We start from the raw sequence: 72089 nt of genomic DNA on the forward strand, positions 1-72089 counted from the left end.
TTAAACAGTGTACCATATTCTTATGAGATTCTAATGTAAAGTTTATGATGCTACCCTTTCAAAAGAACCGATTAAAGATAGTTCAATCAAAACCTACTTTGTAGATTTGTCTAAATTTCCGAAATAATAAATAATATGCAATAAAAGGGAAAAAAATCTCTAGAGAGCTCCCTCAGAAAAAGAAAAATTCCCCAAAACATGTCTTTCATAGGCCTTGTTGTGAGTCACATTTGTATAGAAAAACTTTATCACTTAGGGCCAATGTTACTTAATGTCTACTTTGTAAGTATTATATAATATATTCATAGTAAGGGTTTTGTCATGTGCCAGTCCATCATTGATTCCAATTCAATTCCAACTGGTGATAGGCTATTCCCATGTTACGGCAAAACTCCATTGTAAGTGTCTGTCTTCTCTCTCACCTTTTCTACCTCAGGACTGGTTCTGAAGATATCCACTGCTCAGCCTTATGAAGAACATTCCAGAAACATGAAGGACTAACACCCACAGAAGCAACCCTCAACCAATGAGGAATGGGGGACAGTGGACAAATGCCCCAGTCTTCCATACTTTGGAGGGAAAAGTCTAAAGCCCATTCTACACAGTTTCTTGAGGGGGTCCCCAAAGGCTTTGAGCACCAGTTGCCCATAGCAATAACTGGTTCAATAATGCACACTTAGTTGTCCTTGAATCATTTCTCAAATGATTCTCAAATAGATTACCTTCTCCCAAATGCTTGTCTTAGGTTCTGCTTTAGGAGAAAATCATAAATGCCATTCACTCTACTAATGAATCCATTTTCCAATCCCAGCAAAACAACTGTCCAATATGGTAACCAGGAGCCACACATGGCTATTAAGGACTTGAAATGTGGCTAGTCCAAACAGAGGTGTTGACAGTGTTAGCTACACAACAGATCTTTAGCATTAAAAAAATGTAAAGTATCTCATTAATAACTTTATACTGATTAGTTTGAAATGATAATGTTTTGGATATATTGGGTTAAATAAAATATATTACTAACACTAATTTCATTGGTTTCTTTTTACTTTCTATAATATGGCTACCAAAAACTTGAAAATTACATTACTGACTTGTATTAAACTTTTCTTGGACAGCACTGTTCTAGAAATTGTGGAAAAGAGCCATAGCGTGAAGACAGACTGGGGGGGGAGGGGGGCGGGGAGGAATGTGGGTGTGACTCAGTATATTCAACAATATATTTAATTATATGCCACAGAAACAATTTAGGCTGATATAAGCAAAAAAGTTTTCACAAATAGAGGAGGCTCCAAAACCTGGTTCAAAGAACCAAGCTTGGAGTCTGCACAGCTACTTAGCATGTCTGCAGGTTGTCTGCAAAAATGGCTCCAACATTCCCCTCCCTATATCCTTGTCCCTTGACAATGTAACTTTGGAGCTCCTCCCATTAAGAGCTAGAGTGTATGTCTTTACCTCTTGATTCTGGGCTGGCCAACAGAAGCAGCAGAAGTGATTTACATCAGTTCTAAATGTAGGCTTCCTGAGGCCACTCCTTCTTAGAACCCTGCTGAGCAGTCATGAGAATAAGCCTAGACTGGCCTCCTGGGTGACAGGGACATAGAGTCCAGTTGTCTCCATAGCCTCAGCTGACTGTCACCCACATCACAGAAACAGAGCTGTCTCACTGACCAGAAGCTGATTGCAGACATGAGTGGGCTCAGAGCTGTCCAGTTAAATCCGGTCCAAATTGATGATTCCATAGAATCCGGAACTACATAGCCTACCAAGTTTTGAGATGGCTTGTTCAAAGATAAATCTGGAGACTAGCTGAAAAGGGAAGGGAGGACTTTATTCAGTAGTAACTGCAGCAATGAGGAAGAGGGTCCAGTGTGATCTGCACAGAGCTGACTAGGAATTTTCAAGGGAAATGAGGGAGTAAACAGGAGGAACAAGCAAAGATCAGGTTTGTTAACTGGAGCTTATTTGGAGGAGAAGGAAATTTCTTGTCGCTTTATGCCAGAAGGGGTAGTGTAAGTTAGAGCAGAGCACCTTCCATCCTGGCAGGGAGAGCAGAAGTTATTTTCCTGAACGTTTGCATTTCAAGGAGATGACTCTCTGGTCAGAGAAGAACTGTCTTCTTGGTGGCGGAAAAGCTACATCTCAAAAGGGGAGAAGAAAGGATTTACAACTGCAAGCTTTCTAAAGTAACTGCTCTATGAGAGGTGGTTCAGAGACCTATCTACTTATTACAAGGTTTGGGCTGGAACAAACAGTAATTCTTCTGGCAATCTTGACTTTCTCAGGCAGGGACACCAAGGGGGTGAGGGTCACCCCAGGGATGTGGCCTTGAGTTAGAAATGTTAGTGTTTGTTCAAGTCTTTTAGTGTGCATGGTAGCAGGGGGAGAGGAAGTAGACAACATCATCTGCCCTGACTGTCTGCCGGGGTTTTTTTTAGACCAAAGTTGAGGCCTAGTTGAAAAGAGAACTCAGAGGAGCCTGCCTAAATTTAGTCAAGAAGAGAATCTCTGTTACTTGTCACTTAGTTTTGGGGTGGTCTGTTACATAACAAAATCTAAATAATATAAAATGGAAGCCACAGGACTGGTCCAGTAGAAATTCTACCACCTCGTCCTCCAGACCTGGAAACCACAGCTGTACTGCGGGACATGGGCATTGCCACTGGTGCCCCTGGAAAGTGCACTCAGTCCAGTGGCCAATTCTTGATTTCAGCTCAGGTCATGATCTCAGGGTCGTGAGATTGAGCCCCGCGTCAGGCTCCGTGCTCAGCATGGAGTCTGCTTGGGATTCTCTCTCTCCCTCTCCCTCTCCCTCTGCCCTTTCCCCCCTGCTCGCATTCACTCTTTCTATCTAAAATAAATAACTATATCCTAAAAAAAGAAGGAAGGAAGGAAGGAAGGAAGGGAGGGAGGGAGGGAGGGAGAGAGGACACAGCATGCAGCTGCTACCGCCACTGCCGAGGCCCAGCGGAATAGATTCTGTGTCATCAGTGTTTTTTGGTATCACAACCTTCAATTCAAAGCCTAGAGAAAGCACATCTAATTGATGGAGCCTAAGTCATGTGCCCATTGCTTCACATTGATACCTCCAGCCTCTATAACTGGATATGGGTTCTGTTTAATTAAATAAAAAATTCCCCAAAGTAGGAAGTGCGTTCAGACGCTAGATCATCAAAACAGAAAACAAATGCTATTACATGCACCAGGGAAGAAATGGTAGTGTGGGTCTCTCTGCATCAAAATGACGTCAGGCCAACAATTAGACATGGCTGGGTGTGACATCTGGGAACCAAGACAGCTCAGATTCTACCTTAAGCTCATCAGTGAGAAGTCAATAAATACACTCTCCCCGCTTCCCCAAGCAGGGCTCAGATGTTAGTTAAAGCAGAAGGCCAAGGGCCAAAGGGGCTTGAATTTGTAACCCAAAGGCCAGTGTGAATCATGCAACTGAGGCCTTACAATTGCAGAGATTTCACGAGGTGGCCTTTGGAAGAGTGCCAAATACCATGACCACTAGAAAGCAAACGCCCTCCCTCCCTGACCTCCTCTCTCAACTTCCACTGTTATTAACATAAATAAACCTTGGGACAGAAGTGTCACCCTGAAGAGGAGGAGGAAAAGGTAAAATCCAAGAACGACATGATTTTAAACTTGAAGTGACTAAAGAGCGTGACAAAGACTAAGTTCACCTAGAAATGCCAACATACAGTTTTACAGCATCAGGAAAAATGGAGCATACAGTAGAAACTGAGTTCAATTATAATAAAATAAAATGTTACCTGTTTTGCTTATATGATTTTAGGGCTTATGAAAATTATATTTACAATAGTTATAAAGTTATACACTGCATTCTTTAAAGGATTAAGAGCTCTCTCTAGGGAACTACAATATATTTTATTTTAAAAAATAATAAATCATTGAAGGGCTTCAACACTAAATTGAAAGTAACAAAGTAGGGCGCCTGGGTGGCTCAGATGGTTGGGCGTCTGCCTTCGGCTCAGGTCATGATCTCAGGGTCCTGGGATCGAGTCCCGCATCGGGTTCCCTGCTCAGTGCAGAGCCTGCTTCTCCCTCTCCCTCTGCCACTCCCTCTGCTTGTGCTCTTCTATCTCTCTGTCAAATAAATAAATAAAAATCTTTAAAAAAAAAAAAAAGAAAGTAACAAAATGAATTGTTATTTTCCTCATGCCTGTCCTTCTCTCTGAGGCATGCTCTTTTTCTAATTTAATGCTGGGTATAGGTCACTAAGGTGATAAGGGTTGCTAACTGATATTCTTCAGTAAGGGGCATTTCCAGTCCATTCTTGGGCCAGTTAAAGTCCAGAGGACTCCAAGAAGGTGTATTAGGTATTGAAATTGGCCAGAGAGTTAAGATAAACTCTAGAGCAGTGGTTCTCAGTGGGGAAAGCAGAGAGAAGCAGCCAGTTGGGGTTGGCGGGTTGCTCCCCATGGGAAAGTTGGCAATGTCCAGAGACAGTTTTGGTTGTCACAACTGAAGGTGACATCTTTAGAGACGCTGCTAAACATCTTACAATGTACAGACAGTCCCCAGTAACAGCAATCAACAGTTAAACATGCCAATGATGCTAAGGTTGAAAAACCTGCTCTAGAGGTGAGTTAGAAGCCTAACCACTTGCAGGTTAGAAGCCTAACCACTGACACCCTCATAAAGTGCCTTTCAAAGAGCAGAAACTTCTAATTTTGATGAATCCAATTATTCAATTGTTTCTTTCATAGTTAGTGATTTCCATAAGAACTCTCTACCTACCTCAAGGTCACAAAGATATCCCTGGGTTTCTTTCTTCCAGAAGCTTTACACACACTAGCATGGCTAAAAATAAAGTTTGACAACCCCTAATGCAAGAAAGGATGTGGAGCAACCAGATCTCTCATAAATTACTGCTGAGTGTGCAAAATAGTACAAGCACTTTGGACGCTTGCTTGGTAGGTTCTTTTGACATCAAACATACCTCTACTCTATGACCCAGCAATTCTACTCCAAGTATTTACTTGAACTAGTGCTGCATATAATAATATAGATGAAGCACAAAAACATGGTGAACAAAAGAAGCCAGACACAAGACAGCATTTGCTTTATGATCCCATTTTCATGAAATTCAAAACAGGTAAAATTGTTTGATATTGATAGAAATTAGAACAGTGGTTGCCTTAGGGTGGAGGGAAAGAAAAGAGATTGACCAGGAAGGGGTACAAGGGAATTTTCTAAGGTAATAGGCTTTATATCTTGACATTGGTGTGGATTACATGGAGATATTGATTCATTATTGAATTGTACACTTAAGATGTATGCATTTCACCACATGTAAATTAGACCTCACAAAATGTACATCATACTGCATTTTAGGAAGATGAGTATAAATTTGTCCTAAATGTGCAGAGCTGAGAGATACGTACATTTTACGACATTTAGGTATTATAAGTCATAAGCATTCTGCTGGAAAATGTTAAACTGAGAGAAGTTCTCTTGGGGTGTGCCTGTATTTCCTGTATGCCTGGAAAGATCTGTCCTTGCCTGTGCCCTTTTAGATGCGAGTAGAGAGTCAGATTATGTGCTGGAAGTACTTATATTCCGGATTACAACATTTTAACTCAGTGGGAATCCCAGCAGTGGGGCTGTGTTCTCCCCTGTTAGATCTGTACTATTGGCATGTCAAAAGTTAATTCTATCTCTACCTATGGTTGTAAATACAGAATATGATATAATAAGATTTTATTTATAAGATAACAAAGTTGAAAAATATTTCCTTAGCTATAAAATTGAATGTAACCCACTCCATCTTCTCAAGGACCAGAGAAAGTGTATCACTCGATTAGTGATGGATATCTGCTAAGCATCCAACCTAGTCTTAATAGTACAAAAGAGGCTGCATAACTGTGGGTAAAGCATTAACAAAACCTTTTGTCCTTTATGAACAACCTGACCTTGGGTTAACTTAAAACACTGTTTCTCTGGAAGCCTGAAAAAGGTAGAATGGAAGTGGTACTACTAAGCAATATTTCTTATGATAAAAAATGACAAATTGCATCTAGCAGGAGAGAAACTATATATGAACCATAAATACCTTGTGGGAAATCATAGCTTTGAGCTCCCTGAGTGTGATGATTCTCATAATTTGACAGGCCCTTTGCAGGGACTCAGGAATTTATGCCCCTAGATTGGTGTGAGGAGTGCTGTAAGAAGTCCGACTGGAGAGGGTGCTAAATGTCGCCCTTCTAGCAAGTTCCATTTCCTAGCCCCTATCCCTCTAAATGAATCTGATGCCAGTTATACCCTATGGAAGTCTTGTGAGTCAGAATTTTTAGAGACCATCCTGGTGGGCATTGCAATAACTCAGTTCACAATACAGGATACCATATATGGAATAAATATGTCTCTCATGATTATGGGAAACTCACTGTTTGTGGAATCATTCTCATCTCCATCCCATGGATAAGTCACTCTTCAGTGTTACAATACAGAGATGGCATTGCTTCTATACAATAGTAGGAGTGTCACAAACATAAAATAATACATGAAATACTTTGACCTCCTTAGAAGAAAGACATTATAAAAATCAAAATAGGGCGCCTGGGTGGCTCAGTTGGTTAAGCGACTGCCTTCGGCTCAGGTCATAATCCTGGAGTCCCTGGATCGAGTCCCGCATCGGGCTCCCTGCTCGGCGGGGAGTCTGCCTCTCCCTCTGACCCTCCCCCCTCTCATGTGCTCTCTCTCATTCTCTCTCTCTCAAATAAATAAAATCTTTAAAAAAATAAAAAAATAAATAAATAAATAAATAAATAAATCAAAATCAAAATACACTTTGGTTCAGGCATAGTTGCTAGCTTTACTACCTTTGACATTTTTTATATCCTTCATTTTTTATTTTCTTCACAGGTACATACTAAGTGGTTCCTCTCTTTAAAATAACAAGTGGGGCGCCTGGGTGGCTCGGTCATTAAGCGTCTGCCTTCGGCTCAGGTCATGATCCCAGGATCCTGGGGATCGAGCCCCGCATCGGGCTCTCCGCTCGGCGGAAAGCCTGCTTCTCCCTCTCCCACTCCCTCTGCTTGTGTTCCCTCTCTCGCTGTGTCTCTCTCTGTCAAATAAATAAATAAAATCTTAAAAAAAAACAAGTTTACACGTGTCACAAATGAAAATTATAATCTCTCTTCTACATTTAGCTAACTGCAGCTAGCTATTATACTTCACAAAGCAAAAGCAAACAAAGAAAACTGTCAAATACCATTAGAGAAATCAGTGACCCCAGAGTAGACAGGAATAAAGAATGGAAATCGCGAAAACATTCCAAAACAGAGACAAAAAAGTTAAGGATTCTTAGACTTAAAGGTACTTAGCATAAACTTTAAATAAATAAAGAAAACCAAGAGTAGCTCCTAAACAGTTTCCGTGGGCACAGAAATTAAGCTACCTATTAAATCTGTCAGAAGTCATTGTACTACCCTGAGTCACTACCTTTTCTTGAGTTTGCTCTATAGGCTTTTTTTCTACATAAACTTTTAATGAGCCTAAAATAAAATGTAAGCCAGTGAACCTAATATTACATAATGCACTTTAGATAGATTAAGACTCATCCTAAGCATACATGCATTTGTCATTTGAACTTTAATTATGAAAAAGAACAGGATACAGTCAACTTCCCTTACTGAGCTCTAGGTATAGAGCCCACATCCTCGTTTGGCAGTTACCATTATGATCTGCACAATGAATGGCTTTGTTAAAAAAAAAAAAAAAAGTTCAATATATCAATGACTAGATAGCTAGCTTTGGATGATAAAGCTGCAAAGTTTTTTTGTTTTGTTTTGTTTTTGCAGACAAAAATACCAAAAACCTGGGTGCCTGGGTGGCTCAGATGGTTAAGCGGGAAAAGATCAAAATTCAGAATTCAAAGTATGGCTTCTACTGAATGCCATATTGCTTTCATACCTTCGTAACTCAGAGGCTGTGTATATAACTCTTTCTTTGTACCCCTATTGTCAATTCCTTGAAGATATGCACGAACTGTATCTTATTAATCTTCTTACTCTAAGTTTTGCATATACCCTGGTCTGTCATACACTTAATGAGTGAATGGACAAATGGTTAAATGAGTAGCAGTATGGCAGCCAATTAGTTTGAGCAGCTACTAAAAATACTGCCACGCTATCAGGACGCTTTCAGCTGCAATAAACAAGTAACAGAAGAGCAGACAAAAAGTGGATTAAGTAAAGTAGACACTTATTATCTCACTTTAAAAGGAAGTGATTCAATTATGTCATATGAGTCCAGGTTCTATCTTTCCATCTTCCAACCTCAGTGTGTCAGGGATACCTGCCTTCATGGTCACAAGATGGCTGCTAAAGCCTCAACATCACACTGTCACAAGAATAAAGAACAGCCAAAGCAGAAAGGAAGGGAGTGAGCAGGAAAAAAAAAAAAAAAAATTATTTCCAGAGGTTCTCCATCTTAACACACTTTTGCTTACCTCTCACTAAGCCAAAACTGGGTCACTTGTCCATTGTTAGGCTGAACAAAGAAGAATGGAATTTCCGCAACTGGCATAGAATCTCTACGGCTAGAGAACAGAGAACAAAGATGCATCCTCCCTGTCCTACTCTACCAAATAAACAAAATGAGGATTCTGTTTACATGGAAGAGGAAGAAAGGGCTATAACCCCCAGTATTTGCAGAGCTCACTAACAGCATGATATACAGAAGATCTTAAAGAGTCTGTATATTCTCTAATCACCCATTCATTCATTCATTCAACAAATATTTGTTGAGCGCCTACTATGTGGCAGACAGACACTATTCTCCATCCCTGGAGTATATCATAGAAAAAAAAATATAACTTCCAAACCTAATGGAATTTACATTATAGAGGCGGAAAATATACAATAAATAATAAGTATGAAAATTAATAAGATATGTATCATATATACATATGAAATATGTATATGTGTGTATATACATATTTCATATGTATATACACACATATATGTGATAAGGTACTTTTGTCTTTTTTAAGATCAGGATAAAGTGGAACTGGGTGGAAGATTTAAATAGGATGATCAGAGAAGGCCATTTGAGAAAGAGACAATGATTTGAAGGTGAAAAAGAAAAGATTAAGGCCCCTGTCCTGAAACAGTGACTGATTCTGGATTGTAAATGGCAGAAGGTCAGATTGTTGCCTTCGCAGGCCCACCTAATTTTTCAGATGGCCTAAAGATAAGTGCCATTAAAATGAAAGACCATGGGGCACCTGGGTGGCTCAGTTGGTTAAGCGACTGCCTTCGGCTCAGGTCATGATCCTGGAGTCCCAGGATCGAGTCCCGCATCGGGCTCCCTGCTCAGCGGGGAGTCTGCTTCTCCCTCTGACCCTCCCCCCTCTCATGTGCTCTCTCTCTCTGTCTCTCTCTCTCAAATAAATAAAATCTTTAAAAAAAAAAAAAAATGAAAGACCATGTCGGACGTACAGCAAAAACTGAAGTCTTGTGCAGAATATATTCAGAAAAATTTGGGGGGTACCTGGGTGACTCAGTCAGTTAAGCACATGACTCTCTTGATCTCAGGGTCTTGAATTCAAGCCCTGGGTTAGGCTCCACGCTGGGTGTGGGGCCTACTTTAAAAAAACAAAAAAACAAAAACAACAACAACAAAACAACTTTAAAAAAAAAAAAAAATTGGGGGTTATATTTATAGACATATTGGAAGCAAATAAAGTAGGAGCTTACTAAAATTGAGGAAATTGTGTTGTTAAAGAATCTATGAGCCTAAGAACCAAGGAGCCATGTGACACTTTGAAGCTTAGAACAACCTATGGGTCTACAAACACCTGCAAAATATATGCACCCCCCCCAGGGAGGACATATTCCCAAAACCAATTTCAGATGTGACCAAGAAAAATAATAGACAAGATAAGTCCTTCCAGAGTACAGAGCAGGGGGCCACAGGCAGCAATGGACAAGAATTCCTTTCCAGAGAGCAGAAACAGGGTTCAATCAAGGGCCTCATCCACGAGCAGAGAAGAGGTCTTTGAGACTCCTGCCCTGCTGATCTCCATCAGCGCTAGGAACCAGTGACTACTGTTTCTCATTCTTCTCTTTTCTGAATAGAAGTTTTAATTTTCTGATCCACCTGAGCTACATCTGGACCTGAGTGAAAGGACTGAACATCACCCAGGAATCATGGGATTTGAGCTGAATACAGCAGCTGGATGGTCCTCTGAGTTGTCTTCCTTGGGAAGGGGTGAGTGTGCTCGATGAGTCTTGCTTGGAGAAAGGATGAAGGTGAGAAGGATCCACACAGAAACTTGGCAGCCAGAGGTGCAGGCTGTGAAAGAGACAATTCATCCACCCCTTCTTCCTAGGCACATAATTAGGTAACTTCCCCATCTCCCCTGCAGACTGACACAACCGTGAGACTGAATTCTCAGCAAAGATGCATGAGTAAATGTGGTATTTCCTGCCTCTTTAGGACTGGGGCCTGTAAGAGAGGTACACTGTTCCCCTTTCCACCGGCTGAAACCTGGATGTGGTGAACAAGCCTTGACCGTGCACCTGACGACAAGGTCCTTAAGGATGAAGGAGTCACAAGATGGAAGAATCCTGGTCCTTGAATCAACATTCAAGAGAGTGGAAGAGAACCGCTACCAACCTGGAGCACCCTCGACTATTACTTGTTCATTGAGTCACTGATTTTCCAAGTCTATTTTTACAACAACTTAGTGTACTCTAACACAGAAATTTAACTCCCTGGTTAATGCAGGAATTATCTTCTATATATTTTAAGATAGCAAAAAAAGAATATAACTCACTTCAGAAACCTTTTGTCTTAGTCAGTTTGGGCTGCTATAACAGAATACTAGACTAGGGGCGTTATAAACAACACAAACGTATTTCTCATGGTTCTGGAGGCTGGAAGCCAAGGTTAAGGTGCTAGTAGATTTGGTGTCTGGTTAGAGCCCACTTCCTGGTTCACAGACAGACATCTTTTTGCTTTGTCCTCATGTGGCAAAGGGGGAAGGGAGCTCTCTAGGATCTCTTTTATAAGGACACTAACTCCGTTCATGAGACCTCACCTCACCTCACCTGACCTCACCAAAGGCTTCTCCTAATACGATCACATTGGTGGTTAGGGTTTCAACATATGAACTTTGGGGGGACATAAGCATTCAGTCTATTGTAGCTTTCTTTCAAAATAGCTAAAATTGGGCGCCTGGGTGGCTCAGTTGGTTAAGCGACTGCCTTCGGCTCAGGTCATGATCCTGGAGTCCCGGGATCGAGTCCCGCATCGGGCTCCCTGCTCAGCAGGGAGTCTGCTTCTCCCTCTGACCCTCCTCCCTCTCATGCTCTCTGTCTCTCATTCGCTCTCTCAAATAAATAAATAAAATCTTTAAAAAAAAAATAGCTAAAATTTTTGAAAGTTTTGAAACCATTATTTTCCAGTTATTTTGGAAAAAAAAAACTATGGTGGAACCCCTCATTTCCTACAAGATTATAGCTAAATGAATCCTTACTAAACATGTAAGATTTAGAAGAATAACAGAAAAAAAGACAAATATTATTTGACAATGTGGTACTCAGACATCTTTACCGTGCTACAGCAATTAAAACGCAAGTATATTTCAATACTGTTAAAAACTCTGGTCTAAAAGCAATCACTTAATGCCTATCTCTTCCACTAAGTGATAAATTTCTCAAGAGGAGGGACTGCTTTGCTTTCTACTGTATAATTAATACCTGGCATAATATCTCACATATAATGAGCATTTGATAAAAATGTGTTCAATGAATGACTGATTGAAAAAATATTTAAAATGTTTAATTAGTTGGGGCACCTGGGTGGCTCAGTTGGTTAAACATCTGCCTTCTGCTCAGGTCATGATCTCAGGGTACTGGGATCCAGCCCCTTAACGAGCTCCCTGCTCAGTGGGGAGTCTGTTTCCCCTCTACCCCTCCCCCCAGCTCTCTCTCAAATAAATAAATAAAATCTTTAAAAAAAATAAATAAAATAAAATGTTCAATCAGTTTTAATTTTTATGAAAAAGCATCACATTTAACAGAAATCAAAAACACAAAAAGTTGTATTCTTTCTCACTTACCCTTAATGCTATTATCTCCCATCAATAAATCTTTCAGAATTAAAGAAAATTATGAAAATTTAAAATGTAAAATCCTGAAATTTTGAAGTATATCTAACTCAATAGGCACACCAACAGTTAACTCAGAAATATGTCTGGATTTCAATTTCTAGCTGGAGTATTCCACACCCAGACATCTGATATTTATACAACGAAATATAAAAATAAACCTCTAATAAAATTTTATGAGACTGACTCTTCTCTAACTTCAGACATCAATCCCCAACTTTCCTTTTATCACCTTGAATTTAACAGTGGAAACTGTGCACATTACTAAAGACTGGATTTGGCCCACAGTGAAAAAAAGAATCAATAGCTTGGTAGTTAACTCCCAATCTCCTCCCAGCAATGCCAACAGTGAATTTATCCACAGACTGGAAAATAGGTTTGGTCTGTTCTGCCTGCACAACAGGACAATGGATCAGCAGACAGCTAACCCATAATGTCAGCATTACTGAAACTATAGGTGGTAAATCCCTTTAATGCAAATACTTGTATCCCAAACTTTCAAAGGGATGCTTGTTGAAGCTTAAGAGGAGACATAATTTTAAGAGAGACATTTTCTTTAGAGTTAAAGATTCCAATACAGCAGCACTAGACTTTGTCCAGAATACTGTAAGGGTTAGACTTTTAGAAAATGGATCAACAAAACTGAAATAAGCCTGCCACACTATTCAATTTGAGCGCAGAGCAAAAAGCATCCTAAAACAAATCATCTACTTTTGCTTTCTTGCTTCCTAAAAATGAGAAATAGTTTAAATAGGCATTTTAACCTCAAATATCTTCTTTAAGCCTGCCTTGCATCTAAGGACGAAAATTTCCTCTTCGGTGTGTATTAACCAATTTTCATTTTTAATATGTGATTCATCCACTCACACTCTCATACAACAAATATTTATCGAGCACTGTATCAGAGATTGCTTGCTGCCTACTCCAAAATCCCCGCTCCCTTTTTTAGAAGCCCTGGCTTTTAGATGGGCACACAGATGCTGGAAGAAAGACCCGATCCCTGAGTTTTCCTTTCAGCTAGGCTCTTCCCACCACAAGAGTGAGGGGGTAAGCAGAAATGTCACGTGGCAGCTTCTGAGAGATGTTCCTAAAAAGCAGCTGGTGCATATTCTTGCTCTGCCCTCTCACCTTCCTCCACCCTGCTGTTTGGAACGTGGTTCTGATGAAAGAGCCTAGGTCCTGCACACAAAGAGGAGACTCACCTCCTAGGAATGACCGAGAAGAAAGCTGGAAGCTGCATGAATGCCTAACGACTTAGCAAATCAGAAGCCACCACACCCTCCCTAGACTGCCCACCTCTAGACTTTAATGCAAACGAAAGAAGTCCTCTTTTAAAGTCACTGTTGTTCGGGGTTTTTATGGTACTTGTGGTGAAACCGAAGCTTAACTGATACAAGACATTTGTAAGATAGTTTAAGTGTTGAAATAAATACAAGATGAGTAAGGCAGAATTCCTGCACACAATCAGCTCAAAATTTAGCAGTGAATACCTAAGTATAAAGAGCACCAGGGTGGATTATGATAGTTTTTGCCTGTTTATTATGTTTTCAAACAATTCTCCTCTTCTGATAACAGCAACCACTTTCCTTTGGATTAACGCTTCTCCCATATCATAGGATCAAATTTTAATACCTGTGGCCCCATTCCTGAGCCAACCTCAGTTATTTGGGGAGATGGAGAGGAAGGGAGAAGTGGAATGTAATCCAAGCCTGGCCAATTAAAGTACCAGCCATTGTAACTCATTCAGGAATGAGCACATGGATTAAACTTGGCCGTTTAGAATCCCACTGTATTAACAGCTATCACTGCAATATGTTGCATAACAAAACAAACCACAACTCAGTGCTTACAGCAACCGACACCTATCCTCCGTCTCTAGGTCAGTTGGGCCTACCTAGCTTTAGGCTGCCGACTAGGCCCAGGTGGGCTCCACATCTCTCCTGCTCCTTGGACCAGCAATCACCTGAGTGAAATTCTTGTGCCATGCGGCAGAGGCACAGGAAGCCCAGCTACACCACATAAGCACATTTAAGGTCTCGCTCGTGTCACGTTTGTTAACATTCCACTGGAGCAGGAAAATATATTCTGCCCAGTGGTAGTGAATTGTCAGGTCCCGTGGTAGAGGGAGTGTATGAAGAAGTGGAAAAGACAATATAATAAATTGTGCCCATATCTTGAGTTACCAGTACCTTCAGAGTCATGGTATTAAAAGGCTTCTAAGCCAGTGGGAGCATGCGCCCATCTTCCAGGCTAAATGGATGAAGCACATCCCTAACAGCAGAGAAAGAGATAACACGTGAAGAGAAGCAAAGACAGAGGGTGAGAGATGAATGGGTAGATATACTAAGTATACTGAATCCTTTACTTTAAAATGGAACAATGTGGCACCTGGGTGGCTCAGTTGGTTAAGCAACTGCCTTCAGCTCAGGTCACGATCCCAGGGTCCTTGGATAGGCTGGCATTGAGTTCCCTGCATGGCAGGGAGTCTGCTTCTCCCTCTGACCCTCCCCCCTCTCATGCTCTCTCTCTCTCATAAATAAAATCTTAAAAAAAAAAAAAAAAGGAACAATGCCTGAAAAAAAATACCAAAAAGAGTAGTGGCACTGACAAGAGTTGTGGGGATTCAGAAAAGTGAGAAGATGAATTTTTTATAGCAGACATTCATTTGAATGATAAGTAAGGATTATTTTCATTGTCCCACATATAAAAGCAACTTTCAGAAAAGTATGTAAACTCTCTAAGCAGTCATTGTTGGTTTATTAATCTCTCTTCCTTGCCTCTGTCATAGAGGCTGAAAAAAATCTAAATACTCAATATTCAAATATTCAATACTCAAATACTAAATCCACTGTTGTTATACAAGTTCAGGTGATCAGATACAACCAGAAATCTGCCAGGGTTTCTCAGGAAAGCTTTTCCTTTCTTGCAAAAATGAAAGAGGCAGCTTCCCCTCCAAATTCCCCGACCCCTTCCATCACTGTCTTCTTGCCTGGTAGAAAATATGTTACCTAATTGTAGGGCACACTCTGCACTCTTCAGAGGAAAGCCAGAACAGTTCCAGAGAGGACAGTCTTGACAACCAACAGCCAATGAACGACTACTAGCAGTTGGTTCCTCTGATTTTGTTCTGTGACACACGTAAAACCTACTTGATTCAGATACTGTTAATCAGGTTTTCTGTTACTTGTATTGGGAAGAATTCCTAATTGCCATAGGCCTGAAGTCGAGGTAATACCTGTGTCAGGTTAAGAACCAATTATACACCTGGTCTTTGTACATTACCTTACAGTTTACAACACATTTTTGCACACTCTATTGAGTTACCAGAGTTGAAAGCATTGCAGTTAAAGATAAAATCCTTAACTATTCAAGTAAAGAAGTCAAGTTTTATCAAAAGAGATGGTAAACTGGGAAGCCCACTGTAAGCGTCTAAATGCTAAATAGATTTATGTACTACTGTTAGGAGAAAGTGAGGAAGTCGTGACAAGTTTTTGGGAAGAGGATTTCATCTGTGTTTATTTCAGAATGGACTGTGAAGGGTGAACTGAAAAAACTAGATTGGAAGCAAAGAGATCCTGTGAAGAAGCTCTTGTTGGGTGAATGAAGAATCTAACAAAATAAGGGACTCTAGCCAGGATGGAGTAAGGATTACCAGAATAGCTGCTAAAAGTTAGAAAACTGGGGGAAATAGGTGAAATCTCTATTTTCAAACACTGAAACACAGGAAAGCAAAAATGCGATCACAAATAGAAAAGAAAAAAATGAGATGAGCCCTACAATTGCCCCATTTTTATGCCTGGAGGTAATTTTGGAACATGGTCAACATAGGGAGATGCAAAGCTGGGCTGAGGAGACAAAGACTGAGTTTGGGAGTATGAGATGTCTGGAATTTGCAATAAGCAGTGCTAGAAAGGAAGAACTATACAGAAAGAATTTCAGAATATCCTTTAAGTCTATGCCTGAATACTAAGCTGTGCATATGTAAGGTGAGGCTCCAAGACTGGACAAAAATTAACTACCAGAGGGAAAAAAAATTACTCGGAAACTATAATCTGAACGACTACCAGAACTCACAGAGAAAAGGAGTCATTTGAGTTTTATCCAATGAGGGTATAGAAACTTTGCTGAAGACCTGCGACATACAATAGAAAACCTAAGCCAAATTCTTTAGGAAAGGACTAGAAAATCCTTAAAACAAAAGGATAATCTAGACCCTCTCAAAGTTTAAAAACAAGCCTCAAAAGATCAAGCTGATCCACTACTAGATAACAGCCTCCCAAAACAAAGCCCAACACTCATTAAAATTCTAGACATTCAATGTATTCGTTTTATAATGCTGCCACAACAAATTAACCTAATTTTAATGGCTTAAAACTATACCCACAATCTCATTGTTCTATAGGTAAAAATTTCAAGTAGTGTGATTCAGTTGAGTCATCTGCTTAGACTCCGACAAGGCTGAAATCAAGGTGTTGGCAGGGTTTTGGAATAAACTTCTAAACCCTTTCAGTTTGTTGGCTGAATTCAGTTCCTTGCAGTGTTAGGACTCAAGTCCCCATTTTCTTGCTGGCTATCAGCTGGGGTGCAGTCTCTGCTCCTAAAGCAATGGTGGCTAAAGTCCTTCTCAGGCTTCCATTCACTTTGGTTTCTCCATCTGCTGTATCTCTCTAACTTTAGTTGGAGAAAGTTCTTTGCTTTTAAGGGCTCATGAGATTAGACTGGGTTTACCCCAATAATCTGGGATAATCTCCCCATCCTAAAGTCCATAACCTTAATTATATCTGCAAAATCCCTTTTCCTACGTTACATACTTTTTCACAGGATGCAGGGATTAGGATGTGAACATCTTTGGGTAGCTGTTCTGCCTACCACACTCAACAATGTCCCATTTACAATGTCCAGCATCCAATCAAGGCATACCAGATAAGGCGCAGGAAAATATAACTTACATCCAGGAGGGGGAGAATTTTGTTAATATTTTTTTTTCATTTTATTTTATTTTTTAGTAATCTCTACACTCAACATGGGGCTCAAACTCACTACCCCGAAATCAAGAGTCACATGCTCTTCTGATTCAGCCAGGTGCCCCAAAAATCTATTAATATAAATAGTCAGCAATTACAGAGATAATAAAACTAGCAGATAAGGATTTTAAACTAATTATTAAAAACATATCCAATGTTTAAAAAAAAAATAAAGACTGAGGAAATAAATGTAAACTAAACAGAGAGAACTAAACAGAATTTTTTGTTGGAAATACATTATCTGAAATTAAATTTTCACTGGATAAGCGTAAGAATAAAGTTAAACACTGTAGAAGAAACAGTAAACTTGAAGACTTGTCAAAAGAAACTGTAAAAACTGAAGTACAGAGAGAAAATGTTGAATAATAAAATGATCAGGACCTTAGTCATCTCTGGGATAATATCAATTAATCCAACATACATGTAATTGCAATCCTGGAATATAGGAGAAGATTAATCAAATTTTTTTCTACATTTGATGAAAAATATTAACCCCATATTCAAGAAGCTCAACAAGCCCCATGCAGGATAAACACAAGAAAATCAACCAAGACACATCATAATCAAACTGACTAAGACAATTAAGAGAAAATTTTAAAGCAGATGGGGCATTGTGGTGGGGGACACAACACACACAAGGAAAAATGAAGAAGTACTGCTGAGTTCTCATAAGAAACAATACAATCCTAGGGAACATGGAACAACATCTTTAAAAGGCTGAAAGACAAAAATGTGTCTTCCTAGAATTCTATATATTCAGAATGATTCCTTCAAAACTGAAGGTGAAATAAAGATATTGTCAGACAAATGATAGCTGAAAGAAATTGTTACCAACAGAGCAACACTACAAAAAATAATGAAGGAAGTTCTCCAGGTAAAAGAAAATGATACGAGCTGCAATATGGTTATAACCAAAGGAAGGAAGAACACTGAAATTGGTAAATATGTGAGTAAATATAAAAGTTATTTTATTCTCTTACTCAATTTATTTAAAATATAGCTTATTAAGAAAATAAACAATGTATTTGGAGTATATAACACATGTGAAATAAAATATATGACAATAAATGATCAGAGTAGAGAAATATATTATTGTAAGCTTGTTACATTTTACATAAAATGGTATAATTTTATTTCAGGTAGGCTGTGATAAGTTAAAGATGAATCTACTAAACCGTAGATATTTTTCAGCCCCCAGATACATAAATATATCCATATATACATACATAAAATCTAGCTAGTAGAGGAGATAAAATGAGGAGACAAAATACTAAACAGAAAAACAAAACAAAAAACCTAACTAATCCAAAGAAGCCCTGCAAAAAGGTAAAAGGAACAAAGAACATATAGGACAAGTAGAAAACAACTAGCAAGATGGTAGACTTAACTCAATATATCAATAATTACATTAAACATAAAAGGATTGAACACACCAATTAAAAGACAGAGATTGTAAGACCAAATTAAAAAAGCACAACACAACTATGTTTGTCTACAAAAAAAAAAAAAAAAAAAAGAAAAATAAAGACAAGGGAAGTGAAAATAAAAAGAGAAGAAAAGATACACATGGAAACACTCAACATGAGAAAGCAGGAGTGGCTATACCAGTATCAGAGAAAATAGATTTCAGAAGAACTATTACCACAGATAAAAGGAAAAATTGTAGAGTGACAAAAGGGTTAATTCATCAAGAAGACACAACAGTACTAACTGCGTAAAATGACGTAAGTGCTTGGGAAAGCACCTTGGCAATTTCTTTTAAAAGTAAATATGCACTTACCATATGATTCAGCAATTCCACTCCTAGGTATTTAGCTGCAAGAAAGAAAACATGAATACACAAAAGGATTTTTAAATGAATATTCATAACAGCTTTATAATAATAATTCCAAAACTAGAAACAACTCACAGGGCCAACAAATTGTGCAATACTACTATAAAACATCATCATGAATCTCAAAGTAGCCAATCACAAAAGAATATATATCATTTAATTCCATGTATATGGAGTTCTAGAAGAGGCAAAACTTGCCTTTAGTATTATAAATTAGATCAGAGGTGGGGGGTGCTTAACTGGGAAGAGACACAAGGGAATTTGGGAGTTGTGGAAATGTTCAATAAATTGATCAGGGTGGTGGTTACACAGTGTATACATCTGTCAAAATTCACTGACTGTACCTTTAAAATGTGAAAATTTTATTTCTGTAAATTAGGCCTGGATTTGTGGACTTCAAAACAACAATGCAACAGGGGTCGGGAGCTTTAAGGAGAGTTAACAGGGCAAAGTGTCACAGAAAATGAGATAATTCTGAGAATTGAAAATAACTTGTTTCACTACAAGGAAAGTGTTAGTGATTTTATAAAGCACTTTCATTGAAAACATGTGTGGAATCCATGATGCAAGATATTTCAGTTATATGTACCTAGACTGAGAAATCCAAATAGAAAAAGGGCAGACTATTCTATTTCAATTAATACTTCTCAAACTGTAGTGTGCATAGGAATCACCTAAAGGTCTTGCTAAAATGAAGATTCTGATTCAGGAAGTCTTGGGTAAGAGCTGAGATTCTACATTTCTAACAAAACACCAGGTGATGATGATGTTGCTGGTTCCTCTACTGCACTTTGAGTAACAAAAACACATCACTTTTGTGAGGCATTGATGGTTTGTAGCAAGTGCCAATTTGGCCTAGAAGTTTCTCAAACCTATGGAATCCATTCCATGCAAATTGACAACCCAGCCCGCTTCCTATTTGTGAACGTAACCAGCACAGGTGCTTATGATGCGGTGGAAAATCACAGTGATTTTACATTAGCAGCCTCGGGTTCAAGTCCCAGTTCTGTTTCTCAGGCAACCATAATCTGAGTTAGTCATTCCTAGGCTGCAAAATGAGAGAATAGTTCCTGTTTCTCCTCTCTAGGCGGTTGTGAAGATTACAATAGAAAATGTAAGTGGAAAGTATTGCATAAACTGTAACCTAAAAAAAAAAAAAAGGCTTAAAACGTCAAGCAAAGTAAGCAAAAGAATTTAAGTACCAGAGTTTGAGAACAGGGCGGGACTGAAAAGTAAAGTGGGGAGGGGGCTCCGGGATTATCCCCGTGGGCGTGCATGGAATGGACCATATTATAGGGGAGGGGAGCCCCATCTAAAAAGTAAGGTTCTGGATTTAAAATTATCCCTAAATTACGAAACCTGAAATATGAACTTTCCCCTTATTAAATATTTCAACTGGAACCTAACTCGACGTTCAGTGACACTTGTGCTTCAGTCTACTGATTTCAAACAAAATCCCACCCACGCATCTCTGTCCCCTTCTCTCACCCGTTCGTCACTTTTCTGCCCCCGCCCCCCGCGGCCCCAGCCCGGGGGCAGTAGTTTCCACTACGCTGAAGGGGGAGGTAGTAACGGACTCCTCTATCTACTTGCCTCGAGGAGGGGGGCATATGAGTCGCCACGTTCCAGAGAACCGTAAGAGATCCGGCCAAGAGACGCGGAATCACGAGGAAATCCTAGCCAAGGACGCGGCGTCGGTGCAGGCGGCGAGAGGGGAAGCCCGCAGCCGCCGTGCGGGCGCGCAGCTTTGCCCTCGACCGCGCCTCCCCGCGCATCCCCCCACCAGCCTTCGCGGGATGGCACCGGCGGGAGGGGGCGGGGCCGGGCGCGCGGCTGCCGCCTCTGCCGCCGCCGCCTCAGCTGCGGCCGGAAACAATAGTGGAGGAGCCCGAGCCGCGCGGAACTGCTTCTGCGGCGCGCGGAGCCGACGGTAAAGACCTCGCGCCCGGGTACCCGACGGCCCGCGCCTCGGCCCCGCTGTCCCGCGGTCCCGCCGCCTTCCGCTCCGAGCCCCGCGGCCCTTCGCACTGTCCCGCGCGGGGCGCCCCGACGGACGGAGAGACGGACTCCCGGTCCGCGGCATCCTGCGCGGCGGGCGCGCGCCCCCAACGCCGGATGTGGAGTGGGGGCCTGGCTCCCCGAGGCGCTGAGTCCCGGGCTGACGGGCTGCCTTGGCCCTCGGACGCCTTCTTCCTGGGCTGGAGGAAGTCCGGGGCGAAGGGACCCCAAGGCACCTCCCGGCCCGGCTTGGACACCCCGGCTCCGGCCGTGCCGGACCCGCACGGTGGAGCCTCTGCCCAGCCTTCCGTGCGGGTGCTTTAGACGGTGCCGGGATGTCCTCGGGTGTTCGCGCTTCCACGTGTATTTTCCTGCCGCGGATCTCCGATAGGAAGCCGCGCCACGTCGAGTTAGCGAAACGCATCTCAGGGTTCCCACAATGAAGTTAGCAAAGCAGTGTCCCGAACAGGTCGTTTTTCCTGTATTTAACAGCATTAAGTAGGTTGAAGGACGCCCCCGGCAGCGCTGCTAAGCTCTCTGTGCCTGGGCCGGGGATGGGGCAGAGCAGAACCCCCGCAAACTGCTTTCCTTCAGATCCGCTCCTCAACCCAATGAAATACGGGATCAGAAAAAGGCATTTAGGCATAGTGACACCTATGACAAGGCTTTAAGTTTGACTAGCTTTGTGTCATTACACAGTAAGAGGGATACTGAAGTACAAGTATGGCGATGCTTGTTTGATGAGTCTGTTGCATTAGATAAAGAGCATCCTTCTCCTAGAAGTTCCTAATATTACCATACTGTCAGGTTCTTGAAATTGCATAACTTTCCCTTTCTGTTTCTTAACAGGGGCACTATGAACGAAGAGGAGCAGTTTGTAAACATTGATTTGAACGATGACAACATTTGCAGTGTTTGTAAACTGGGAACAGACAAAGAAACACTCTCCTTCTGCCACGTTTGTTTTGAGCTAAATATTGAGGGTAAGGACACAGTATAGATTGATTTTATGGCATGAACTTTACTTTTGCTGAACTGGTTATAAGGTAAAATAAAATTTCTTGAATGACTGGAAATTGTGCCAAGTATGATGTGTGAAGATCTGTTAAAGATAAGGATTTATGGAAACTGAAGCAGAAGTTCTCACAGCTGTGAACTTAAATGTTTACCTTTTTTTTTTTTAAACTCCCACAGTACTAACCCCATTTTTGCTAATATAAAAAACAAAGTATGAGTATTGGTTAGTAAACATGTTTTCTGGCTTGAGACTATTAAGTTGTCAAGTTTAATAGATCTGTGTGTATGCTTTTGTTCTTTAGTTGATGGGCAAATGTAATTTAATTCTTTTGGCCTTCCATGCTGGTACCTGACTGAGGTGAGCTAGAACTTTTCCCTAGTGCTGTCTTATCTGGAAAAACTTAAATTTTTAGATAACCTCTTTTCAGTAATCACACACACTTTCAATAGTTTTTAAAAATTAAAAAGGTTTTTTACATTTCTTAATAGTATCTCTGAAAGCATATGAAAAAGAGTTCTCCAAATATTAAAAAAAAATGTTATCATGTACTATTTGTTTGGATTGGTATACAGTTAATGTGTGTATAGACATTAATAGTTTGCCCTCAAGAAACATGAGGGATGTGTTTTTTTCTTTAATCTTGATGTTATGGACCCTGACTTTCAAAAAATATAACTCAAACTAAAAAGAATCTTAATATTCTTAAAATAAAAAAGTATAATTATATGATATTCATTTTCCATTTAAGATCATATTGGTTATGATAGTTTTGCCATTTTACTCTGGAAGAATTACAGTTGCTGAACATGATAATCGATGGAAGATCTTGGATTTCTTGGGGGTAAATAGAATACCTATAACTTTGTCTTTAATAAATGTAGTCATTATAACTAATTTAAAAGGGCTCACTTAAAAATATGGTGCTTGTATAGCATCTGAATTACCATGTCCTTAATAATACTACAGTGAAAGATCTAAATTTATGTTCTTTGAAAATAAGAGTTGGCCCTATATGTATTCTTTTACATTGTAGATTTTTTTTTTTTTTAAGATTTTATTTATTTATTTGACAGAGACACAATGAGAGAGGGAACACAGGCAGGGGAAGTGGGAGAGGGAGAAGCAGGCTTCCTGCTGAGCAGGGAGCCCAATGCAGGGGTCGATCCCAGGACCCTGGGATCATGACCTGAGCCGAAGGCAGACACTTAACAACTGAGGCACTCATGCGCCTACACTGTAGATTTTAATTTTGGCTGGATAAAGGCATTAGAAATGATCCAGCTCAAACCTGTATTTTACATTGAAGGAAACTGAGGGCCAAATAAGACCGTTCAAGGTTACTCTAGTGGTGATGGCATCCTGTTGTTAGGGCCAGACTCTGTACTAAGCACCTTACATGAGTTACCCTAGTTAACTCAGAATAGCTCTGGCATGGCTTCTGTTATACATTTTAAAGGTAATGGAACCTAACCTTTGAGACCTAAGAAGTGCACTTCAAAGTCACACAGCAGTAATTGACATGCTAGTGTTTGAAGCCTGGTGATTGTTTCCAGTATATATGATCTTAATACCGTTGAGCTATTGTCAGTAGTTATTTTAGTTGATAGGGCTAATATTAGAAACCCATTTTCCTGAATCCTAATTAGCTATCCTTGCTACTTGGTCAGCCAACTTTTCCTAACCAGTGCTTCCTACTAAATCATCATTAGTGGGGATCGTGCTGTGATGGACTTTTTCCACAGAAACCTAAACTTCCATAAATTGCTTTTCTCGCCTTTTTAAAATAAGCCTTTTAACTTTTTTTGTCATTATATAGAGAATATACAAATACTCCTCAGGTACCACTTTTGTAAATGTTTCATTTCTGAAAATATCTTTTTCTTTAAAAGATTTATTTATTTTAGAGAGAGAGCATGCGTTCTGAGAGCATGGGGGGGGTGGAGGGCAGGAGAAGCAGAGGAAGAGGGAGAGAGAATCTCAGGCTGACTCCTCACTAAGCATGGGCTCTGTTTCAGGACCATGAGATCATGATCCGAGCCAAAATCGTGTTTGACACTTAACCAACTAAGCCACCCAGGTGCCCCGTGATAACATATTTTTTTTAATTTTATTTTATTTTTAAGATTCTATTTATTTGAGAGAGAGCATGAACAGTGGGGGAGGGGCAGTGGGAGAGGCAGACTCCCTGCTGAGCAGGGAGCCCAATGTAGGGCGATACAGGGCTCCATCCCAGGACCATGAGATCATGACCTGAGCCAAAGGCATACACTTAACGGACTGAACCACCCAGGCGCCCCCGCCCCCTAATAATATCTATCTTAATATATAAGTCATATGTTGTTGAAATAATAGTTATGTTTAACTTAAAAGACCGTTCTCAATTTGAATTAGAACTGTTTCATTTTGTACTCTACATACACTTAGGATTTTATATATATATATATATTTTTTTTTTAAAGATTTATTTATTTGAGAGAGCGAGAATGAGAGAGAGAGAGAGAGAGAACATGACAGGGGGAGGGTTAGAGGGAGAAGCAGGCTCCTTGCTGAGCAGGGAGCCCAATGCGGGACTCGATCCAGGGACTCCAGGATCATGACCTGAGCCGAAGGCAGTCGCTTAACCAACTGAGCCACCCAGGCGCCCCAATATTTTAAAATGTGAATTAAACCTTCATGAGGAAAAATTATTTTAGAATTAAACTTTTTTATCTCAATTTATTTGATATGAGTTCTCCCAAATATACAGATTTTTATATTTACTGCACTAGTCTATTATAACCATTTTAACTTAATGTCATAAGATTATTATAGGAGAAAACTCTGAATTCCACAGAATTTTGGTTTTCATATCAGTATACAGGTTTTTAAAAGTCAATGAAAAAAAAAAGGTGATAATAAAGTAATCACATACCTGAAAAATAACAAGGTATATTCTTGTCTATGTCAGTAAATCTGTTAAAGTGTTTTAAGGTTTAGGGCTCCTGAGTGGCTCAGTTGGTTAAGTGACTGCCTTCGGCTCAGGTCATGATCCTGGAGTCCCGGGATCGAGTCCCGCATCGGGCTCCCTGCTCGGTAGGGAGTCTGCTTCTCCCTCCTCCCTCTCATGCTCTCTGTCTCTCATTCTCTCTCTCTCAAATAAATAAATAAAATCTTTAAAAAAAAAAAAAAGTGTTTTAAGGTTTAAAACACTTTAAGTTACAAAGCTGTTAGCACAATGCAAGTCAATGAATGTTAGAATGTAAGAAGAACTGGGCGCCTGGGTGGCTCAGATGGTTAGGCGTCTGCCTTCGGCTCGGGTCATGATCTCAGGGTCCTGGGATCGAGTCCCGCATCGGGTTCCCTGCTCAGTGCAGAGCCTGCTTCTCCCTCTCCCTCTGCCACTCCCTCTGCTTGTGCTCTTCTGTCTATCTCTCTGTCAAATAAATAAATAAAATCTTTAAAAAAAAAAAAAAAAAAAAGAATGTAAGAAGAACTTGTAAAACATGACATTTAACTTCACTAGTTTTGTATAACTTTTTGTAGTATGGTAATGTTGATCTTACCTGGTTAGCTAAATTTGCTCTGAAGCATTCTGTTTTCTCTGCTAAGAGACCAGTTAAAAATTTTCTTAAGGAATAATAACAGTTTACCTAATTTTGACTCCACACATTTGTAGTAAACAAAAATATTTTATATGTCTTTGGGATTGCTCATTAGGTCAAATCAAAACTGGTCTAATCAAATGGCCTCTTGTTTAAAAGCTGTGTGCATGCATATATTTATAAAATGAAAATAAAAGAAGAAAAATAACAAAAGACAGTTAAATCTTGTCAGATTTCATATTCTGAGCATGGCTCTAAATTGCCTTTTCTCTGTGACTTTTTGGTAATTAAAAGGAAATAGTACCTACATTTTGTATACTTCCTTGTATACTTCAAGGACCTAAGAAGTGTACTTCGAGAATTCAACTCTTTTGAAATGCTTGTAAGATTGACTTTTCTTCGTACCTGTAATTCACCATTAGAATAATTTGCTTATGGATTAGAACACAGATGCATAAACTTACTAATACTCGTGGCCTATATCCATGGCCCTAAAACACTATAAACTTTTTTGTGCATGTATGATCAGATACTCTAATATGCATCATAGTTCATTATGCTAAAATCTCTACAGTTAGTGATGAAATTACTACCTTTCCCTAAGCTATTGAGGCTGGGAGGAAGTTAGCCCAGGGCAATCAAGAGCCAGTAACGAAACTCAGTTGTAAAAGGTCAGAGTCAGAAATGAAACTAGAGGGGACAAAGATCCAGGACTCTGATCTGTTACTTTATACTCTTGGTTTCATTTCGTGCCAAAACACTGTGCAAATAATTCTTAGAGCATCCCTACCTTCCTCTAATAATTGACTTCCTTTCTTTTCTGTGAAAATAATTTTTTTTTCTAAGACTGTATCAGTTCCTCTTATGCCAAGCAAGGTTTTAGTCTAACTTGATGGTTGATTAGTAAGCATCACTAATGCTTACTAGTGCATCTCGGTCTTCTTTCTCCCCCTAATTTGTTGAACTTTCTAGGAACTTTTCTAGAAGCCAATCCAAATTCAGATCCTTGGTAATCTTCCTAGCAAGAAAAATCTATAGGTCTTTTCTCTTAGTTAAAGCACTGGTGAACCCAGTGCTTACTTTTAATCTCGTTCTTCCTTGATTCTGTGTCTTTGACCAAAACAGTGTTCACATGGTTAGTAGTCAGGGAGCAGTTTGAATCTCAATATTAAGTCCTGATTCGGTTTGGATGTCAAGACTGGTTATTTACTATTCAGAGTCTGTCGATAGCTCTTCCACTGTCCTGCTTCTGACATATTAGCATCTTCCCACTTAAGTAAAATGACCCACCCCTTGTGATAGGGAAACTGTATATACAGCTAACTGAATCTGGCATTAGCCTCTTTCTGTTGTTTCACATGATTGCAAACATCATACATTTGTATTAACTAAGAGAGCACTTTAAAATACAAAACTTAATGTAACTTTTGAACTTTAACTTAGTTATCTTTGATACACTTAGAAATACAGACACAAGGTTAATTTTTTTTTCTTACCTGCCTTTTTGATGCCTTTAAAGTACCTGTGACACTTTAAATAAACTTGAATACTTTTTAAATGGCAGTAACAGTTAAACCTCATTATATGGACAGAAATAGGGAGGGATGGAAGTGGAAAGTGGGTTTGACTGGTGATAAGTTTAAATTCTAGAATATTTTTAAAAAATAATTGAATCTAGGCTAACAACATCTAGTGAAGACTTGGGACTTAACTGGTAACCCATCTTTGAGGAGCCAGGTTCCACAGTCTTATCCCTGTCATGGTGGCTTCTTTTTAGTTACTCCCAACTTTCCCTCCCTTTTAACTTTGTTAAGTTTTCTAAATCTAAAGTCTAGGATGAATTTAAAACTTAGATTGTACCCAAATTTTGGTTGGGAAGATATATCCATTAAGAATGAGATCTGGCTATATATAAGAGGATAATAATGGTGAAATAAAATAGAATGGGTATTTTATATCTCCCATATAAAAAGAAGTTGAGGGCGCCTGGGTGGCTCAGTTGGTTAAGCGACTGCCTTCGGCTCAGGTCATGATCCTGGAGTCCCTGGATCGAGTCCCGCATCGGGCTCCCTGCTCGGCAGGGAGTCTGCTTCTCCCTCTCCCAATCCCCGTTTGTGTTCCCTCTCTCGCTGTGTCTTTCTCTGTCAAATAAATAAATAAATAATCTTTAAAAAAATAAATAAATAAATAAAAATAAAAAGAAGTTGAATCTGGAGTTGGTATGGTAGCTCCATGATCAGAAGGTCTCAAGCTGCTTCTGTTTTTCTATTCCACCTTCCTTACCACATACTTAACCGTCTTCAAGTTCATCTGTTAGTAATCTCCTGCATCTAAAAAGGAGTTTTTCCTGAATTTCCACCTAATAGTTTCTTACACATTTCATTGCCCTTGAAGAGAAGCTGCTCCAAATAAAATCAGTGTTTTTCAAAGAAAGGGACAAAGGATATTGAGTAGGCAACAAGCAAAATCAGCCACAGAGAGGCCTTTCTAGTAATTAAAGGTTATTCCACGTTGAGGACAAACTATTTGAGCTCCAGCTAATACCAACAAGTAATGCTCTAATGATTCTTCTAATCCTGGAGTTAGAACTAGAAGGGATTTTAGCAGAATGAAGGTTTATATTCTGAGGATGGACATGCAGCCAGATCACATGTGGACTTGTTGCCAGACAGCTGTAAGAATTGTCAAGTTTCTGACCTGTCTCAGTATATAACATGTAATGATTAATGCTATTGCTCTTAAAGAGAAACCCTCCCCCCCCAATATTTTACTCTGTTGGAAACTTGTGTGATGAAGCAAGTTAGAGATTATAATCTTGGAAAAACTCTTCCTACTTTCTCCCTGACTCTGTTCATGATAGACTAACGTGGTAGTTCCGCCTTCCTCATACCTTTACAAGGAAGATTGCTTTTCTACAGCTGGACACATCTGTCACTGCTCCACTTTTGCTCTGCTGATGAAGCATGTGGGCCCTGGACTCAGACCTGGCCTTGCAATTTGACCCTACCACATACTAGTTGGCTTTTCTTAGCAAGATCCCTAAGTTTCTGTGTCATACTGGTTCTCAAATGTAACCAATAAAAGCAGTTTCATATTTCTTAATCTTGAAATTACTGTGCCAGAATCTATTTCAGAAGGCCGAACTCCAGTTGTTGCCATTTGTTCCAAGAGGAGTACTTGGCAGATAAGGAGTGGAGCTCAGATCTGTTTGTTCTTGATGCTCAGGATGGGCTGCAGAGTAACCGAAGTGTAGTGATACTGTGCTCCAGAGGTCCAGAAACTCCCGGTTGGGCAGACATACTGGAGCCAGACTGTCGAGATTCAAATTCCCATTTACTAACTGAGAGAACTTGGGCAAGTTACTTATGGGTATTATTATTCTGTCAATTCAGCTAGAGGTATATGCCCATCTAAGTTTTAAATAGGGAAAGATTAATACTTATTTTCTCCCATTTATGACACAGTGTATAGCTAAAATGCCTGTAGAAATGACTAGGCAGGTGGGAAACCCTCATTTGCCACTGATTTTTAAGCAGAATCAAGCATTTATTATAGCTAACAGAGTTCTCCCATCAGGACTAAGAGGTAAGTGGTAGTAGTTCATTTATATGTGGTGGAATGAAGGCTCTGAGGTCAAGTAAAGTTGCCTTAAAGTCACCTTGATAGTAAACGGCACAGAAGGGATTCAGATCAGGTCTCTCATGTCAGAGTTGTTGTACCACTGTGGGAATTGAACTTTTCTCTGTTTGACCTTTGTCATATTTTAAGTGCTTAAATTATAGACCAGCACTTGTATAATGATGCCATTCACTCAATTGTTTTCCTAATGTTTCTGATTAGTCCTGATAATCTTTATAGGTTTTTGTTTTTCTGGTTTTTTACTGTTAGCATACTCTGTCCTAGCCTTTTTATCCTCACTCTTTGGGCTTTCATGACCTTTTATATAATGAAAACTAGCAAATTAACTCCTGCCTCCTTCCCATCTCCCCACCCCCCAAGCTACACATCAATATATGCAACTAATTTTTAGACATCTTTACTTTTATAACGCATAAGTACTTCAAATTACATGTCTAGATCAAAGCTATTCCTACCCTCTCCATATCTCTTTTCAGAATGAGTGAGTGAATAAATAAGCGAATTCCCCCTCCATCCCTTTAACCAAAAATACCAGGGTTGGAAGTCAGGTGTGGAGAAGGTATAGACTTATATGCCTAGCTAAAATACATGCGAGGTAGCTCCACAGAGAGAACCCACCTGTATCTTAATTCTTAAAAAGTTACTTCTCAAAGCAGCCTTCCCTGCCTTTCACTGCCCCTTCCCCCCCCCCCCCCCCCCCCCGCCCCACTCCTCTCCTAATGTTCCTTTCCCCACAGCACCCTTTTCTTCATGGTACTTGTTAAAATTGTTTACTGCAATTATTTGCTTGTGTATTTGTTGGATGTGCTTCCCTCCCCCCATTTTTAATTCCGTAAGGGCATGGATTCCTTTTAGAGTCTCTTTTATTTGCTAGTATATAATCAGCAGTAGCACAAGGACTGGCAAGGAGTAATGAATAAATATTTGACTGATGAGTGAATCTATCTAAAGGAGACAAGAGTACTGCTTTTCTTTACATTTCCTTTCCTTTAAACTTCCTCACAGTGAAACTTTTCTGCTGTTTTTCTGCCCTTTTACAGAATTTCATGAGATCTTTCTGGAGTCTACTAGAGGTTTTATGAATCTTACTAATAGAACTTTGTATCATATTCAAAAAAATAAAATGTAGCCAATAATACTAACTGATAATTGGTTCCTTTTCAGTCAGGAGGATAAAAAACATAGTACTTTTCTCCAAACACAGAGCAAGAACTTTTAACAGGGCTATGTTTAGAAAGGGTGTTTCTAGATTCATTTTATTCATTGCATTTCTCTTATTCTGGACACCCCAACAGAGTGATTTGTGCTCATAATGATGACCCCAAGGCATTTGATGATCCTGAGTCCTTTTTAAATCAGTGTTAAAAACATATTCCTTAAATCAGTAATTTTTTTTTTTTAAAGATTTTATTTATTTGAGAGAGAGAGAATGAGAGACAGCATGAGAGAGAGGAGGGTCAGAGGGAGAAGCAGACTCCTTGCTGAGCAGGAAGCCCGATGTGGGACTCGATCCCGGGACTCCAGGATCATGACCTGAGCCGAAGGCAGTCGCTTAACCAACTGAGCCACTCAGGCGCCCCTAAATCAGTAATTTAAAGTTAAAAACAAGGAAGCAGAATATACAACCCAGAATATCTTAGTAATAGCATCATGATTTTATAATTATATAATTATTTTTATAAAAAGGATTTGTTAGAATATTTAAAAATGGAATTCTGGTTCAACTTCATAGTTATTTCATCCCATTGTGGACAAAGATGAAAAATGTTTTATGAGATACGGAAATAAGTCTAGATTGAAAATCTTTAATATGTAGGTCAAAATTATTCTCAGTAAAGGGATACAAGTTTTGTGATTAAAATAATTTAAAACTGTTACTGGGAAGTTGATAAAGAGAAATCAGCTACCCAGAAATAAAAGGGTAATTTTTCTGTTCCATGCAAAGTAATATTGGCCTGTGAAGAAATAAGACAAAAGTAGGTTTCTCTGTTCTCTGGAAGAAGTGAAATACCAGTCTCAAGTTGGGAGAAGCTAGTTCAACTGTCAGTAAATACTTAAGGCATTTACATTTTTAGATAAGGGACTTATCTAAATTATAGGTATTGTTTGTCAAGTATTATGCACCTTACATGCATTGTTTTTTTGTTTTTTGTTTTTTTAAGATTGATTTATTTTGACAGAAAGAGAGACCGCGAGAGAGGGAACACAAGCAGGGGGAGTGGGAGAGAGAGAAGCAGGCTTCCCACCGAGCAGGGAGCCAGATGTGGGGCTCAATCCGAGGATTCTGGGATCATGACCTGAGCCGAAGGCAGACCCTTAACAGCTGAGCCACCCAGGCGCCTTGCATTGTTTTATTTCTTAATATAACTGTAAAGTACTGTGTTACCACAATTTGATTAATAAGGAAGGTGAGCAGAGAGTCTAGGTAACTAGTCCAAAACTGCACAGCTTACAAGTCCAGACCCAAGGCCTCTGACTCTAAAAAACCAAGTGCCTAAATCATTTCTGCCTCCAAAGAAAACTACATGAACTATTAAAATTTAGGAGATATTAAGTAACTTTTAGGCAAAGTTAGAGATGAATTATACAAATGTGAATATTGAGGCAAGGAACAAAATCTGGGTCTCGAGAGATGTAATTTTTTAAAAATTATTTCTACGCATATTTAATTAATGCATGTTCAGTGGAATATCTGAAAATGTACATTTCTGAAGACCTAAGAGAGTGGAATGATGCAGTCTCCATATAGAGTGTAATCTCAACAATCTGTCAAGAAAATACAGTTTTTAGAACTCTTAAGTTGGACTGGTAATGATCAGGGAGAAGGGACACACACATGTGACGGTCTTTCCATTCCTGTCCAGAAAGGATAAGCTAGTTGAGAGTAGACTGACATTTGCTATAGAATCATGCAGGTGTCAGCTTGTAATGAGGTAATGGTTCTAACGCTGTTCTCTGTCCTCCCAACCATCCAGGTAATGGAGGCTAACATAGCCTGATCAGTCTTTCTCTCAAGAGGAAATAGGGTTTTGAGTAAGTGGAGGCAATCAGTGCAAACACAAGTGAAAATGTTAGCACCATTCCTGGAATTGCACACCGTGTTCCTTTTGCTCATCGGCCCCAGTAAGTGCCTGGGGTGCTTTGAGAAAGAAAGAGTAGTTTGAGGTGAGTTTTCTAGAAAGTTTGAGTTTAAAAGATAATGAGCATTGAACTTAACTACATCAGTAGAACATTTTAGAAATATTTAGGACATATGTAGAAATATTGCACCTCTGTTGATGTTCTAATAAAACTTAAAATTTTCCAGTGTTTATTACTGAATATAATATGAAGACAACATATCTTTATATTTGTATAGCACTTTGGAAATTGGAAGGTGCTTTTACAGCACCTTAAATTTAATCTCCACATCATATAGGAAATTAACATTAAGCGTGAATTTCAAATATAGTAATATATGAAAAATGTGTAAGTAATTGAAACCAAAGTGGCTAACACTGAAAAATTGTCAAAATGTGGTATTAACTATAGTTCTAGTTAGAGTGGATTTAAATTATGCTAATAAAATTTGGCACACCATCTGTTAGGATTTTGATAAGGGGAATAAACCCATTAAACACAGCCTTGGATTTATAGTTTGTGATAAGGGAACATTGTTTATTTACAAATAATTTTAAACTGGTGTATCTATTTCTGGTAGCTTTTTTTTTTTAAAGATTTTATTTATTTATTTGACAGAGGGAAACACAGTGAGAGAGGGAATACAAGCAGGGGGAGTGGGAGAGGGAGAAGCAGGCTTCCCGCCAAGCAGGGAAGCCCGATGCGGGCCCTGATCCCAGGACCATGACCTGAGCCGAAGGCAGACGCTTAATGACTGAGCCACCCAGGTGCTCCGATTTCTGGTAGCTTTTTGCCCTTACTGTCTCAGTTGTATACCAGAAAGGCAGAATAATGATTTCTGTGTACCCATTAAAATCTAAATCTCGTAATTAAAGCTATGTCATTGGGTCCATAGCAATTTTTTTAAGCCCAGTTATTCAGTAAAAATTAAGCAACTGCCAGAAATTCTAGTAGCTGAGGATAAGACATTGAACAAAACAAACATAAATCCCCACCATTGCAAACTTTACTTGAGAAGAGGTAAAAGACAATAGAATAAATGAATTATGTAGCATGTTAGAAGAGGATATGGGATTATTTGCCTTTATGAAGTATAAATTCAGTCACCAATATATTTTTCCATGTATTATCTTACTTAAAATTCACACTTATTGTTCATTTCCTAGGTAATAACGTGGAGATTAAATTTAATAGACAGTAAAAGCACCTTCCAATGTCTACAGTGTTCTACAAATATAGTTAAATGACATTATTAATATCTAAAACTTAGGATAACTGGTGGAATAATATCTACAATGAATTTAAGGAACAAAAATTGCTAGTCTGATTTGAAAACAGCCCATATGTTGAGGAATTTTAGTGGCATTGGGGAGTATTTCAAAATTAACGTAAAGTACGTAACGATCTTTAAGTATTGGGCACAGTGTAAAAAATTTTAAAGTTTTTGTGTTCTTTCTACTTCCTCATTAACTCTGTTAATATTTGCCCTGAGAACATTTCTGTTTATTTTTAAAGTATCCTTTATAATCTTGACTTTGTTACTTTGGCTCCTCAGATTATTTTCAGGATATCATCAATTTTCAACTCAATGTCAAGCAACATTTTGGCTATATTTCTACTACAAAGTAGAATAAATACAATATAAATAAAATATAATTCCTACATACTGTATCAGAAAGTTCTCCAGAAAACTCAGTTTTAGGTTACCAGTGTATTTATTAACTGTGTCTGATAAATACCAGCCATAAGTGTCTTGAGAAAGAAATTAAGATCTTAATTAATCCAGTTAAGACTGGATATAGAAAAATTTCATGCTTTTTACAGGCTGTCTTTTCTACCACCCACTCTTCTAAATTCATTTATTTACCCTCTCCTCCATTTGTTTTAACTCATGCTTACTCATCATCTTACCTGCCTACAGTTATCATCTCTGTATCCTGCCAGATTGACCAAAAGGTGATTAGAATGGCAGAAATGCTCATGTCTCCCATATTTAAAAGGAAAAATCAAGCAAAAACACTCTTTCCTTTAAACCATAGTTCTTGAAACAGTAGTGTTCATTCATGGTCTCCTCTGTCTGTCCTCCCATCTTACTCTTCAGCGCCCCTATAACTGGTCACCATTTTCAAAATCTGACATTTAACATTTCCCACCTCCTTGAAATGCTTGACTCCCTGGGTTCCATGATAAAATACATGTCTTCTTTATTTCTATCCAGGTTTCTGTCTTTCCAGGTTCATTGCCTGTTACAGGTCCCTGAAATACTAGTGTTTTCATTGAATTCTGTCCTTGCCTTCTCATATTGCACTCCTCTGTTTCTTTCACCGCAGTGTCTTCAACCATACCTCTGTACTTTACCACAGACACAGTGCCAGGCCAAACCAAATCTTTCTTCTAAGTGCCAGACCTGTATATTCACCTGCTTGCTAGACCCCTCCAGTTAGATATTCTATACATGTCTTGAATTCAAGTTTCTTGAACTAAATATCTCTACTTCCATATACACATGCAATTTATATTTCATTCTTTTGTTCACATGAAACTCTGGGCTTCTTATGCAGAGATTTTGGTTCAGTAGGTCTAGAGTTGAGTCTAGAAATTTGCACGTGAACAAGAATCCCAGCTAATTCTTCAGCAGATTGTTCTCAGGAGCAAACTTTGAAAAAGCACCATTAGTGAATGAATGGCTCCAGGTTCTTCAGGACTTTCCACGTAGAGTTGTGTAGGTGCAGGGATGTGTAGAGCGGAAATCTTACCTAGGCTCTGCTGTTCAAGCTGTATGCCCTGGCAGGGATAATTTTCTGATATACAAAGGCGAATTGGCCTATGAGTTCGCAGCTGATCCAATCTGCTACCCGACTCCTTCCACCCACCCTCTCTTTGCAGTCTGTCCCTGAGTCCTATTGATTCTCTCCCACTTGTTCCCTACTTTTCATTCCCGCTGCTGTACTTCTGTCCAGGCCCTTTTTCCTCACCAGTATTTCCTCAAGACCACTTAATTCATTTCATAGATTCAATCCCTTTATCCCCCTCACTGCCCTACACCCCCAGTTCTCCCTCAGTATCAAGAAAGGTCTTTAAAGTACAGATCTCTTCCTGTCATTCACTGTCATAGAACTAACGTCCACTGACTCCTTGCCATTTTCTTCAGGTTAAGTTATTAGCTCCCTAGCATGACATTTAAAATGTGTTCATCTGCCACTTTAATCTTCCATTAGTCTTCCAAAGGGGTGCCCCCTCCATCTCTGTCCTTCTCACTCCGGTTCCCTCCCTTTCTTTCTCTTCTCCATGTCTTGGTTTGTCTAAGTTTCCTCTGCTCTAAACACCATTTACTTCTCCGTTCTCCTGGTATGCAACAGCTCAGCTTTTGGGAGTACATTTAAATAGAGGTAATGATAAATAACATCGTTGCCTGTGTTCATGGGGCAGCTGTGAGGATCACACAGATAATGAATATAGAAGCCCTGTGGTAAATATAGTATATGATGTGAATGTTAGTATTTAAATTCAAATATAGAAAGATTTTGTTTGCATTTCATCTCAAAAGATGAAATACTGAAAAGATTCCTGTGATTGGTTTGTATATTGAACAGCTTCTCCATTTAATGTTTTATGTACATTGAGGAGGCTTGAATTTATTCCAAGTTTACCTTCGGGGAGCCAGAGGGAGAGAGAAAATCTTAAGTAGGCTTCATGCCCAGCACGGAGCCCATTGGTGCGGCTCAATCTCACGACCCTGAGATACCTGAGCCAAAATCAAGAGTCGGATGCTTAACCTACTGTGCCACCGAGGTGCCCCTGAGTTTACCTTTCTGTGATTTGATTTCAGTAGGTTTTTCTGCTCTAGCTTTCATCATTTCCCTCATGTAGCAGCTGCTCAGAAAATCCTTTCACCACAGTTTGTTTTTTATCAACAATATAAAACTGTGTTCACTTGTGTCTTTTTCCCTTACTTCCTTTGGGTCTTTGGGTCTTCACCGAGGATTGCCAGATAAAACTATAATGTGGTTATGATTTTCTTTGGGGCAGGAGAACTGCTTTCATTTGAAGGTAAATATTTTTCCTTGCTCCATACATTGTTAGTCTAAGAAAATTCTCACAGTCTTGGTAAAACTTGAGAATTTTAGGCATGTGTGCCTTTTACCATTTCAGTATCTCAGTCTTTATTGTTTGTTTCACTTAGTCCATTGGAACATACAGTACAATACTTAAAGCATAATTTGTCTTGGACCAAGGAATGCTGTGTTCTTTCCCAAACCAAAATGTATTTCTTCACAGGCATTTTTTAAATGTTTTTCATTGAAAAAGCAAATTATGCCTGTTACAGAAAAATCAAAATACAGAAAGCAGTAAGATTCAGGGGCGCCTGGGTGGCTCAGTCGTTAAGCATCTGCCTTTGGCTCAGGTCATGATCCCAGAATCCTGGGATCGAGCCCCGCATCCGGCTCCCTGCTCTGCAGGAAGCCTGCTTCTCCCTCTCCCACTCCCCCTGCTTGTGTTCCCTCTCTCACTGTGTCTCTCTCTGTCAAATAAATAAAATCCTTAAAATATATATATATATATATTAAGATTCATAGTCCCACCTACCTATCTACCATCAATTTCTTGATACTTTTGGTATGTTGTAAATTATTTTCTGCAGTAGATTATGTATGTGTATGTGCACGCACACATGTATAGTAAATTGTATTTAAAAAATGAAATCAAACTATGTACCAACTAATAATCAGCCTTTTCATTTACTATATTATATTAGGAACATCTTTTTCATGTTAGGTAAAATTCTACCACTTTTTCTTTAAGGTTGCATCCCATTGTACCCTAATTTATTTAGCCACTATCCCATTGATGAATGTTTAGCTTCCTTGCAATATACCAGTACTAAAACATCTTTATACGTACATCTTTTATGCATGTCTGATTAAATCCCCATTCCGTTGTAGCTTAAATTCCCAGGGGTAGACTTTTAGATCAGAGGCACATCCCAATTTGCAGTCCTATCATTTGTTTTAATGGCTTCCATTACTGCTGAATTAATACCATGTAATCTTCCAATTAAAAAAAAAAAAAAAAAAAACTTTGTTTCATGATGGGAAAATTTTATTGTACGTCAGTTCTCCAACCCCTTTGTTTAGTTCTTTCTACTCTAGAATTACTATAATGCAATTTTAACACATAGTCACAATATTTTTTTATTTTAGCATTTTGCAGTATGGTTCATCAATTATTGCTTTTTTTTAGCTTTAGTTTCTTATCAAATGGTTAGTGAATTGTAATGATTGTTTCCCATCAGCCTGAACTTTTACCATTTACTACCTATAGCAGTAAGTGAATTATACATGCTTTCAAATTCACTAGCTAATATATCTCTACTAGATGCTGCCATTTAGCATTTATTTAAGGAATAGTCAACTAGAATTTCAGGAACTGTGATTCAAATACATGCAGAAGTTTGAAATGCAAAACTGAGGTTTTAAAATAGCTGGGGGGCAGCTTTTCATTTTTTCTTATTTGTAAGAAAATAAATCATTCAGAACCTTAACCAGGCAGACAAGGTTTCATGAGATAAATAAAGGGCAAAGAATTCATACACCTATCACATTTCTGACTTTTGAACCTGTAATTTTACTTTGTCATAATGATTTGTCCCCATTCATCTGGTGTTAGACTCCAAAGGTGGTTTTTTTCAGTCTTTCTTTTGTTTAAGTAACATGTATCTTTTTAACTTTATTTTTAGGAAAGTTGGGGGTTTTGGGTTTTTTTCTGCAAATTAGTGTCTCTTTGTGTCACATATAAGTAGATATTTAAAACTGGTAACTCAAATCATACTACAGTAAATTTGTGTAGCTTTTTAGGAGTCTTTTATGACAGCTTCGTGCACAAAAACAATTTTAGAATAAACATCAGTACACTCAGTTAAAGCTCTTTTGGAGAAAATGGAACAAGTAGAGGTTTACTTGGGTCAGTTGGATTATTGACTTAAAACTTTTTATAGTGCAACTTTGTGCCACTTAATTATAGTCTAAATTTGACATAATTTTAATGTATTAGAAAAACATTTAGCTTTTTGTATTGTATGCTGCTGTGAGCTTAGTATCCCATATGAAATCATCAGTAAGAACATGGGTAGCTTCCATCCATGTTCTCATTCTAAGTACCCTTTTGCTTAATTACCTCTGGACAAACTGCCCCTGTCCAATTTGGTAGCCTGACCACAGTGTGGTCATTAAACTTAATTAAAATTAGATAAGGTTAAAACTTTAGTTCCTTGGTCATATCAGCTACATTCAAATGCTTAATAGCTACAGGTGGCTAGTGGCTACCGTGTTGGATAGCACAGATAAAGAACCTGTCCATCATCACAGAAAGTTCTATTGGACATTGCTAGTTAAAAAACAGGTAGCTAAATTAGGGAATAGAATTGAGTGTGGACTGTTATTTTTTGTACGGTTAGTAATAAATAGTTGTTATGTAGGTGTGTTTCCCCAGTGTTCCAACTGTTAAAATGAAAAAGTAAAATTCACTGAGCGGTTCTCTTTTTAACAAGTCATTTGCAGTTTATATATCTCCTTTCAATACCAGACCTCAGTTCCTTGGTTATTGGAGATTGCAGTTTATCTTTTAACATTATCTCTCTGAACTCTTGCTCACTAAAATTTTCCCTTATAATTCATTTACTGGATTAAGCTGTTTAACTGCTTAATCCTTCTCTTAGCACACATAAAAACTTTAGAATGGAATAAACATCTCTAAGCTGCATTCTGCTGTCTAAAGACCACCTGTTGGCATATCTTTCTTTAGGGCAGTGATTCTCAAAATGTGGAAAAGCAAGTTGCTGAACCCATCTGTATATTGGCTTATTGTGGTTGCCAGCAGTTCCATCTGCTAAATGCAGAGATAAGCAATTACCCATTACTTTTAAACAGTATGTTTGGTACTTGAATAGGACACACTCTTAAGTGACTCCTCAGTTAGCTAAAGGCATGGGGTGGGAGGGAATAGGACACTGTTATAACCACAGTACTCACTAAGGCACATAGGACAACCAAGAAAAATAGAAGCCTAGCCTGTTGTGGGTGGGAGAGGAGGCAGGTGCTCCAGCTATCTATCCTTGGCCTTTGGTCTGATTTCCTACCTCTAGTCCCATGACACAATAGACGATCTGAGCTTCCTCCACTGTTGAGTGGCTGTGATGGGCAGTAGATACAGTAGTAATAACTCTTCTTGAATCCTAGCTTGGCTGCTCCTGCTAGCTCATCAGATGGAGAATAGCCTGGTCGAGTTTGGTGTCAAAGCATCACAGGGGAAAAAAAAAGAAAAGCATCATCGGAACAAGCAGTTTTATACCAAAGCAGTTCAGACCTTGTATCACTGCACAGTCTTGATGGGCGACAGGTGTCGCTAACCAACATGGCTGCACAGCTTGCTAGGTCACAGGTGCCCTACACACTCATGAAGGAAATGATAAGAATGGTTTTAAATTAAAGAGCACTTGTCCTCTTTTCAGACGTAGCTGCTTCTCATGACTAGCTGGTTGCTGCCAGATCTTCTGATTTGGTTTTTAAGAGAAACCAAATTATAAGTGGATAATTTTTTTTTTTCTTTTCAAACACTTACAGGCTAAACAAAACTTGTCTGCAGTATGGTTGTGGGTGTGCTACCTCTGCTGATAGAGCTTTTCCTCTCTTCCTTTGGTCAGAAATGCCTCACAAAGAAGTAACCTCTTAATCCCTTTAGTCTTTCTTAGGACAACGAAAAGTTTAGCTCCCCTCCCGTTTTTACCATGAACACATAAGCTCAGGATTACTTCTTCAGATGCACAGCACATAAACGTGCAGGTACTTGTCCTCCCTCTCTTAGCAACCAAGAGAAGATAATCAGATAAAGAAAAACACCTGAACTCGGAAAATTCTTTAAACTGGGCAAAATGTGAGCCTCCATATAAAAGATTTTGAAGCAGTACTGCATGAATCGTTGCACAAATGTTGGTCATATTTGAAGGCAATATGTTTAAAATTTCTTCACAGCATGTTAACAGCCTGGAACTTAAATTCATAACTACATTTTCTTGCCTTATTTAAATATTAAGAAAGAACACACAAACCCACAGTTTGGAAAACCAGTACTGCCAGTTCTCTGTTTTATGTTTGAAGTAACTGTTTTATGTTTGAAGTAACTCGTGGACGCTCTCTTAGGGCTGTCCAGTCTGCTACTGCTGTGTATTACAGCTTTACATCCAACTACAGGCTGTATTAGACATGCCCTGCCTGGGGAGCATCAAATTATGGGAAGCCACTCCTTTGATTGGGAAATGAAATAATCAAATTCAAAATGAAGTCTAATTGACAGAGAGTAAGCACGCATAAGGCAGCCAGATGATAGGATTCAAGAATGTGTGAAGCATAAAGCCATGTAGCATCGTGTAGTCAGCTGAGAAGTGTGCTACTTGACGGGACCAGCTGGTGGACCATTAAGAAAAGATTGCTTAGCTTACATCATTCCCACCAAATCACAGATAAGGTCTTCAAGAGGCTGGGGGGTAAAATCCAAGGATGATGGGACATGTAATAGGAGTTGTTAAGCCTTGGGTTTTGTGCCCATTTTGTAGTGCCATTTAGAGTATCATTAGGAAAAAAAAAATATGTTACTACAAAAGGCAGATTAAATATAAGCATGGAAGTAATCCTTACTTTAAAAGGGCCACTGTGGTAGGTAGACAAAAAAAAAATCTATATTTGAGTGGTTTTTGCTCTTCTGTGGGTTTAACCAAGTTTTCTTAAAAGTAAATTGATCTTAAAGAGGGACTTAAAGAATAGAAATGGGGATAGCATGCCAGATGGGTTAGTGGGAAGTTTTTCAAAGTATGTGAGAATGGTATAACAGAATCAGAGATGAAAGTGGGAAAAGATAAAAAAGAAAGAAAACTATTGAATAGGAACAGCTTAACTTTTTAAAATACCACTGTTCATATAGAAATATACTGCCTATATAAATTTCTAAATGGCCTCTATCCAGAAGAAACTAGTACTTTAATAAAAGCAATTATGGTTGCCAATTAAAGTCTTAGTTCTCTAATAATAATGACCTCATCACAAAAAAAATTTACAAGGACATTTTTGAAGTATGTTTTAAAGAAGTTTTCATAATAGTTAGGATGTCAATTACATTGGCCTTCACCTTCTTTATTAGTAAGGAAGTTGTAATGCGATTTTTGTTGACCTGGTTTGGAAACTCCTTATAACTCAGCTCCTCAAAAATATCAACTCATTTAATTACATTTAGATTCATTCCCTTTCAAAAGCTGCTGAGGAAACAAATTAGTGCTCAGAGCTGTTTATACTTGTAAGTGCAATTAAAATTGAAGTCAGTAGGGAAACTCACTGGAATCTCTGATAATAGCAATGGTTGTTTCTCTTATAATAATTCAAACTGATGAAGTGGAAGAAAACAAAATCACTTCAAGAGTTTATAAAATGGCACGTATATTGCGGATACAAATTAACAACTCAACATTCTTTGCCAGACTAAAAAGTAATTTGTTCAGATATGTGAACTAGTCAGTGTATTATCCTTTTTGAATTTTTTGTTTCCTCTGCTACTGCGTGGGATATTTTAAACCACGTTTATAAAACAAACATTTTCAAATTGAACCTTAAAACTCAGTGAAGTTTCAAATTGTTAGCTTAAAGAAATTAAAGGTATTAATGAGCTACAGTTTGTGTAAAACAGCCTTCTTACATATTCACTGCATGTAAATTCTATTAAAATTATACAACTGAGGAGAAGTTCATGATTTTGCCTGGCAGATTGAATGATGCCACAGATTGCCATCTCTATATCCATGCCACTCATGAGTTCTTCAGACTAATGGCCCATTAAACTAAATGCAGGAGTAACTTCACTGGAAGATGGCTTTCTTTCATTAACCTCTGAGTACCCTGGCAAAACTGCACAGCCTGGCTCCCTTGCCTAGGATGGGCAAAAGTTCATTGTAGTAGACCTTGAATGATAATTGGTAATAAGTTTTGTTAGGGTTTTTTTTTTTTAATATAATTTAAGTTTTTCCTTTATTCGTTTAACAAGTTTTTCTTGAGTACTCACCATGTGCCAGGCATGATGCCGAGGATGCATGTAAAACAGATAACGGTCCCCTTCTCACAGAACTTACGGTCGGAGATAAAGACCAGTGAAGAGGCACTTGTGAAGTCTGGTCTGATCAACTAACCCCGGTATATTGGTTAAAAGAAGCTTCTCAGAGTAAGAACTAGATAGGAGATGGGAGTGACCCGACAGTGTTGGGGGGGGGGGGGCGGTGATCCAAGGGTGAAGCAGGATTTGGGATACTGTACTGCTAGATTTTATGGCAGAAAAAAATTTTTAAAATGGACAGCAAAACATTTGGGATGGGTAAGGTGAGGAGCTGTCAAGGAGGACCCCTAGGTTTCTTCCTTGAGCACCTGGTGGTGCCAGACTCAGGAGGAGAAGCGGGTTTGGGGTTTGGGTACTGAGAGTGGAAGAAGAGGGATTTCGCTGAGGCAGGGTTTGTTTGAAGAGCCACTTTTTTTCATGTCTTTTATAGGTGACTTTTTCTCCTGAGTGTCTCAAAGAATCTGACATTTATGTTACATTTATGTATTTGCACAGCAAATTGAATATTGTAGTTCTCTGATGTGCTGCTTATCTCAAAAGATTATCTATATGCATGTAATCATGTTCTTATCTGGGTTCGTAGCATTCATTGGGGGATTTAAGTAAAAAATTAAAAGAAAAATTATTTTTGAAGAAAGAAAAGTTATATTTCACAAATTACTATGAAGGAACATTGGATAAGAAAAATCTTTAACTTTAAAAAGCCCACATTATTCTTCAAATAGACATCTATTGACCTGCTGTTGGAGCTCTGGGTATATCACAAAATTCATCGTTTTGTATAATTTTTTATTTTTTATCAATACAGTTTTTGAAGTTTCTAAATAAATACCAAAAGCCCACAAAATTAACAGCAAAAAAGTAATTTCTCTAGCATAATTTAGAACCCTTTTTTATATTCCAAAGAACTTCCTTTCATATAGACAGGAGAAACTTTAAAATTTACTATGTTTATTAGATTCAACTAAATCATTGCTCCATGGATTAGAGCTGTGGCAGTGGGCTAACGAGACCGTTGACTGTTTCAGGGATTGGCTGTGGCCATATGTTGGCAATGAGACTGAAGGGAGGCTGCGGAGTAAGGCAGCTCTTTAACAGATCTTCCAGTTAGTAAAATAAGCAAATTCAAGTTCTCTCTGCCTACCTGTTTATCCAGAGCAGTAGTATTAGAATCAGACAGCAGATTGGAGCTATTTCTTTGGTCTGTAATTTGTACTAGCTACTTTTTATCTTACCTCTGGTCTAAAACATATATAATAAAACTTCAGTGTTTTTATTCTAATAAGCAAGATTTGTAAACTTCCTTTTGTGTTAATTTACGCACACTATGTCATCAAGTAGAGCTTTGAGAGTTTGCACTTCAGGTACCTTAATTTTGCTCAGAATTTGACCTACAATAACTGGTAAAAAACATACACACACACACACAAAACTGCAGTACAAATAGCAAAGGCATAAATAGAATGTGTATGAAAGTCAGTTTAAGTTCAGTTTTAGTGCTCAGTGGAAGACATAAGGCTGAGATATTTTGAGTTTACCTCAGGAGAGCAGCTGTTCCCATATGCTTATTACATTATCACTGCTCAGGAGGTGTACTCACGTAACTTACTTAGGAAGGAACCGATAGCCCATTTAGCACTGGTTTTGGCAAACTCAGCAGGTCCCACCGTTGGCTGATGTTACATCGTTTTAGAACAAATTAATACAAGCACTTTTATACCTGATTTAATGCCATTAAAGTGCAAATACTTCATTATCTTACTATTAGGCCCAGATTTGGAGTTTGGTTAATAAAATTGTTACAGCTTCAGTTTTTAAAACAAAGGATGAATGCAGAATATAATTTTTTCTGAGGAGTCAGCTAATTTTTTTTTAACCTAGCACCTGAGTGGCTCTCCACTTACCCTGTTTTCAAAGCTAAGCAGATTTACACTGGTTAATTCTGGCAGGCATTAATTTTCAGCTCCCCATCCCTTATTGACCTTCAGTATAAAAGCACTGCTGTTTGACTTTAATAATACAGCTTGAATTTATGAAAATGTATGAATGTATTCTGTATTAAGAAATGTATTGTGTTTTTGAAAATGTTCTATAATCTGTATTAAAAAAAAACAATTGAAATGACATACTTCAGCTCGCTTAAAACTTGGGAGGTAGAGGGGTGCCTGGGTGACTCAGTCATTTGGGCATCCGACTCTTGATTTTGGCTCAGGTCGTGATCTCAGGGTCATGAGATCGAGCCCTGTGTTGGGCTCTGCGCACAGCGTAGAGTCTGCCTGTCCCTCTCCCGCTGCCCCTCTCCACGCTCACGTACTCTCTAAAATAAATAAAATAAATCTTAAAAAAAAAAAAAGTTGGGAGATAGAAAAGTAAAATAAGAATATTTCCGCTACTTGTGGTATATAATAAACATTTGTGAGTTAAAGAATTATACTGGTTGTTGTATCTTAGCGGATTGAATTTACTGCTGTATGAAAAATAATTGTGTGTAATGTGTTTCTCCTAGAAGATAAAATTATCTTGATAAAGTTTTAGTAAGCTAAAACAGAAATGTGAAAACATGTTAGATGCTTTCATTTTCTTCATAAAATAAATCTAACCAGTTCATTGACTTTTTGAGGCTATTATTAATGTGTATTTTTCTGGTTCTGGTGTATCTTTCCCCAGTGAAACATAACTAATAATTTAAGAACATGATTGACTATGTATTTATTAGGAAAAAAAATTGTCAAGCATTTCTCTTATTGAGCCTTAAAACAAATTTTTGCAAGTGTGTACTTCAGGAGGATTAGTGACAAAAGCACTATACTGTAAAGGCCAACATTTTGTAAATGTAAATTGCTGGTTTGGTAGTACTTTTTTAAAATTGTATGCAATAACAGGCCTCTGGACCAACGTCCTTGGAAAGGCCTTTATTATTTATAAGAACTTAGTTTTACTGAATATGTAGTTCAATTAAAGCAGAAATTATTAGACTATATTTTATATTATTAACACCAATATTCTTTAGCATTTTTCCTCTAATTTACAAACCACCACAGACTGACATCCCCATTTTACTAAGATTTTTGTATACTCTTACTGCAACTTTTAAAAAAAACAAACTGTTTAAGTCTTCTGTTTCTTTTTTTTTTCCTATAGGAGTACCAAAATCGAATCTCCTGCACACCAAATCGTTAAGGGGCCATAAAGACTGCTTTGAAAAATACCATTTGATTGCAAACCAGGATTGTCCTCGATCAAAACTTTCAAAAAGTACTTATGAAGAAGTTAAAACCATTTTGAGTAAGAAGATAAACTGGATTGTACAGTATGCACAAAATAAGGATCTGGATTCTGATTCCGAATGTTCTAAAAATCCCCAGCATCACTTGTTAAATTTCAGGCATAAGCCAGATAAAAAGTTACTCCCACAGTTTGACTCCCAGGTACCAAAGTATTCTGCAAAGTGGATAGATGGAAGTACAGGCGGTCTCTCAAACTGTTCACAAAGAATATTGGAGCAGAGGGGAAATACAGACTTCGGGCTTGCTATGTTGCAAGATTCAGGTGCCACTTTATGCCACAGTAGTGTATTGTGGCCTCATAGTCACAACCAGCCACAGAAAAAAGAAGAGATAATCTCTAATCCAGAGGCTAATGTCCGGGTCCAGCATCCACGTTACAGCAGAGAGGAATGTAAGTAAAATGGGGAGAAAGGTAAAGATTGCAGTTTTGTTGGCTTTGGTTTTTTTTACATTTTTTATATATGTGATATATCAAGAATTTGGCTGTAGAATTATAGATTTTTATAGCATATTTAAACGACCGGATCACCCTAGCAAAAATGAGGTGTCTTGGGGCGCCTGGGTGGCACAGTTGGTTAAGCATCTGACTCTTGATTTCAGCTCAGGTCATGATCTCAGGGTGTGAGATGGAACCCTGTGTCAGGCCCATGTTGGGCATGGAGCCTGCTTTAGAGTCTGTCTCTCCATCCCGCCCCCCCCAAAAAGATTCTCTCCCTCTGCCCTTTCCCCTCCTCCCCCCCAAAAATTTTCCATCAGTTCTCTGAAATACTCCTCATTATGTCGTAAAGCATTCGAATTCTACAGTCCATCATATCTTTTGCCATTTTAAATTTATTAAACTAATGGAATTGACAAACAGAAGGAAGTTCAGAGTTCATATAGTTTAGAAGTACGTCTTCAAGCATTGGCTAACACACACTGTCCCATTCCTCATCCCTACAACACTGATTGACTGGGGGTGGCATTTCAAAAGCCAAAATCTGACATTTCACTAAAGGACAGAGGTAATGTGTGCACTTATTTTAAAGTTGGAAAAAGTGAGCCTTTCAGTTTGCATTTATTTCTGCAAAAACTCACAGAAGCTGAGATAATTTTAATTGACTCTAAGTCAAGTGATTTTAGAGCTCGAAGGGACTATGGGTGTATTTTTATACAACTTCTTGATTCTACATATGAATTATCTAAGGTCACACAACAAGGTAGACAAATCAGTTTTTCAGATTATTTCCACAGTACTTTTGTGTCTTTCCCACTGTGCATCATGAACTATGTAGTGCTTAAGTATAATCAACTTAATGAGTAGTGACTTGTAGCACTTTTTAAAAACTGAAACAAAGGGACACAAGAGAATCCAATGGATGTAATACTAAGTATTCTCTGGCAAAACTTTTGATTCAGGTGGAGGTGTACTGGGATGTGTACTGGTGTAAAATGTTTCTTACTGTGGGTTGCGGTAGGATTTGAAAATGTCCTCTACCCTGCAGGAGTTAATGAATGAGTCCTAGAATATTGGTGAATACTATATTGACAGATAAGTGCCAGTGTTTTTTTAAAAATAGAATATTGGAGGCACCTGGGTGGCTCAGTCGTTAAGCGTCTGCCTTCGGCTCAGGTCACGGTCCCAGGGTCCTGGGATCAAGCCCCGCATTGGGCTCCCTGCTCCGCGGGGAGCCTGTTTCTCCCTCTCCCACTCCTCCTGCTTGTGTTCCCTCTCTCGCTGTGTCTCTCTCTGTCAAATAAATAAATAAAATCTTTAAAAAAAATAAAAATAGAATATTGTTTTAGTGATGTAGATGGTTTATTTTCCCATGTTATTGTGGTAATTAACATATTTTCATGTTTCAGTGAATTCGATGACTCTTGGTGAGGTAAAGCAACTGAAAGCAAAGCTCCGACAGGAAATACAGGGTAAAGAATCAGTGTCAATGTTTTATGCATGTGAAAATGTTGATACAGAAAATCCCCTGTGACAGGACACTATTAGCTTTATCCGCATTTAAATTTGGAAATGGGATTAGAACCTATTGGAGTTCCCAGCGCAAAAAGAATAAGAAAACAACGTCTTTATGAAATCAAGAGGAAATAAGTTTTTCTTATTGCAGTAAAAATGGAGAGCTCTACCTCTGAGCTGAACCTCTACCTCATCCTAAGTTTATTATGCCAGGCACCTGGGCATGCACTCCCTGACAGTTCCACAAGGTTGTATTAGCCCTGTTTTGTGGAGTTTTTTAAATTATAAACACTTTCAAACACAAAAGTAGTGAGAATAGTATAGTGAACCCCTTTACCCATCTTCACCAGCTTCAACTTACTATCAGAAGCATAGCTAATTTTCTCTCAGCTCTACTTGCCACCCATTCCTTTCACCTCACCCCCACCCCCAGCTGGATTATTTTGAAACAGATTCCAGACAACATATTGTTTGTCCACACATACTTCAGGGTTTTCTCTAAAACATAACTTTTTTTTAAGGTAATCACAACCTCATTATCACACCTTAAAAAAAAGAAAAACAGCTCGTAATTCTTCTGACATCATCAAATAGTATGCTAACACTAACAACAGTTAATGCTCAAATTCCCCAATTGTTTCCTTTTTTTTTTTTTAAAGTACTTGATTCCCATTTAGGTGAGGAAACACTTCAGAGACATTAAGGTGCTTTCCAAGATCACACATTCGGTTAATAACAGATTAAGGATTACATCACCCCTTCCTTAATTCCACAGCCAGTGTAACAATAATAATAGTAATAGCAGCTTCTATTTATCAAGTGCTTATTCTGTGGAAAGTACTTTACAGGTATGATCTCATTTGCTCCTCACAGTAAGCCTGTGAGGTGCTTACTGTCAATATCGAGGTTATACATAAGAGGAAATTAAAATGTAGTTTAAGTTACTTGCCTGAGACTCATAAAAGCGTAGGAACAAGAATTCAGAAATGAAGGTAGTCTGATTCCAAAGCCTCTTAGAGGGGTTTCCAGACCTAGATATTAATGGGCACTTCCTGTCCATAAGCCATTGTAGATACTGATTGAACCCATTTATGTATTTAACTACCTTTTAAATCTTTACAGAAGTTTTTGAAGAGTTAACACACCAAGTGCAAGAAAAAGATTCTTTGGCCTCAGAGCTCCACGTCCGCCACGTTGCCATCGAACAGCTTCTCAAGAACTATTCCAAGTTACCATGTCTGCAAGTGGGGCGAACAGGAACGAAGTCACACCTACCCATAAACAATTAAACTAAACTTACACTTACGTCCTTTGCCCTCATGCCCCTACCATTTATTGGTCTGCCAGACATGCCAACTTTGAAGAAGTTGAAGAAAGTTGTGGTCCATTTTTTTATGGTCATTAAATTTGCAAAGCTGAAGGCAGTATCTAACATCTTCGTCAAATAAAGCAGATCGTTACGCTCTAGTCTTCTAGAATTAATCATTTTGGTTCATTTTGGGAATCTTCTTCCCATAATTACTAAATGGCCCTCCCTAACTTACCACATGTGACTACTGTTACAGTGTGATTTTATTAAACATATTTTAATGTAATTCACCTGTCAAAACAGAAAATTTTTAAAAACTCCTTAGATTAGTCTGAACTACTAAAGATAATTTTAAGAGGGAAATGGAATTCATAATACACCTCTTATTTATTATGAGCAATATTTTAATATGAAAATTTTATATATAAAAATGCTATTTTAGGTACCTTTCCGTTCTCTTTATAAATGTGTATTTGAATGCCTCTGTATATTTACACTTTCCTGTGTGAATATGTTCATCCATATTTCAGATCCCTGCATTTTATTCTCTTAATATGCTCTTTTTACTATTATCTTGTTTTCCAAAGATAAATGTATTTTGGAGTAGATCTCTATCTAGTTGAATTGTTTTGACTTCTAATAACTCTTATATGAAAGAGGAGTTAATAACTTTTTAAAGCAAGTATCCAAGGAAAAAAAAGTACATTATTTTTTTCTAACAAAAGCAGTTCTGAGTTCAGAAAGAAAATGCTAATCTAGTTTTCATATGTCACCTTGTCTCCATAGAAGTAAAAGCCTCTTCTACTTCATTATTATTTTCATTCTAATGACTTTGATGTGTTAGAATTTGGACAGAGTAAGTCAAGCCTCACTTCCAAGTCAAACGTAATATCTGTCAAATTGAATGTGCTGCAAAATTGTTGTCCGATCTTTGAAAAAAGCTTCAAATTCTTCTGTTTGCCGCTTCAGATACAGGTTCAAGAATCCTTAAACTGTCCAAATTCTCTTAGCAGCATCACTGAAATTTGTACCCAAAGAAGGCATTGTGAGGTATTTTTCTAAACTTTAGAATTTAAAGGAGGAAAGAGAACACTGCTTGACACAGAAAAGTAAGACTCTAGTTCAAAAAAATAAGCCCATTTCGAAAGGATATTCTTGGAAGTTGCCTGTGATGTTGCCAAAGAATTTTGAACTAGTAGGTCATCTCGAACAGCTAGATACGTTTTTTAACAGTGTATTACATAGTAAAATCATAACCAGTGCAGAATTAAAATGGGCTCTAAATTCTGTTTTTAGTTGGTACTTAGAATGTATTTATGAGGTAAGATCCTTTGCTTGAAAGAACCTGCAGAAAAGCCCATTAGCTTGGCAGCTTCGTGCATAAAGATATGAATGACTTCTATCTTAAATCTGGCAGCCTGCCCCCGCGTGGGTCAGATTTGAGTCTTGAACACACGAACAGTATTTGACTAAGCAAAGAAATGCCTCTATCTAGTAGAAAACAACTTTTTGTAATGCTAAGATGTGTTAAATTTGCCTGAGAGTATTAATTGATAACCACAATTGATTTAAGTATGACATAACTGGTTTTGGAGCTTTTGAAAAATGTTTTCAATTTCTGTCGATTTTTTGAGTCATCCAAAATGAATTTAAAATCCAGGGAGTGGGGATGCATTGCCTTAGTTTTGATAAGCTTTAAACTGAATGTGTGCAATATCAAAATCTTTATAAATTTACTTTATAAGTTGAGTAAAGACATTTCCTGATGATGGCAGTAAATATCTTAGTAAGTGCTTAGTTGTTAGGTCACATTTTTTAATTTGACTTTGCTCTTTTTTGGCATAATTCATCAAGAATGTTACTAGCCAGTGTGTTTGCACACGTTTGTGCTTCTATTTAGATCACTTAGGGACAGTCATAAAAGTTTGGGATGTATTGCATTTGATATCAGTAGTAGCATATTTCCAGAGTATGAGCCATATGGTGCAGTCCTAAATGCAACAGCGTTAATCCAAAGAAAAGTGTTTGCTTTGTTTCTGGCAAATATGTAGCTTTACTAATTGAGTTTGGAACAATTGGGTGGGATGGTGCATGTACTAAGGTCTTATAATTCGGGATTCTGATTTATTCCATTTAGATATTTCTGCCTAAGCTCTTTAAAGGAAAGGTGCTGTAAAAAAAAATATCTGTGGTGCTGGTACTCACATTAGTACTTTATTTGGATGAATATTGTAGTAAAAGAATTTTTTCTTGAAGGATTTTGTACAGCAGTTTATCCAACTATTTGGTAAACTGATTCCTATGTTAGTTTTCTTGATTGAATATGCAATTATTTTATATGCTAAAATAAGAATAAGGGACAGAATGAAGTTCCATCTTGAGAGAAGATGAAATACTACAAATATTGGTTACCATACTTGGCTATTCTTCTGTATAGTTGTTAGTACTTTTTGAGGAAGTTTAGAAGAAAATCTCATACATGCCATCAGTTTCAGAAACAGCAAAAGGGAGAAGACTGCCTATCAGCTGTTACTAACATTTTCAGAGCTTATATGATTAAGGGGAGTGAAATAAGACTAATGTTTTTTCATGTTAGATTTCATAATTAGACAAATTGAGTTTAAAAAAATCAATTTGAAGTCAAAAGCAATTTTGATCACACGAGACTATTCACTTTCAAGATTCAAGTTTTCAAATTTGTTCAGACTTTTAATTAAGCTAAAAATCTATTCTAATTTGAGATTGTCTTCCTTTGATCGTAGCATTTAATATCCAAATTAGTCTTTTTTTTTTTTTCTTTAAGGAAAAAAATAAGGCATGCACTTAGGACCCAGTAACAGGTGATGCAGAGAGCAGAATAGTGGCGTTTTGTTCCATCATGTAGTTCCTTAGATATTGGAGCAAAGAAATGTTCTTAGTTCTTCAAATTTTATGCTCATTTCACCACAAAGTGCCCATTTTTGTATACACTTGAGAATTATTTTTAAAATAAATTCATGTTGGAAAGTGATTTCAAAAATATAGTCAAAGTATATTCTATTTTGTTGGGATCTCGACAGGCATCTTGAAATTTCTTGGGTTTTTCATCTGATCACATTCTTTACCACTGAAAATGGTTTTAAAGTACTTGTTTTGTTGATACATATTTTTACCTTGGTGTTTACACTGTTGAAGCTTGTCAGTTTTTGCTGGTTTTTTTTAAATTAATTTTTGAAGATCTATTTGTGTGTGTTGATGTTTACCAATTTTGGTTTTATTTTGGTTTGTTTTGTTTTAGAAGAAATCTGCTTGTGTTATTAAATATTGTAAAATGCAATTCAAAATGTATATGCTCTAAACTTAAGAACTTTTAAAGAAATTATTTGTGTAGCTTAGAAGGAGGTTCAGTTGGTGACCTTAAAATTAGGTTGTGACATGAAAATTTTCAAATGGTACAATGTGAAGTTCTTACAGTGTTTTTTTCTGATTTACTGAGATACTGCTTATGCTAAAGTAAGATATCTTGAGTATTTTTAAGTACTTAATAAAAAGTTTACTACTCTACGAACTTTTTAAAGATCTTTTGTTCAGATGCAGCTGTAAAGCAAGGGCAATTGATTTTCATTTCAGTGTTTAATTGTATTTTTAACTTTGGGTTGGTGGAAATAATTACTTGAGGAAATTTGTGGTGAGAATCAGTAAAAGATAAAACCTTCAACAGGTTATTCTTGCCACATTAAGTTTTGTGGTGGTGGGGTGGGAAAGGGTTTATTTAGCAGAATAATAAGGTACTAGGGCTCTGGCACAAGCAAAGGGATCTTGGAGGAGGGTTCTCATACTGTGGAATAACGAGGTTTTGTCCTACACGTCAGTGTCTGCATTCACTTCATCCCTTCCTAATTGCTCTTGTTATAATTTAATCTAACTCCTTTAGCAATTTGGTCACCTTGCTATGAACCAATCATAACAAGTCCCTAGCACTAAGATTTTTTTAGCACCTAGTTTGTAACGTATACATTCCCTATTCTTTTTAGTTTAAAAAGAGTCCAAATTACTAATGCATACTGAATTAGTACACAATTTTAAGCTTACCAAAGTAAAACCAAAAAATCATGAAGATGAATATTGAGCCCTCGCCCCCCAAAAAGTGTTCATTGAACATCCCTCAACTGCACACCCCTCCAAGGAATTTTAGTAAATGTGTTTTTCTTGAAACATGTAGAATATTTATTTCCATTCTGCTGTCTCCAAAAGAGTTTAGAAAGTGTTCCATTGTGATTTCTGTTAAATGCCATCATCTCTACTTTTATGGTTTGTATGTGTGTGTTAACCTTGTTTTAAATCTGAGTAGCATATACTGTGGTCATTGAACTTGATCTCTCTTTGCTGTTAGAAATTTACTTTACAGAATTGTGCTAGGGTCTTTGGAAAAAGAAAATGAAACTGCAGTGGTGAAAAACAAGTTGGTTTTAAAAGAGTTTTAGACATTACTTGGCAATTTTTTCTTTTAAAACTGCAATAATTTATATATTTGTATTCTGCCTTGGAACTGTAACTATGATGCTTGTCTACTATTTTTAATTTTACAACAATAAAATAAATATTTTGTTAGATCTGTTAGCTTCAGTGTATATTTTTAAATGTTCTTTTTTTTTTTTTTTTTGACCTATAAGAAGGGTCTGGTTTTGCAGGCTTAGGGAATCTATACTTAACCATCATTATCTAACAGTTTATCTTAATGTTTTGTGAAAGTCTCTCATTGATAGTTATTACCGCCTGTGTCCCAAGAGCCCAGAAACAGGAAATAAGATTCCTGTGGCTGACCAGATAACTGTGCAACTTTTTAAATTGGAGTGTACTTTCCATACAGTAAATACACAGATTTTAAGTGTGGTGTTTGAGTTTTAACAAATGTACATAACTGGCTAACCGTCAACCTTTGTGTCCCTTGCCAGTGTCTGCCTGACTCCCCATTTCCCTTCCACTGTTCTGATTTCTAGCCCTGTAATTTGCATTTGGCTGCTTCAGGACTTTACATAAATATTATCATAGAGGATATACTATAGTCACTTGCCTCTGGCTTTTTTCACTCTACTGGATGCTTTGAAATTCTTCCATAGTAACACAAAGATCACTAGTTTGTGCCCTCTTTTTTTTTTCTGATGTGTTCATTTATTGTAGGAATGTATTAGAACTTTTTATCCATTCACGTGTGATGGACATTTGAATTGTTTCCAGTTTGGGGCTAATATGAATAAAGCTGTTGCGAATATGTTTAAATTGGCTCTGAAAAGAAAATTAAAAATAGAAGTTAGGGACATCTGGGTGGCTCAGTTGGTTAAGTGCCTGCCTTCAGCTCAGGTCATGATCCCAAGTCCTGGATTGAGTCCCACATCAAGGAGCCCGCTTCTCTCTCTGCCACTCCCCCTACTTGTGCTCTCGCTCTCTTTCTCTCTCCCTAAGTAAATAAAATCTTAAAAAAATACATTAGGTGAAAAAAATCAAAATACAAAACAGCATATATAGTATAGAGGGAAGGAGTTAGGCACCTGGTGGCTTAGTCGGTTAAAACATCCTACTCTTGGGCGCCTGGGTGGCTCAGTCGTTAAGTGTCTGCCTTCCGCTCAGGTCATGATCCCAGGGTCCTGGGATCGAGTCCCACATCGGGCTCTCTGCTCGACAGGAGGCCTGCTTCTCCCTCTCCCACTCCCCCTGCTTGTGTTCCTGCTCTCGCTGTCTCTCTCTCTCTCTGTCAAATAAATAAATAAAAAATATTAAAAAAAAAAAAAAAATCCTACTCTTGATTTCGGCTCAGGTCATGATTTCGGCTCAGGTCATGATTTCAGGGTCATGAGACTGAGCCCCGAGTGTGGCTGCACGCTGTGTAATGGGTGTGGAGTCTCCTTGAGATTCTCTCCCTCTGTCCTTCCCCCACCCCTGCTCGTGCTCGCTCGCTCTCAAATAAATAAAATATTAAAAAAAAAAAAAAATTTAGAGTATAGAGGGGAAATAAATATCTTTGTTATTGTTTGCATAATGAAACCCTGGAAGGTTACATAAGAAATAAATTTAAAAAAAAAATAGAAGTTAAAGTATGCAAGGTCACTTGTGGTTAGCATCATGAATCCGACTATTTACATTACTATTTTTCCCCACAAATGATTTTTAAAGTAATGTATATGCTTTTGTGATAGCTTAAAACTAGGAAACAAGGACAGTTGTACAAAAGATAAGAGGCTGAATACAAAACAAGGGATGTTGGAGAACTGGAACATTTAATGGGTTGCTAAGAGAACAGTAATCATCCTTGAAGGTCTTTTGAATGTCTAACAGTCTAAGACCACTTTGTTTTCCAGAGGAGGCAATGAAGACCAAGAGAGTCTGGTTTGGAGAAAGTACGAAAGAGCATCAGACCACAAATAACATTGTTCTCCTGTCTAGCTTTAACTACTTTGTGATGTTAAGGGAAATTGGTCACTTCACTTTTCTAAGCCTGAATTCACCGAGCCAGAGCAAAGAGTGGGTAAAATGCAAGCCTACTGCTCCTTTATCACCTTTGTTCCTGCCCAGTTCCCAAGCCTTCATGGGAATTTTCAAACTATTTATAAAATGATTTGTTCTTCCTCATCTTTAAATGTCATTATAGGGGGACACCTGGGTGGCTCAGCCGTTAAGCATCTGCCTTCAGCTCAGGTCATGATCCCGGGGTCCTGGGATCAAGCCCTGCGTCTGGCTCCCTGCTCCGCGGGAAGCCTGCTTCTCCCTCTCCCCCTGCTTGTGTTCCCTCTCTTGCTGTGTCTCTCTCTGTCAAATAAATAAAATCTTTAAAATAAATAAATAAATGTCCTTATAGGGCCTGGAATTCTTTGCAGGTTATCTTAGAGCCTAGCAAGTAGGTGTACATGTGTAGGATAGAAAGGAAGGAGAGCAGCATGCAGAATAATGTCCTTTTTATATCACATATATTGGTATTCTGAGTTATTCATAAAAGGTTTTACTTCTGGGATCTGATCTAGATGGCATCTTAGATCACTACGATCTTAAATTACACAACTTGCAAGTTTGTATTAGTGGTTTTCTCTTTTTTTTTTTTTTGGTGCTCTGCATCTGAATTCCATTCCTGTGTTCAAATGGCACAAACCACCTTTACCTCTAGAAGCAAACACTTAATCCCAACCTCTCTTGCATCTGAGACACCCTACCTTGATCGGCAAAACAGAGAATCGGGGTAGGGGAGGATCCATCTTGAGAGCAGCGGTGTCCATCAATAGGAGAAACATCCAGTATCCAATACCGAGTAGGGGCAGCAGGTAAGCTCCTGGCACCTGGTATTGAGGAGCCATTGCTCTGTGTAAATCTGCCCATGAATCTTGTAGGTTTTGTTCCTGCTGGTTTCCAAGCCTTCTGGGTGCTCTCTGCCCATTGAATAAATTCCTTTTCAGCCTAAGTCAACTAGTTGCTTTCCCTGGTTTGTAACTGAGAATTCAGTTACTCCTCACTTCATCCACTGGGTCCATGTCCAATGCTCTCTTGCTCTGAGATCTTAATAAAATTGGTTCCTAAAAGTGAACTGCTGAGAGCCCTTAGGACCACATGGTCTGCCTGTTGGGTCAACTGAAAATGGGAAAATTCTGAAAAGAAAATAAACCTTTTGGTAATGTGGATGTCTGTTTTCCTGTTAAAAGATGTTCACTGTTCAGACTTGGGGTGACATCAGAGAACCTCTCACTGTTCTCCACTAATTACTGAAAGTGCTCACAGTTTGTATCTAGCGGGATCTTGGAAGAGATGATCTTATAGAAACAGTGAAGATCATAACTTTAGCTCAGGGCTTTTGCCCATGTGCTCCCTGTTAATACTAAATGACCTTCAGCCCAGTAAGCATCTGTTGAATGAATATGCGAATGAGACTTCAGAGGCAGCACTAGGACTGCATGTTCTCTAAGAGTAAATCAGTTGTTATCCAAGAAATGCCTAAGGCCTTCATCCAGTGATTGAATACATTTCTCCTGGTCTCCCACTCTTCACAACACCTCCATGACCATTTCAGGCCTTTGATAACTCACACTGGTTCTGTCTCTGTTTCTTCTCCAAACCACTGGTTCTTCTGAATTTCATGAGACATAACATCATTTGGCCACACCTCCAGAGTTTCTGAATCAATAGGTCAGGGGTGGGACCTATAAACTTTTATCTAACAAATTCCCAGGTGATGCTGATGCTGCTGGTCTACATAGCACTTCGCAAACCACTGCTCTAAACCATCCATTGCCCCAGAGTTTACTTCCCAAATGATGTGACAATATTACTTCCCTGCTCATACTTTTCTAGATGACCACTGTCCATAAAATGAAAATTAATTCTCAGACCTCAGTGTTAAAAGCCTTCACCATTTGGCTCCTATTCCCCATTTAAAAAAAATTTTTTTTCATCAAATTGAGACTTGGTTAAGTGCCAGGAACTCTTACAAGACCCGGAGGCTTTGGGCCAAGGGATACAAAAGCCAACAAGACTTTCTTGGTCAACTGAAAAGGAGTCCACCCCATGGTTAAGTTGATAAGGGTTGAAAAATGTCCATTGGATTTAGCAACCAAAAATTCAATGAGAACAGTTTTAATGGACCTATAGGAGCAAAAGTAGATCAAAATGAATTGAAGTGTGGGTAAAGAGGATAGTGGACCCGGGGTGTGATCTCTAAGAATTTTAACCATAAATGAAGTTGAAGTCTGGATGTGGACCCAAGGTTATGTTTTTAAGTCAAGAAGTACTTGATCATGCATAAATACTAAGGACAGATCTAGTGGAAAGACTACAGATGGAGAAGTAGTCATCATAAAAGGAGTAAAGTACTGAAGAGGCAGAACACAATAGCACATCTAGAATGGTTTGTCTTTGAAGAAGTTTAGGATCATCTCAGGCTTTCACATTGGAGAGAAGGCAAAACTGCAGATGAATGTGTTTAAGGGAGTAAGCTGAGAAAGCCCCCACCCGGCTGATTCTATTTTTTTGAGAGAAAAGGAAAAGATGATGGGGTCAGAGGCTCAGAAGTGGTGAAGTGCTAAATAGATGCTTTCTGAGGAGTGAGAGAGAGGTCCTGGCTGCAAGAGACAGGCCTGCCAGACTGTTTAGAAGAGATAGAGATTGGGGTCCATGACTTGCCATTGATTGAATTTCTCCATTTGCATTTAGATTTTGTTGCTGTAAATACAGAGTAGGACTGTTTTTGCAATTGGAGTAAACTAAACTGAAATCACTACTGAAAATCGAAATCTGAAACTCAGATAAATTTGTGGCTCAAAAAGGAAATTCACAAAAACTTTACCCAAGAGATAAAATTTCAAACACAGGACAAAAGAAATTTGAAGAGCTACTACAAATAGTGTGTTGCGGGAAAAAATGAATTCTGTAGCTTTAACTCAAGCAAAATTTTCGAGCAATTCTTTTCATTTGAAGAGTGGACTAAGACTGTTGTGAAGGCCAAGCCCTTCTAGGTCAGTTGGTTATCAAGCTTCAGCAGAGGGAAGTGGGACGTGTCTAACCCACAAAAAAGCAGCTTATTAGAAGCTAGTCGGTATACAGAATGTGAAGCAAAGCCAAGGCGTAGCTACACACAGTTTCAGATCTGTAACTTCGAAGCAAAGAGAAGGCAATGTAAAAAGAGGGGGGCACTTCTAGGGAAAAGAGGCAACAGAATGGGAAGTGATGGAGGCAGAAGAGGAAGTTCTGAAGAGGAAGGCCATTGCTACACTGCATTCGAGAACTTGGGTTTTAACCCTCCTTGGTCACTGCTGGGCACCGCTCTACCTCTCTTCTCTTAGCCTCTGTGCTCTCATCTGTGAAGAGTGGCAATGAACTCGGTGGTCTTTAGGGGAACTGCCAGCCCATACCCTAAAAGGATCATAAATTTTAAGAAGCCTGCGAAGGAAAATCTCCCCAGCCCCCGGTATGAACAGCAGAAATGAGCTGAAAAGAACATAAAGGAAGTGTGGTTTCATTTAAGAAGAAACTGTGAGGTGATTTTACAGCAAGATATTTCTATGATCATCTGTGACAAAAAAGAAAAGACAGCAGAATCAACCTAGCTCATAAACAGCTATACGATTCTCTATGTACTGTCTGGAGAAAGGGAAAAAAAAAAGACCGTAAGTCTTGACACCTTATTACTCTCCCATAGACTTATATCAGGGAAAATTATTTCTCTCAGAGTAACAGTGGGATGATTCTGCCACACAATCAGAAGTTGGGTTGCCTGCAGCTCAGGTCCTGATACCTGGCTCGGACATTTGCACCTGTGCATGGAAAATGAAAATGTCAAGCAGTGTGATAATCTGTGTAGTAGAACAACATGTATTCCAACAGCAGAACTGCCATGTATCCTGAGATTATAGCTTTCCTATAATGGGAGTGGAAAATTGTTCTTTCTTTCAAAATGTGATGGTGGCAGTAGATGGTAGTTTGTTTGTTTTTTATTTATTTGTTTAATTTTGAGTCCTTATTTGGTAAAAAATTAAAACCACAATCTTATGTTGGTGATTAACTTAGTGTTCTCCAGAAAAACAAAACCAGTATGTTTAATATATATTGTATCCATTCATATTTGTATAAATATGTATATATGTATGTATGTGTATGAATATGTATTATGTATATATATGTACACACACACATACACAGAAAGGAGATTGATTGATTTTAGGGAATTGGCTCACACAATTGTGGGTGCTGGCAAGTCCAAAATTTGTAGGGCAGGCTAGAAATTCCAGAAAGACTTAATGTTGCAGTCTTGAACCCAAAGGCAATCTGGAGGCAGAATCCCCTCCACTTCAGCGAACCTCGGTCTTTTCTCTCAAGGCCTTTAACTGATTGGATGAGGCCCACCTACACTACGGAGTCTGCTTTATTCAAAGTCTACTTATTTAAATATTAACCACATCAAAAAATACTTTCACAGCAACACCTAGTCTGGTGTTGACCAAACAACTGGGCACCATAGCCTAGTCCAGTTGACACATAAATTCAACCATTGAACCATAGTTGGTCACTATTTTTCATTTTATTTTAATACTCCATGCATTTGATAAGTCTGAAAACCGTGGATCTGACATTACCTCATCCAGGCAGGTGCCGCTAAGCAGCAGTTCCCCCAAAACGGTCAGCTTAGATTGTGATCTCCAGAGAAGGAAATGCACTCAACAAGCTCTTCTACTGAGTATTTCCATGTGTTCTAAGAGGGATTGGAGGAACAACTTTTCATTATTTCTTAAATAATCTTTTGAGTAACAAAGACAGTTATCTACCAATATATTTCCTCTTAATCTGGTGTTGGTCTTAAATTATTTGAAAACTGAGTGTTCTACAAAAAGTAAAAGATATATGTAGCCCCTAGTAGACTCAATACCCAATAATGTTAGGTAAATTGTTGAAGGTTTTAGAATATTGAATGTTGGTTTGTACATCTCTTATCATCTTTGCTCTCTCCTACCTCCACCACACAAATCATTCTCTAGACAGTTATTTTGTATCAGAGAAAGATACCACCAAATCTCAGCCACCGTTACTCCAAAGCAAACATTTTTGAAATAAATTTAGTTAGTCCTGGGGGTAGAAGAGTCCTGGTGCTCCCCACAATTAATGGGGTAAATCACTAAGTTTCTGGTGATCTCCCTGTGGGGAGTTTGTTCCTTTCTGTCCTAATCAGATAGCTCTGAGACTAGAAAATGCAGCATCTGGGCCCCCTGCTGAGTTGCTGCCACACTGCTTTTCAGAAAAGCACCAGAAAAAAATGTGGGGGCCTTGGGCACTACTGCTGCTCTTCAGAGAGATTGGGGGAGTTTCCCTTAACAGAAAAGGAAATGCAGGGGGAGTAGAGCGACTGACATCGAAAACCATGCTTCCTTTGCTACCTCCCTCTCTTTTCATCTTCATACCTGTGTGAACAAAGCGCCAGCAAATAGAAGTTCACATCCTGCTGGGCTACCCTGCTTTTTATCAAAGTATGGAGGGAATTTCGGTCTCGGACGGACACAGCCTGGTCTCATGTCCGGGAACAAAGTGACCCAGCCTGGGAGATACATAAATCTCATAGGAAACCACTAAACATGTGGCACTAAAGGGGCCTTCAAGAGTCTCAAAGCTTTGATTTGATTTGATTTCATTTTATTGTAGGAGAGCCCTTCAAAACAAAAAGATCCTTGAAGAACATAAATTGTAACATATGAACGTAGAGATGCTGCCACTGTTCTGCGTGAAAGACAATGGAGATTCTCGGAGCAAAGCTTCCTTCACATCCTTGTCAGTGACTATGCCGCCGGTTCCCCCGAACTATCACCTGCACCAAAGCTGTAGGTCAGCTCTGAGTGACTACAGCCCCGGGGTACCTACAAAGGGCTGTAGGAACTGCTGATCTAGTCTCACCTCCTAAAGTGGCCTAAAGCACTTAAGAAACTTCCAAACATTCTACAGAGCTTATTAGCCACAAAGGCAACGACCAAATCCCAAATCTCCTGATTCCATTTCCAGAGTCCTCACCTGTACCTGGGCTCCTAGTTTTTATTTCTATCACACAAGATCTTCTGTCAAGGATATTTCTGTAGGATATTTCTTCACTCTGATGGACCACAAAAAAAACCAGGAGAGGAAAACACAGGGAAAAGAAAAAAATAGGACAAGTCTTCCCTGCTAAGTAAAGCAAGGTTTTGTCTGAACCAAGACAACGGCTAGTGAATCCAGAGAGTATCTTAGATGTCCTCATTCTGGAAGGCAACCAGGAGAGGCTCCAGGAACAGTTCCTATCAGAACCTGAAGACAGCAAGTGCATTCCTGACATCAAAAAGCCAGTTTCAGGGGCGCCTGGGTGGCTCAGTTGGTTAAGCGACTGCCTTCGGCTCAGGTCATGATCCTGGAGTCCTGGGATCGAGTCCCACATAGGGCTTCCTGCTCAGCAAGGAGTCTACTTCTCCCTCTGACCCTCCTCTCTCCCATGCTCTCTGTCTCTCATTCTCTCTCTCTCAAATAAATAAAATCTTTAAAAAAAAAAAAAAAAAAAAAAAAAAAAAATTGGTATTACCCAAAAAAAAAAAAAAAAAAAAAGGAAAACATACAACCCATTGCTCCTAACTGGTTCTTCAAAACAGAGGTGCTAAAGTCATATATTACTGTAATAATTGTATGTTCAAGGGACTGTGCACGATGTGGGTGGAATTTCCTCTGTCAAAAGAAGGAAATGATAACAGCATGTCTAAAGTCCAAATGGCCCACATTCTATATATATTATATCATATTATATTAATCTCTTTTGTAGAAGTGACGTATTTCTGAATCACATCCTAGAACCAATGAGAAGGCGGCTAAGGTAGCTGGACCAGCAGATCTCATTAAGCCAAATTCCAATCCCATACCTAAGTGATTTTGAAATGGAAACCTAGTTAGATACAAAGAAACTTTAGAACAAGATCTGAAACTGTTAGGTAAGTCACCCTCTTCTTAATCATTACCACTAACTTAATGCTCATTAGAAGTAAAAGGAGGCCCTATCCAATTACCCACTGCTTGGCTTCCTGTTGTGCTAATGGACAGGAAGAGAAAGAGAGACTACTGCAAAGCATGAACTGGTGTCTGAATGCAGCCCGCAGTTGGCCACATGTCTGGGTGTGCTGAGTTATTCTGATCAGTCAATTTAGGTGAAATCTCATTACTGGAGATGCTAGAAATAGCACGAGCAAAATGCCCTAAGAAAATTCAGGAAGTTTGTGTTGCCTCTTTCCCTTTCCTTCTGGAACAATTTGGTGTAAGAACTACTAAGTGAGACAAATAAGTGAGGTGTCCAGAGGGGGCGGAGGGGGGCCTGATGGTGCGGGTATTAGAGCTGGAGGTGGGGGCTGCTGTTGCCGGCTGATGGATCGCCAGAGAGGTAAGGAGGGCACCCATGGGGGCATCAGGAGAGATAAAGACCTGGCTATGGGGTGTCAGAGTCTCAATGGGCTGAAGAGGGCATCTGGAGGAGGAAGAGCGAGAGATTGATCAAATACATAAATATATTAAGGATAATGGGAGCCTGGTTTCTCGTTCCTGAAGAGTTACAAATTGGAAAGGGGGAATCCTAGACTGAACTCTGTGGGCTTGATTGGAATTGAAGACAATAAATTCATAATTTTCAAGGTAGATGATAAGTAGATAGAGGAACAGAGGTGCGAACAGGTGTAAACGCATCTGTATGTGCTTGTCCACTGAAAGGGTCTGGGACACTGAGCCTGGACAAAAGCAGCAAGTATTACCTAGAAACCTAGAACCAAACCTTAATTTCTACTAATCATTCTCTACTCAATCGGGCCCCTCGGGGAAATGACTGACTTTAGAGCTAGGGCAGGAAAAGAACATGATGAGTCCTTTTGTTCCAAAAAGTAGGAAAGTGCTCAAAAACTGACGTGGACATGTCAAAAGAACACAGAAGCTACATTAAAGGGACCCCACTGGCAAAATCAGAGACCATTTAAGTATCAAAACAATTTGTGAATCAATTGAGTAAGATGAGAAAATAGGTGTCCATGCTGATTTTAAAAAGTGAATAAATTGAGTTTGTCATGAGAGGTGGAAGAGTTACATAATCTCAAAACATCTCCCCCTAAATAATTATGATTTACAAAGTAGAAACAGGTAACTTTACAGCTTCACCTTAAGTTAATCAAAGTGATGCTGGAGAGTGGGGGTGAAGGTGGGGCAGGAAGAGGCAAGGGACTATTTTCCATCAGAACATGCAATCTGAGTTTTTTTAAATGATATATGTAAAACTGATAAAAAATAACAAATTGGAAAACACTTTACAATTCTTGGCTATTATTCTTATGTCTGATTCACTGAAAGCTAGAAAATAAACAAATTTTTTGAATTAAGGCTATCCCATGATAACAAAGCGCTTGAAACAAAAAATAAATGACAAGATTTTTACAAAGAAAAAAAAATCATATAATGGCTCTCCACACAAATCCTGACTCTCAGAATTTCAAATGTTACCAATCTGAAAGAATCAATTCAAAAATGTAGTTAATACTATTATTTGTTATAGCGGGTAATAAAATACTGACATGTAGTGTCTTCCTAAATAGCAAGCGTTGTTCTTCATGCTTTCTACACCTTATGACATTTAACTTTCAAAATTTCTGTAAGAGGCAGGTATAATTATTATCCCCGCTCTACAGATCAGAAAACCGAGGTACAGAGAATTTAAGAACCAAGACCCACATCACACAGAGTGAACTTAGGTGAATTTAATCATTACACAGGCAGTTTTAATCCTTAACTCTAACCCTTAGTTCTATCCCCCCTCACATTTAATCGGTCATCTAAGATCTATTAACATTGTGTAGGAGCTCTCTCTTGCCACCGTAACCATCTCAACCTTAATTCTAACCCTGCTATTTAATGCCTTCGTTATTAAGGGGCCTTCTAATTCTGTCATGCCCTCAATGTTGGTGTGCCTCCAGCATTCACGTGTTGAAGACTTAACCCCCAACGTGATGGTGTTAGGAGGTGAGGCCTTTGGGAGGTAATTAGGTTTAGGTGAGGTCATGGGGGGGGGGGCCCACAATGGGATTAGTGTCCTCCCAAGAAGAAAAGAGACCAGAGTGTTCTCCTGCGACACAGACACCCCCTTCCTCTTCAGCCCCCTCAACCTTGTGAAGACATAGTGAGAAAGCAGACATCTGAAAGCCAGGAAAAGAGCCCTCACCAAGAACCAAATCACCCTCTATCTTGATCTTGGACTTCTTAGCCTCCAGAACCATGAGAAAAAAATATTTGTTGTTTAAACCACGCAGTGTGGTTTTTGTTATAGAGCCTGAGCTGACCAACCTACTTCCCCAATGCCCAGACTCTCCCCATCCTTATCCATAGCCCAGGCTATCTCCCAAGTCAGCTTTCAAAGACATTTATCCAAGTCACATTCTTCTTAAAAATGTGTGATGACATTTTGCCTTAGGGTGGGGTTTAAACCCATCAGGAGGGTATTCAAAACTGTATCTTTGGACCCAATTACTTTTTCTAACTTTATTTCTCACTACACTTTTCAATGAAATGTTCCCTCCAGCTAAGTCCCCAAGCACAGCCCATACAGCCCCTTCTCTCTGCCTCTATATATATGCTCTCTGGCTGTTTCTGGAATGTCCTGACCCTATTCTCTCTCCAGAAATTATTTTTACCTTTTGAGACCCACTTTAAGTGTTTAATCTTCTGAAAAGGTTTCTCCAAATTTCTGTGCTTCCTTAACACTTTGCTTACAGCTCTATTTTGGAAAGCATTTATTTAGGATCAGTTTCAGCCAAAGACTAAAAAATGCCCAAAGGGCAAGGACAGTATCTCCTTGTCTTTTGTATCCTCAACCCTTGCAGAGACTGGTAGTAAATGCTCATTAAATTAATGTTGAGGGAATGAATTGGATCTATGAATACACTCTTTCCAAATTTTGATAGCCATTAACTTTGGCTGCAGTAGTAATTTTAGTAAGTAGAGGTTTATTTTAGAGATAATCTTGCTTATCTAATTTCCTAACATTGCAAATTTCCTGCAGTTCCACATCCAGTTCACTGATCAACTACCAAACTGAAAGACAGCTTGTCACTACATCTGCAGTGAGTCACTTGCCTGGGGACAAGCGCGTGTCACACATTTACATTTTGCCCTTCAGGTAAAAGCACTTTTTTGTTTTGGAAACGAGCAAGAGTCTTGAGAACTATAACAGTAAATCCAATGCTGATTGTGGTCAGTGATGAAAACCTAGTATCATTTACAAAATGTACAGTTTTTGGAGGTATGTTCCTGGTTTTGCAACCACTGTGACTACTAATGAGTTACCAATTCCCAAGTCCCACTCGGATGACTTGTACAAACAGAGCCTGTAATAAGCTCTCTGGTCCAGACGTTTCTTTAAGAAGGTTTTTCAACTGCTAACTACAAGACTGATGACCTTAAACCTTCCACTAGAAGAAGAGGCTCCACAGCTGTATGAAAGGTTACTCTGGAGGAGGGCAGTGAGAGTGACGGCTAAGGACACATCACTTAGGAAGCTCTTACAATATTCTAGATGGCCTGTCTCCATGGAAGGAGACAGAACATTTCTTTCAAGTACCCTGCTGTACCATGACTGGAAGTATAGACTGCGCGGCACCTGGGTGGCTCAGTTGGTTAAGCATCTGCCTTCAGCTGGGGTCATGATTCCAGGGTCCTGGGATTGAGCCCCGCACTGGGCTCCCTGCTCCGCGGGGGTCTGCTTCTCCCTCTTCCTCTGTGCTCTCTCTCAAATAAATAAAATCTTTAAAAAAGAAAACAAAAAACTAAGAGGTGGGTACTATTACCCAGTGGATGGGAAACTGAGGCACAAGATTGAGTTGACCACATCATGAGGTTGTAAGTGGTGAAGTTGGGATTTGAGACCAGGCACTCTGGCTAACAGGGTCTGGGCTCAGCCGCTAGCTCCAGCATTTAGTAATTCTAGCATCTGTGCACAAAATGTACTACTGCTCTTCTCGCCTGTTGTGATTCTTCCCATTTGTTTGGCTTTTTAAGCACCAGCAGATTTGCCTTGCAAACAGCCCTCATGCTGAAGAGTGTCTATGAAAAGGAGATATTATACATTCAATTATATTGTGATATTAATTCATGTGATGTGATATTAATTCAATGGACCAGATCATAGATGATCTTTTAGTTTAAAAACCAGGAGACAACTAATAAAAGATGCTGCTTCTCCAGCAGGCATTCAAATGTCTATTCATCAACCTATCCTGAGGTCATAAAAACTCCCATTTTGTAACAGACACATACACAGGCGTCTCCTATAATTCTACGACCTGCACCCCATCACATCCTATACTCCCTTTAGCACCCACAAAGTGAAAAATGCTTCTCTTAAAAAAAAGAAAGACCACGTTGAAATCACTCCAGATTTAACCCCTCCGGTATGCAAGAGTGTTCTCGGTTTTGAAAAGCTCTGGAAGCACTATTCAGCTCTGTCATCGCTTACAATATTGCATCAGTTGATACTAACAATCAACACGAATAAATGTTCAGAAATGAAACCAAGTGAGAGCAGTGGAGTGTGCTGAATGAAACAGGCCCCCAGGGGGGTTGCAGTGTTTGAGTGTCTAGCAACCTGATCTCAGCAAAAATGTCCGGTAAACTTGATTTGTCTTATCATTTCACAGCTCCTCTGCCACCAAGACTAAACTTCAGGATTTCATCTCTTTACCCAGAGTGGGCACATATCCGACTGTAGCTCTTTCTCTGCCTGCAAGCTTTATGGGGGCAGTGAACTAGAGTATATTGTGTTATTAAACCCTAACCAGGCAGTAAATTACAGGGAGAAAAACAAAAGCGAATTATGCTGAGGAGGATGGTTTTTGTTTTGCAAGTGAACAGCCCACTAAACCTTACTCTGAGGGAGCGAATTGTGAAACATTTCTTGGGAATTTGTCATCATGCTTCACCTTTATTTTGTCTTTAGGTTAGCGGTGGAAGCAATATTTAAAAGAAAGTTTCCACACGGGGGAAGGGACACTGAGGGAACACTCGTGCCCTAGCAGTTGTGACGGTTACCAAGTAAACCCTGTTTCGATAACTCTTAGGATTTTGCTTTTAAATCCATGGATAAATATGCAGGGGGTGCAGGGGAGAGAATCAAACCTGAATTATTTCAACCTTCTCAGCTGTCCTAAACCTGCTGAGTATGGGTAGCAGCATCTTTTGCTCATGGAGTTCAAATTTTGCAGGCAGAGGTGATGGGGAAGGAAGGGGACAGAGCAATGCCACAAAATAGACCAAAACCATTCTTTGCCCCAATTGTGTAAAGACTATGGGGGGCAGGAGGGTCCATGGCAGTTCCCTAGGAGGCTGAGAGTGTCAGCCTCCCCTCAAACCTATTTCTCTGAGCTTTTTCAACCAACCCCCACTCCCATTTGGGAGATGAAGGGCGAGGTATCTTTGCACCAGGGAAGCACAAAACTCAATAGTCTCTGTGCTGCCTTCAATAATCCCTTCTTCCTTCAATAATGACACAAGCACTCACCAAAAGACCCTTATTAAACACTCATGTGTGTCACACCATAAAAACAAATAAAACCCATACGTGGGATATCCCCCACCTATCCATGCCCCCTACTCCCATTATTCAAAACAATGTTGAGGGAATAAAACTGAAGCGACATAATCATGCATCATGGGATGGGAGTTAACGCTTTAGTTTAGTAGATAGAGAACCTGAGGTTCTAAGAAGTTGCTGTACTTTTTATTCCCACAAAGCTTCAAAGGTTCCATTGTAGCCATTTTGAGAACACAGAATTGTTGTTCAAGGTTAAAACCGCCCATTGCAGGAACTCTGGGTCTTCAGGAGCCTCCTTTTTTTAAACAAGTTCTTAGACTATAAAGAATCAGAAGGATGAAACTTTATACCCTTTTTCTTTTAAAAAAGGGTCACACTAAAATGTTCCCCCAAATTAATGTAATCATAAAAGTCTTAAGTATTACATGGTTTCTCTGGAAACAGATTATCTTCCACCCTCTGGAGAGAGAGTTAAGCAATCTGTTTGCATTACAAATGACTACCAGCAAAAAAATTTCATCAGAAGATAAGGGACTCTTACTGGAAATTGCAGAATTCAGAAATGTGTAAAGGTCTATGAGTTTCAAAGATGATTCACCTTTAATTTTGCTGAGAAAACTAATTAGCTCTTCCTCAAGAGGGTTCTGTAAAACAAGGCTTTTTCAAGGATCTTTTAAAAGAGAAAGTGGAGTGAAAAGAATAAAGCAGTATGCGAGGGCAGAGGGTGGTGAGGACAGAAATTATGCTCCTTAATAAAAATATTAAGGACAGTCTGCTCACCACAACAAACAGAGCCATGTGGTCAAAATAGTTCAGTCTTGGAATAGGAGCTAGCTGAGTGCCTGAGAGAAAAAAAGAGGGTCAGTGGAAATGTGTGCTGCTCCCAAACATTTTTAGGCCATCTTTTATGAGCTCTGCATGGAACTTCAGGGATTCTTCCATTTTGACCCACATACTTAGAAGAAGTTTGAGGCCATTTCTGGGGAGCCCATCCACCACTCCTGGAGATACTCCTCAGGTGTACCCTCTTTGTGAAATCTGTCTCAACTCCTTAGGCTGGGGCGGGGGGAGGGGTACATGTCATAATCACACTGTCCTTTCTTTACATGTCCCTGAGCACCAATTGATAAGGTAAGAACTAGTACCTATGTGTATTTGTATGTGTGAAGATCCTCTGTGCTTAGCAAAGCCTGACTCAATAAATGGGTGTTAATTGATTACTCAGTTAAAAGACAAATTAATGGGCGCCTGGGTGGCTCAGTTGGTTAAGCGACTGCCTTCGGCTCAGGTCATGATCCTGGAGTCCCTGGATCAAGTCCCGCATCGGGCTCCCTGCTCGGCAGGGAGTCTGCTTCTCCCTCTGACCCTCCTCCCTCTCATGTGCTTGCTCTCTCTCATTCTCTCTCTCTCAAATAAATAAATAAATAAATCTTTAAAAAATAAAAAAATAAAAGACAAATTAATGAATGTGAAAAAGAAGTCCCAGACTTATTAACTGGCTACCCAGATCACACAGTGACTTTGTGTCAAATTAAATCTCAAAGGTCTTAAATTTTTTTACACACATATTCTAGCAAAAGATTTTATTATAACTAGAAAAATTCCATAATAATACTAGCAAAACTTTAGCTCATTACCCAAATGTGTGCCTCAAATTAGCTATTTTCTTTTAAAATATTTAAAATATTTAAACAATGACATTGTGCTAGACACTATGGGGAATATTTGAAGTTTCAGAACAAATGTCAGAAAGAATTCTGTCCAATTTTTCAACATAATTGTACCTCACTTTGTCTGTGGGCCTACTACTGTACTGGGAACAGGGAACCAAGACGCCTGGGACACGCTCCTGGCTCCCAAGGAGCTTGCCAGCTGGTAGGCACTTAATGAAAACCTAGGGACCCTTTTTTTTTTTTTTTAATCAAATACAAGTTTTTGGGACACCTAGGTGGCTCAGTCGGTTAAGTGTCTGCCTTTGGCTCAGGTCATGATCCTGTGGTCCTGGGATTGAGTCCCACATGGGGCTCCCTTCTCAGTGGGGCGCCTGCTTCTCCCTCTCCTTCTGCCACTCCCCCTGCTTGTGCTCTCTCTCTCTGACAAATAAATAAAATCTTATTTATTTATTTATTTATTTATTTGAGAGAGAGAGAATGAGAGACAGAGAGCACGAGAGGGAGGAAGGTCAGAGGGAGAAGCAGACTCCCTGCCGAGCAGGGAGCCCGATGTGGGACTCGATCCCGGGACTCCAGGATCATGACTTGAGCCGAAGGCAGTCGCTTAACCAACTGAGCCACCCAGGCGCCCTAAATAAAATCTTTTTTAAAATCCAAGTTTTTTCCAAGAAAAAACTTTTCCACAGAAAAATAATATATGTCATTTAAAAAAAAAAAAAAAAAAAAAAGGAAGCCCCTGAAGAAAAAGATGCACTAAAGGGGGAGAATGGCATCAACTCTAAGTTCTGGTAGGTTCCTGGGGTGACCTGCTGCTACCAGGCAGCCTGGCACTTCTCAGACTCTTCCCTGTTCTGCACGGGGGCGGGGGGGGGGGGGGGCATGTTGGTGGCATCCTTGGCATTCTTTCTTAACCCATCATGGCCCATATATCCCAAGGGACACGCCAACCCTTCACTGCTCTCTATTCTGGGGGTGCAGGGGGTGGGGCAGGAGAAGCACAATAACAAAGTGGAGAGAAAGAAGGGTCAAGAAAGTCAGCTCTAACTCCAGTCTCCTGCTCCCCATCTCCACAGGCGTCATGCAATTCCTCTGCCTCACCCTGTGTCTTCCCCGGGCATCTGCTTTCTCTTCCAGAAATGGCTGGAAACCCTTGCATGACTGCGGTCAGGACCAACTTCATGGACACGTGACCTAAGCAGTCACACCAGCTCTACAAGTGAGAAGGGCCTCGAATGTGCTTTATGCTCTGCTGTTGCCACCTGAAATTCTTCATAATTCTTTATCAAAAGACCCCTCATTTTTATTTTGTGCTAGGTCCCACAAATTATGTTCTTGTGACCCCATTCTTTTAAAAATTTAGGCATCAGGACCACACAGGCTCCATGTCAGTACAGTGTTTTACCTCTTTGTGGTGTATCCCATCCCAAGCATTATCACAACAGGGCACCAAAGTTTAAATAGTGATTGACCTTCAAGTCTACGGTCCTTCCTCTGGGAGGTAGGGCATGTGGAAAAAGGATTTCTTTGGATTCCCTCACAGGCTCAAGGCAGCAACAATGTCCAAACAATGCCAGCCATGAAGCGTGGGCTTCTCATCAGTCACAGTCCACTGACACACTCACAGGCCAAACTGCTCCTGGAATCTATCAAACATCCTCCTGAGTAAACAGACCAGGGCTAATTGGACAAAAGTGACCAAGGAATAATTATGTCACTAAACTTACATAATTAAGAACTTATTCCCGTCAGTCTCAACCTGCAAGTGCCTGAACCAGCAGCAGCAGCATCACCTGGGAATTTGTTAGAAATATCCAATCTCAAACCCACTGAATCAAATTCTGGGGATGGGGCCCAGCATCCTGAGTATTAATAAACTATGCAGGTGATCCTGATGGCTTGGAGAACCACTGGTTAATTAGAAATGGAGGAAACGATATCTTCTGGTTGCGTCAATTATAATAAATGTCTTCCACCCATTCAACCTACAAGAAAAAAGTTACACTTTTTCATTCATTCATTTACTTCAATCATAATTGCTTTATGCATATGCTAAATACACTCCCGTGTGTGTGTGTGTTTAAACCGTTCAAGTGAGTCAGGCACTGCAATGGACATAAGGATAATGGTTTGTGCCATAAAAGGGCTTATAATCCAATGCAGGGAAAGATGAGAGGCAAATTCATAAACATGAACAGCTCTGCCCAGAATGCCAGATGAGAAGTATGAGAAAGTGCAGCATGCATTTGGCCAAGAGAGAGATTTCACAGAGCTTGTTGGAGCAGGGTTAGGGAA

At 39.0% G+C, this 72089-nt stretch overlaps 1 protein-coding gene across 2 annotated transcripts; it reads left to right on the top strand.

Moving 5' to 3' along the window:
- Positions 1–20889: 20889 nt before the first annotated feature.
- Positions 20890–49213, top strand: C1H21orf91 (chromosome 1 C21orf91 homolog). 2 transcript variants are annotated; one of them, XM_021679279.1, is made up of 5 exons: positions 20890–20936; positions 21854–21987; positions 45653–46189; positions 47644–47706; positions 48872–49213. In XM_021679279.1, exons 2-5 carry the CDS (start codon positions 21861–21863, stop codon positions 49036–49038), a joined length of 894 nt encoding a protein of 297 aa, XP_021534954.1. In that variant the 5' UTR covers positions 20890–20936; positions 21854–21860; the 3' UTR covers positions 49039–49213. The 2 variants fall into 2 exon arrangements, with proteins under 2 accessions (XP_021534954.1, XP_044769736.1); XM_044913801.1 differs by having other exon boundaries at positions 48875–49213.
- Positions 49214–72089: the final 22876 nt, after the last annotated feature.

This window comes from Neomonachus schauinslandi, chromosome 1 (genome assembly GCF_002201575.2).
Source record: "Neomonachus schauinslandi chromosome 1, ASM220157v2, whole genome shotgun sequence".
Classification (NCBI taxonomy): Eukaryota; Metazoa; Chordata; class Mammalia; order Carnivora; family Phocidae; genus Neomonachus; species Neomonachus schauinslandi.

Coding starts and splice junctions, on each gene's coding strand:
- C1H21orf91 (XM_021679279.1), top strand. CDS start 21,861: ATGAACGAAGAGGAGCAGTTTGTAAACATTGATTTGAACGATGACAAC. Junction 46,190..47,643: donor ACGTTACAGCAGAGAGGAAT/GTAAGTAAAATG, acceptor TTCATGTTTCAG/TGAATTCGATGACTCTTGGT. Junction 47,707..48,871: donor GCTCCGACAGGAAATACAGG/GTAAAGAATCAG, acceptor AAATCTTTACAG/AAGTTTTTGAAGAGTTAACA.